The sequence below is a fragment of the Vicia villosa genome, linkage group LG4 (assembly GCF_029867415.1).
Source record: "Vicia villosa cultivar HV-30 ecotype Madison, WI linkage group LG4, Vvil1.0, whole genome shotgun sequence".
Lineage (NCBI taxonomy): Eukaryota > Viridiplantae > Streptophyta > Magnoliopsida > Fabales > Fabaceae > Vicia > Vicia villosa.
This window is the reverse complement of record NC_081183.1, coordinates 147,197,705-147,269,554: the sequence shown is the minus strand read 5'-3', so window position 1 is coordinate 147,269,554 and position 71,850 is coordinate 147,197,705. Positions and strand designations below refer to the sequence as shown.

Sequence of the window (71,850 nt, the reverse complement as noted above, 5' to 3'; positions counted from 1 at the left end):
GTCATCCTTCAAAAGTTCACTTAAAACCTTTTTCAAAGTTAAAATTCAAAATAAAGGTTTTAGGAACCGGGTTGTCCCTATGGGGGAACCGGTTCCCAGCATTCTAAGTTTTCAGTTCTCTGTGTTTTACTATGGGGAACCGGGTTGTCCCTAGGTGGGAACCGGTTCCTCAGTTCAAAATTTGAAATTTCTGCTGTAACGTTCAGCAGGAACCGGGTTGTCCCAGGTAGGAACCGGTTCCTACTGAACCAGTGTGTTTTTTCATTGCATGATCTTATTCAAACGAATCCATTTTCTTACCACTTGATCATTGCATTGTTTCATGGAAAAATAACCATTCAAAGAGGTGTTTGACACATTATAAATACTACATATTTCAAAATCATTATTCACCTTCTTCATTAACAATTCATACTCATAAATTTCATTATTTTCAAGTGTCCACAAACCAGAATTTTTATATGAAACTTTCTACACACATTTTCATTGAGAATTCATTTAAAGTTTCATGCATACATTGTGAACACTTATATACATTTTGAGAATTGTTTATTTGAAGAAGAAGATCAATACAAGATTGATAGTGCTATACAAACTTCATCTAAATCTCTTGTAAAAAATTCAAAGAAAATTATCTCCTTACTATCCAGGATTGTTGGAAGTAAGTGGTGTGTTTGAAGAGGATTGTTCTTCATTCACATTAGTGTTGATTGATCTTAAAGGTGTTAAGAACCTTTGATCACCCTATAGGTTAGATAGTAGGCATAGGCTTGTACAATAATTCTAACTATAGTGAAATCTCTTTCGTGTTTGAAAGGGGACTGGAGTACTCTCGGATTGTGAGGGGAACCAGTATATATCGTTGCGTTCTTTACTTTTCCGCACTTTATCGCTTTCATCACCATTACCAAAGAAAAGAAAAGAACCTTACAAAAACCTTCAAACACTTAACCAAAAATTATTAGAAGTATTCTCATAAAACCGATTAAAATTTTGAAAACCTAATTCACCCCCCCCCCCCCTCTTAGGCGCACTCTTATACTTACATTTGGCATCAGAGCAAGTTATAGGTAACTTGTTCCTAAAGATCCAGAATGGCTTCCGCAAATCAAAGACCGGTTTTCAAAGATGGTGGTTCTAACAACAAGCCTCCATTGTTTTGTGGTGAATATTTTGACTTTTGGAAAATCCAAATGAAGGCTCATCTAGAAGCACAAGGAGAAGAAGTTTGGGAGGCTGTCCTACAAGGTCCTCATGTTCCTACAACCGTCATTAATGGTGTTGGATCGGAGAAACCTAAAGCGTCATGGGATGATAATGATAGAAAAAGGGTTCTTGCTGACAAAAAGGCGATCAGTCTTCTTCATGGTGCTCTTAGTATGGATGAATTCTTCCGAGTATCAACATGTACAACATCAAAGGAAATTTGGGATACTCTTGTAGAAACTCATGAAGGTACCGCTGAAGTTAAAAGATCAAGGTTGAATACTTTAAGCCAAGAGTACGAACTGTTTAGAATGAAGCCCGGAGAAACTATTCTCGATTTGCAAAAACGATTCGTACATTTGACAAATCACTTGAAGGCACTTGGTAAGACTCTTACTACCGAAGAACTTAATCTTAAAGTGCTCAGATCTTTGACAAGGGAATGGCAACCAAAAGTGACGGCGATATCCGAAAAGAAGAATTTATCAAAACTTACTTCCGCAACACTATTTGGAAAACTTCAAGAATATGAGACAGAACTTGGAAGATTGGAAAAGCATGAGAACTTAGAGAAGAAATCCAAAGGCATTGCATTAAAAGTAGATTCAATAGAAAGCAAAATGAAAGATGCATCGGATGAAGATGAAAACTTCTTGCTTCTTGTAAAAAGGTTAGGCAAATTTTTTGGTAATAAAAATAATATTGATAATACTAACTATGTCAAAAGAAAGAAATTCTCAAAGCATAAAGATAAAGAAGCATCCACTTCATCACAAGAAGTTACATGCTATGAATGTGGGAAACAAGGACACATAAAGCTGGAATGTCCAAAGCTTTCGAAGAAGAATGGATTCAAAGGCAAAAGGGAGTTCAAAAATAAAAAGGCCTACATAGCATGGGAAGATAATGAAGTAAGTTCCTCATCGGACTCCGATAGTGACGAAAGTGCAAACCTAGCACTAATGGCATCACACCACTCCGACGATGAAGAAGGCGAGGTTAGTTATGATGATTCTCTTTTTGATAATGGTGCGCAAGGTGCAATAGAAGAATTATTAAAAGAATGCAAAATTCTCTATAAAACTATCTCATCTCAAAAGAAAATAATATCATCGTTAGAAGAGAAGGTTAAGATAATTGAAGTAGAACATAAAGATGACAAAGAAAAAATGATTAGTGTTCAAGAAGATAATGTTGCATGCAAGAATTGTGAATCACTTTCCTTCCAAATTGTCCAATTAAAACGTGTTTTAGAAAGATATGAAATGAGGCAAATTGGATTGGAAAATGTTCTTAGCACACAAAGATACTCCAATGATAAGAGCGGACTTGGTTTCTCTAAATTTGATAAACCAACATCCAACAAGACTATCTTTGTCAAGGCTAGTAACCAACCAATTCAAGAGAAAGTGATCAAGCCTAAAGTAATGCAACATTATCCTAAAAGGAAGAACTTTGTTAAGAAGAAATCTTATCCTCCTAGATATAGAAGTAACTTTGAACCTACTTGTTTTTATTGTGGTATTATTGGTCACACACCCAATGCTTGTTATGTAAGGAACTTTAGTGTTCCTAGTGGACATTATGTATGGGTGAAGAAAGGAACTAACTATGATGGACCCAAAGCCATTTGGGTACCTAACAAAACTTAATTTGTTTTGTAGGTATGCTTGAAGACCACTTCAAACCTATGGTATCTAGATAGTGGTTGTTCAAAGCATATGACGGGTGACTTAAACCAATTTTCAGATCTAAAGTTAAAGGCCAAGGGTTTTGTCACTTATGGAGACAACAATAAGGGAAGAATTCTTGGCAAAGGCAAAGTTGGTGCACCACCTTTCACATCCATTGAAGATGTTCTTTATGTTGAAGGACTAAAGCATAATCTTCTAAGCATTAGCCAACTTTGTGACAAAGGCTTCAAGATCAAATTCACTAAGGAAGAATGCTTGATCATCGATGAAGTCACCAATGAGGTAAAACTCAAAGGTACAAGAATTAATAACATTTTTATGATTTCTTTAAATGATTTATCTTTGAAAGTAAAATGTCTTTTGGTAAACAATAATGAATCATGGTTATGGCATAAAAGAGCAGCCCATATTCATATGGATCATTTAAATAAGTTAACCAAACATGATCTTGTTATTGGCTTACCTAAGATAAAGTTTGTCAAAGATAAACTATGTGATGCTTGTCAAAAGGGAAAGCAAACCAAATCATCTTTCAAACCAAAGAATGTGGTGACTACAACAAGACCACTTCAATTGTTGCATATGGATTTATTTGGTCCATCAAGGACAAGAAGCTTCGGAGGTAATGTATACGCTTTAGTTATTGTTGATGATTATTCTAGATATTCTTGGACTTTGTTTCTTGTGCAGAAAAGTGATGCTTTTAGAGCCTTTAAGAAGTATGCAAAACAAATCCAAAATGAAAAATCATTAAAGATTGTATCCATAAGAAGTGATCATGGTGGAGAGTTTCAAAATGCATCATTTGAAGAATTTTGTGAAGAACATGGTATCTCTCATAATTTTTCAGCACCAAGAACTCCACAACAAAATGGAGTAGTTGAAAGGAAAAATAGGTTTCTAGTGGAACTTGCAAGAACAATGCTTAGTGATGCAAATCTTCCTAAATATTTTTGGGCGGATGCGGTTAGTACGGCATGTTATGTTGGAAATCGAGTAATCATTAGACCTATCTTAAAGAAGACTCCATATGAACTCTTCAAAGGAAGAAAGCCAAACATTGCTCACTTTCACATTTTTGGATGCAAGTGCTTTGTTCTAAACAATGACAAAGACAATCTTGGTAAGTTTGATGAGAAATCCGACGAAGGTATATTTCTTGGTTATTCTCTTTCTAGTAAAGCATATAGAATTTATAATAAAAGAACTTTAACTATTGAAGAATCTATGCATGTATCTTTTGATGAGACTAACTCTTCCAAAGAGGAAATAGTTGTTTGTGATGATGATGATCCTTTAGATTTACCCCCGGAAGAACCCTCAAATGATACAATTGTGAAGGCACCGGAAGAACTTTCAAATGATATAATTGTGAAGGCACCGGAAGTACAACAAGAAAGTGTTCAACAAGAAAGTGTACAACAAGAATCAAACACCAATGATCTACCAAAAGAATGGAGAACTCATAGAGATCATCCTATTGATAAAGTTATTGGTGATATTAGTCAAGGAGTTGCAACAAGATTAAATCTCAAAGATGCTTGCTTACACATGGCTTTTGTTTCTCAAATTGAACCTTCCAAAGTTGATGAAGCCTTAGGAGACGATCAATGGATAAATGCAATGCAAGAAGAATTAAACCAATTCGAGAGAAATCAAGTCTGGGAACTTGTTCCTAGACCAAGTAACAAACACATCATAGGTACTCGATGGGTGTTTAAGAACAAACTTGATGAGAATGGTATAATTGTTCGAAACAAAGCAAGATTGGTGGCCCAAGGTTACAATCAAGAAGAAGGAATCGACTTTGAAGAAACATTTGCTCCGGTTGCAAGGTTAGAAGCTATTCGTCTTTTACTTGCTTATGCATGTTCATTAAATTTTCAGCTTTATCAAATGGACGTCAAGAGCGCATTCTTGAATGGCTACATCAATGAAGAAGTCTATGTCAAACAACCCCCCGGATTTGAAGACTTCAAGAATCCTTCATATGTCTTTAAGTTGAGAAAGGCTCTTTATGGATTAAAGCAAGCACCTAGAGCATGGTATGATAGACTTAGCAATTTTTTGTGTGAAAAGGGTTTCGAAAAGGGTAAGGTTGATAAAACTTTGTTCATTAAGAAAATCAAGAGTAACACTTTATTGGTTCAAGTCTATGTTGATGATATCATTTTTGGATCGACTAACAAAGAAATGTGTGAGGAATTCTCATTGATGATGCAAGGAGAATTCGAGATGTCTATGATGGGAAAGATGAACTACTTTCTTGGACTACAAATTAAGCAACTCAAAGATGGAATCTTTATCAATCAATCCAAATATTGTAAAGAATTATTGAAGAAGTTTGATATGGATAACTGTAAAGCAATGAATACTCCAATGGGCTCCGGTACATATGTTGATCAAGATGAATCCGGTACTTCAATTGATATTACTAAGTATCAAGGTATGATTGGTTCTTTATTATATTTGACGGCAAGCCGTCCTGACATAATGTTTAGTGTTTGTCTTTGTGCTCGCTTTCAAGCAAATCCAAAGAAATCACATCTTATGGCAGTTAAAAGGATCATGAAGTATCTCAAAGGAACAACCAACGTTGGCTTATGGTATCCTAAAGGTAGTGTTTGCAATTTAATTGGTTATTCTGACGCGGATTATGCAGGATGTAAAACTGATCGTAAAAGCACAAGTGGTACTTGTCACATTCTTGGAAATGCATTAGTATCATGGGCTTGTAAAAAGCAAGCATGTGTTGCTCTTAGTACGGCCGAAGCAGAATACATAGCAGCGGGTAGTTGTTGTGCACAAATTCTTTGGCTTAAGCAACAACTTCGTGACTACGGACTTGATCTCGGATGTATCCCTCTTCGATGCGACAATACAAGTGCTATAAATATTACAAAGAATCCGGTTATGCATTCAAGAACCAAACACATAGACATTCGACATCATTTTCTTCGCGATCATGTGCTTAAAGGAGATGTTGAAGTCACTTTTGTAGATACTCATAATCAACTTGCGGATATCTTCACCAAGCCTCTCCCAAAAGAATCGTTTTACAAAATTCGACGAGAGCTTGGAATTTTAGACGAAGGTGATGTTTAAAATTTATTCGTCATTTTCATACATCAAAGGTACACGTTTCTAAAATTTTTAAGTTAAAAAATGCTTTATAAATGTTCATTCATTATGACTTGGTAATTATGTATGATATGTATGTTTTATATTTCATAAAATTAAAGTTTTTGGAAATTTTCAGCCTAGGAACCGGTTCCCATGTGGGACGAACCGGTTCCCCATACTAATTTCCAGAGGCATGGTTTTTGTGTGCTTCAGGAACCGGTTCCCATGTATGGACGAACCGGTTCCCACGAACATTTTTTCCAGATTTTCTTTTCCTCTCTTTTGCTGTAACTTAAACTTGTCTATTTTATGTTTTTTTTTAATTTTATTTGTTACATCTCTTAAATGCTTTCTATCTTTAATATACACATTCATTCACTCACAACCACTCACTTACTCACATTCACTCTCATTCAACATTCATCTTCATCTTCTTCAAACCTTCCACCTCCATTGTCAACAATATTAAAAGCTCCATTATCTCACCATAACTCTCCAAATTAAATTACCCACTACCTCTAAACACTATATAATCCTCCACTCTTTCACACAATTCACTCAAATCCTTCTCCACTCACCAAATCCTAAAATCCCAACTTAAACCCTAACTTTCAACTCCTTTCAACAATGGCACCCAAAGTTTCAAGAAGTGCAAAGGGAAAGAACAAAATTGGAGAGACAAGTGAAGATCCTCAAGAGATCCAACCAACGGTCAAAAGTCGGAGACTCACATTCAACATTCGGAGTCGAAAACTCCTTGCGGCAAAATACGGTAAACTCCCCGATTTCCCTAATCACAGCTTCAATTTTCCGGCTAGACTAGCTACTGCAGGGGTCGCTAATTTTGTGCTTGACCATGGTGATTATTATCCGGATTTGGTTAGAGAGTTTTATCATAATCTTAGGATAGTAACCGATGAATTTGATGATTTCACATTATTGTCAAAAGTTTCAAATAAAGATATATGCTTAGATGTTGAGGAATTTGGAAGAGTGTTAGGAATTCCATCTCAAGGCTTAGTGCTCCTTCAAGGTAACATACCGGAGGATTGGCAACCGTATAGTAAAATTGATGTTTTTGTGGATATGTGCCGACCAACTCAACGCGACACAGTTCGCCAACAGCTTGCTATCAAGTTTAATATGTTCGGTTCAAGCTTATCGGTGAGTGATAGGATGCTCCATCTTATCATTGCTTATGTTTTATTTCCAAAGAATTCTAACCATTCCAGGGTCAATGAGTTCGAGTTGATGGTTTTGCTTGCTCTAAGGCGTGGCATTGAAGTCAATTGGGCGCTTTCAATCATGCGCCACATGCAGCTTATGGCTTCCCTTAAAGGAGGCTTACCTTATGCAAGGGCCATCTCTCATATTGTTCGGAATGCTGGTGTTCTCCTCCAACGGGAACCAAAGAAAAATATGGATGAACAAGAGTGTGCTATCACCACCGCTACCACTCTTAAAAATACAGGAATAGTTATGGATCGTGAAGGTAGATTCGTTTACAAAGTTGATTTTGAGCCAGCCGTGCCACAAGATCCTCAACCTCCCGAAGGTGGATACACAATGGATATGATGTTTGCCAAGCTTTGTTCTATTCAAACATCCATTGATAACAACAAGAGGGAGAATAACTATGAGCATAACCTTATGAGAAGACAAATGCGGGAAATTCAACGGACTCAAAGGCGTATCTTGGCTCATTATGAGGGAGAGGAAGGAAGTGAAGAAGAAGATGAACAAGAGGATGATGATGAAGAACATATGGATGAAAGTGACTAAATTATGTGCTTTAATTTCTATGTAATGTTTTCTTTCTATTATTAGTTTTTACTTATGTTTTCTAGACAATGTTCCATTTATGTTCGTGATGTTTAGGACTATTTATGTTTGTGTTGTAATCGTAAAAAACTACGTTTCGTATCGTTTAAATCATGTTATGTTTGTAGTATTTCATTTTTGTGTTATCTTTGTGGTATTTTACATTGTGTTATATTTCATATATTTTTTCTCTTTTTCCCCATCCTTTTTTATAATAACAAAGGGGGAGAAGAATATGCATGTGTTTTTGTTGTTGTTTTGTTTCAAAGAAAAATGCAGGCCATTGTTAAAATTATCAAATGAAACTCATCACCATAAATCAAGGAATCATGGATTTAGGGGGAGTCTCTAACATAAGGGGAGCCTTGCATTGTTCAACATAATTTCAAAAGCACAAAACAATTTTTTCAAAACATTTTCAAGACTTGGTTGTCATCATCAAAAAAGGGGAGAATGTAAATGCAAGCTTCTCAAGCATAGTGTGTTTTGATGAAGACAATATGGACATCAAGCTTTTATAAAGGATGTGCAAAAAGAATTTCAAGTATCAAGCAAAAATACATCATTTCAAAGTCTTGAAGAAATTGTGAAGATTCAAGAATCAAGCTAAAGTATCAAAGGTATAAACAATACTCACTTTGACATATAATTGTTCACAAATATATTTCCATGCATATCATAAACATACTACAAAGTGTCATCCTTCAAAAGTTCATTTAAAACCTTTTTCAAAGTTAAAATTCAAAATAAAGGTTTTAGGAACCGGGTTGTCCCTATGGGGGAACCGGTTCCCAGCATTCTAAGTTTTCAGTTCTTTGTGTTTTACTATGGGGAACCGGGTTGTCCCTAGGTGGGAACCGGTTCCTCAGTTCAAAATTTGAAATTTCTGTTGTAACGTTCAGCAGGAACCGGGTTGTCCCAGGTAGGAACCGGTTCCTACTGAACCAGTGTGTTTTTTCATTGCATGATCTTATTCAAACGAATCCATTTTCTTACCACTTGATCATTGCATTGTTTCATGGAAAAATAACCATTCAAAGAGGTGTTTGACACATTATAAATACTACATATTTCAAAATCATTATTCACCTTCTTCATTAACAATTCATACTCATAAATTTCATTATTTTCAAGTGTCCACAAACCAGAATTTTTATATGAAACTTTCTACACACATTTTCATTGAGAATTCATTTAAAGTTTCATGCATACATTGTGAACACTTATATACATTTTGAGAATTGTTTATTTGAAGAAGAAGATCAATACAAGATTGATAGTGCTATACAAACTTCATCTAAATCTCTTGTAAAAAATTCAAAGAAAATTATCTCCTTACTATCCAGGATTGTTGGAAGTAAGTGGTGTGTTTGAAGAGGATTGTTCTTCATTCACATTAGTGTTGATTGATCTTAAAGGTGTTAAGAACCTTTGATCACCCTATAGGTTAGATAGTAGGCATAGGCTTGTACAATAATTCTAACTATAGTGAAATCTCTTTCGTGTTTGAAAGGGGACTGGAGTACTCTCGGATTGTGAGGGGAACCAGTATATATCGTTGCGTTCTTTACTTTTCCGCACTTTATCGCTTTCATCACCATTACCAAAGAAAAGAAAAGAACCTTACAAAAACCTTCAAACACTTAACCAAAAATTATTAGAAGTATTCTCATAAAACCGATTAAATTTTTGAAAACCTAATTCACCCCCCCCCCTCTTAGGCGCACTCTTATACTTACAACATCGTCATTTATGATATACTAAATGCATTTTACATTAATTACATTTATGGTGGAGTGCATTTGGATTGATTTGATCGCATAGGGATCTATTTTCCGCGATGGAATGGTTGAACCAAGAAATAACATTACAAAGTATAATTTGTAACATTGATTAAAAAAATTAATTTAAATATAATTTATGTTACTTTATACATAACAATGAAAACAAATTCTCAATTTTACATTTTTAATACTATTAATTTATTCTTAAAATATAAAAAAATTAATATATCCATTTTAATAAACTATTTATATTTTAAAATATCAATAAATAATATAAATATAATAAATTTATTTAGTGATACTTACTTTTTTAATTTATGTAAAATAAATTAATTGATGTATTTAAAGTAATCTTTATTTTAAAATAATATTTTTATTAATAAAAAATATTCAAAATAATAATTTATTCAATAACGTTAAATAACTTTTTATTTTTAACATGCATTACATAACTCTTATTGTCTACATTTTATTAGATAATAATTATTAGCGGGACCACAGAGTTATCGACAAAATGTTGAATATTAAAGAGAACGCGAAATTACTGATAATGTTTTTAAATATTAACAGAAACATTAAGTTAGTGATAAATGTTTTGAAAATTAACAAGAACAACTTTGGAATATTAACGAGAATACCAATTTATTGATCAAAATAATGAATAGTAAGAGGAACACAAAGTTACTGATCAAAATAATAAATATTAACGGGAACAAGAAGTTACTGATCAAAATATTGAATATTAACGAGAACAAATTTGAAATATTAACAAGAATCCGCAATTACTGATCAAAATAATGAATATTAGCGAGAACATGAAATTACTAATCAAAACATTGAATATTAACGGGAACATAAAGTTACCGAATAAAATATTGAATATTAATGAGAACATGAATTACTGATCAAAATATTGAATATTAACGGGAACATGAAGTTATTGATCAAAATATTGAATATTAACGGAAACAAATTTTGAATATTAAAGGAAACACGAAGTTATTGATCAAGATAATAAATATTAACGGGAACACGGAGTTATTGAAAAAATATTGAATATTAAAGAGAACACGAAGTTATTGATAATTTTTTTAAATATTAGCAGAAACATTAAGTTACTGATAAATTTTTTGAACATTAACGAGAACAAATTTGGAATATTAACGAGAACACGAAATTATTGATCAAAATAATGAATATTAACGGAAACAAGGAGTTACTGATGAAAATAATAAATATTAACGGGAATATGAAGTTACTGATCAAAATATTGAATATTAACGGGAACAAATTTGAAATATTAATAATTTATTGGTAAAACATTAATAATTTAAGTCAAATAACTGATCTTTCCAATTTTTATTGCATACTAATAAAACAACATATAAACTTTATTTTCTTAATTACATTTTATTTTCAATATTCAATTTTTTTAATATTAGTATTTTTATAACTTTTTCAATTTTAACCCAAATTTAATCTTCTACTAATACCTTTTACTGATAATTTTTTTGAATATTAACGGGAACAAATTTGAAATATTAACGGGAACACGAAGTTATTGATCAAAATAATTAATATTAACGAGAACACAGACTTACTGATTAAAATAATGAATATTAACGCGAACATGGAGTTACTGGTCAAAATATTAAATATTAACTGGAACAAATTCAAAATATTAACGGGAATACAGAGTTACTGATCAAAATAATGAATATTATCGGGAACATGAATTTACTGATCAAAATATTGACTATTAACGGGAACATGAAGTTACTGATCAAAATATTGACTATTAACGGGAACATGAAGTTACTGAATAAAATACTCAATATTAACGAAAACATGAGTTACTGATCGAAATATTGAATATTAAAGGGAACATGAAGTTACTGATCGGAATATTGAATATTAAGGGGAAAATAATGTTTATTAATCAATATATCCCAAACTTTGGCCCAACCTATTGAAAAGAAATTTCTATATTTTACACATTTGTTTTTAGGACATTTACTTCTACAATAATATCTATATGGAACAAAATAACATTTTCCCTATCATCTTTTATTTTCCTCAATCATAATGCGCGAAAACGACGGGTACCCGTGCGAACGCACGGGTAAGACACTAGTTAACTATATACGTACCTATCTCTACTCACCCTTCACGTAGTTCAATTTTATTGATGATAAGACATTTATAAACAAACTAGAGAAAAATTTATATTGGAGTTGATGGATTCGATGATGAATCTAAAATTTAAAGTGAATTTCTTTTTCCATTTTGTAGGGATGAAAAACATCTCTAAAAATCTCAAAATGCTCTTAAGAGATGCATCGTCGAACGCATCACAAAAGATGTGATTTTGGATATGTATTTTCGAAACTATTATTTGTGCGTTTGAAAGATTTTTCGGAGATCCATCTTCGAAATAACCCGTGACAATATTTTTTTTTTAGAAATTCATCAAAATTTTGATACGAAATGAATTAGATTAAAATGATAATAAAGACGCGAACGGAATAAAAATGTTAAACGATAATAACGACAAACGATAATAAGCAATATCAAATAATAATAAATAATAAGCACAAAAAATTGTTTTGAAAATAGTAAAATATTATACATAAATTGTTCAGGAATAAAAAAAGCATAACTTACTGCGTATGCCTAATCCTCACCCCCTAACCCCTCCTCTGCCTCTTGTATTCCACAGCAATCGCTGCCTCGCTAACCACCTTCTCCATGATGGTCACCACCTCAGGTTCGCCCCTCTCAACGATCCCTAAGTCCAAATCCTCCTGCCCAATCACATGTATCCGCTGATAGATCGGCAAAACACCAGTGGCATGGTGTTACTGTAGAAAATTATTAGAAAAATGGTGATGGTGTAATTAATAGAAGAGCCCTATAGATTAAAGGATTGGGCCTTATTTGTAAGAGAAGTTGGGTCGAAGATGGAGAAAAGCCCAAGAAGTGATAGACTGGCAAAAAAGGAAAAGTCGACGCAATCTGCAAAATTGGTCGAACTCCTCTGTCGACCATATTAAAAGCTGAGAGTTATGAAAGTTTTGGTTTCATTACACGCTAAAGGGTAGCGTCAAAGAGAAGACTTGAGGGGGATAAATTTGAAATTCAAATGCCAGCGGTTAGCAAAAGAGTAGCTCCCAGAACGAGCGCCAAAAACGTGGGGAGCAGTTGTTTAAATTTTGTAGCCAGTCATTCAGCCTGTAGACAGTTATCTTGCAGTTACTCTAGCTTGTAGACGGTTACTTTATGTCATTATAAATAGGAGATCCAACAAAGGGCTCCAGGTGTTCACTTGTAAAAAACTTCACATTCCCAACGCGAGGAAACAAAAAGTTTTCAAGAGTGCTAATATACGTGAATCACCATTTTTACTTCAATGCAATTTCCCTATTTATCAATCATTCCTTTTGAACACTTTGTTTGATTTCATTTACATTTGAACTATCTTTTAATGTCATCGTCTATGTTGTCGACAATTGTTCTGTTACGATAATAGAATTCACCATAGATACATTCATTGTGTATCTTTTCTGAATGTTATAGTGTTATGTCGGTCACGAGTCACCCTCAGTTGATAACATTAGCACCTTTTTCTGGAAAACCTTGTCTGTTCAAACTCTATGCAGGAAGTCGCTTCTCTTATAGTCAAGTATTGTGTCGAACTGTACAAGTGTTGAAGCGGTAAAGCGGCAAGTAAAAAGTAATAGCTATATTCATTACTGGGTGATATAGGTTATATCGTATTGTAGTCCACGGAGATTGGTAGAGAAAAACGGTCGTTCAACTATCTCACGTTCTATGTTTCATGATTGGGTTGCAGAATATAAAATGCGGGAAAAGTAAATAAAAATAAATAAACAAATCCGCACCGCCCAAATCCGCACCCGAAATCGGCACCCGAACCCAAACCCAAAACCAAATGTTGTTCTGATGGCAAAATAACACTCACGCCCACACCCGTTGGGTTTCGGGTTCTTTCCAGGAGTAAGTTATTATAACTTACTCCAAAACTGGACCATTGATTCTTCTCAATCTAATGGTTAAAAATAATAAGTAATAGTTTTTCTCTCCATATTTAATTACTTATTATTTTTAACCATTAGATTGAAAAGAATTAATGGTCAAGATGTGGAGTAAGTTATAATAACTTACTCCTGAAGTAAATATATCCCTCCTCATATATATATATATATATATATATATATATATATATATATATATATATATATATATATATATATATATATATATATATATATATATATAAGCGGGTGTGATTTCGGGTTCGGGTGCGGATGGACCCTGCGGGTTTGGGTCTGCTTACCATCCCTACTCAACACTCACAATACGCATCAAAATCATCAGGCATCATTCGAGATGCCACATCAGTGTCTATTTCTGCAACACCGACAAAAACTCAACCGTATCATTCACATCGACGATTTCTCCACCGACACAAACAACACGGAGGCATTAAACTTGATACCCATTACGATTATTAGCCCCTAATCTATTTCTACAATTTAGAAACTAATAGTTATCATTCCTAATCAAGATCTATGATGTCTATTTCTACAATAGCACAAATCCAGAGCATTTAAGCAAAAAGATCAAGAACAACAACAATAAAGATTTGTAAAGAAAATATATAAACAATCCCAAGATCAACAAATATACATACAAGAGAGGAAAAATATACAAACAAAACCATCATTGAAATGGGTCACAGGGAAGAAGAAGAACAAATGGAAACTTCTCGGATTGTCGACACAATCGGAGACCACTCGCGTTCAATCGAAATGATGAACCACCCAACAGTGTTGCTTAAACCTCTAAACTACAAAGAATGGATCAGAGCTCAACTTTGTCAAAGAAGAGATGTTAAAACCCTAAAATAACAAAGTTGTTTATAAATAGAAAAACAAAAATACACAGAGCGCGCTTAGCGCGGTCCGGCGCGCGTAGCGCGCCTTAACTAAAAACTTAAATTGCCCTAGAGCGTGTCACGCCCTCCGGGCCTCGCGTCGCGCGGTAACTTCTTCCAAACCAAGCTCTTCATCTCCCAGACCGCGCTTAGCGCGCTACACCAGAACAGCAAACTTTATTTCTTCAAAACGCGTTTGCATTTGTGTCTTCGATACTTTATTCCTCGAAGCTCCGAATACGCAAAAATACCTAAAAAAAGATACACAAACTATCAAACGGTATAAAAGTAAACATATTTACATAAATTCGCAATGTATACAAAATTACATGAAAACGGATAATTATTCAAATGGTATAAACAAAAAGTATCGATAAGTGTCACTATTTACATACACCAAATAACTACATTTTGGCACTTATCAACAAGCCAAACCTTAGTTACATTAGCACGTGTCTTAAGATCAACTAGTCGATTCTGCAAGTAATCCTTAGTTTGTAGGCTCTGGGAGGACTAGTGGTTGTTTACCATTTTCTATAGTGAACACATGGTCATCCTAGGCCTACTAGTTCTCCAAAATCTCCTCATGAGTTAGCCTAGGTGGACGTCCAGGAGCATCAGGTGTCATGATAGGGTGTGACACTGTGTAGAACCATGTCACGTATCCCTCTACAAAATGCCAACTGTTGGATGCCTGCATCAACTGATAGTCCTATGCCACCATATGATGGTCCCAATCCTTAAAGATATCATCGAGGTCTCGATGGACAATGGTGTCGGGAGCAGCCTGAGATGGAGATTTGGTATCATTTGAACATAGCCAAACTACCATATGTATCGCTCCGGCAAATACCTAACCATAGTACCATTCCCATATGCTAGTCACCTGGAGTACAAAGAGATGGAGTCGAATAAGATAATTTCTCTGTGATCCTCAAATGGCGTTCATAGGATGTCATCATGAACAGTCGGATTGAGATACATCCGGAACAACAACATAGCCTAATTCCCTATGTGGGTGAGATACATGGCAGCCCTCAACATCACCTCTATATAGTCAAGATCAAGAGCATATCCATGAATGCGGTGGAAGTGGGAAATGATCCATCCCTGAAAAAAGAATAAGAGACATGTAAGAAAAAATTATTAATAGTAAACCAAGTACATGAAGTAACACCTCAAAGCACACTGAGGGTGATAGTGAATAAAGAAGTCATCGTCCTCATTCTGGGAATCAGCTGCCGCAATGAGATGGTCGTGATAAAGATCCTTCAAGAACGAGAACTTTTCATGTGCCCCATTAATTGAGGAACACTGCTCCACTGCCATTTCCAGCTGAACACCCATATAATCAATCATTCACTCAATGGTAACATCATGAGTGATGCAGGAGTGTTTAATGAGCCTCCCTCGAATAGGAAGGTGTAGCAGGCAAGCGACGTCATCCAGAGTAATCGTCATATCTCTAATAGAAAAGTGGAAAGACGGTGTCTCCTTGTGCCTTATCTCTACGAATGCCTCATGCATTCCGTGGCTAATGGTGTTGTAACCGGAGACAACATAGTCCTAAAAGTCCAGAGACAATAATTGCATCCTTGAACCAATAATGGCATCCTCTCCATTAGAAACATGTTGGGCGACATGATTGGAGTAATATATCAGGAGGGAGCTGTCAGAGGGCCCTCCTGGGTAAGTCGGGGTAACATACACGGGTGCTAGAACACGAACCTTCTTCGGTGCCTCCTCGGGTGCAGGAACGTGAACATCCCCCGGTGCCTCCTCATTAGATGAAGACGCATGGGATAGAAGACTCTTGGGAGCAAAAGTGGATGGTCCCTCCAATTCCTTCTGCGGTACTCGAACGAGTTTTCGACCCCTCGCAGCCTACCCAGCTCTTTCACACCGAGTAGAAGCAGTTTGGGTTGGCCTGCCAAGTCTAACTCTGTTCGGGTTGTCGAGCATTTTTCTTCGAATAAGAATAATCACAATGGTATGAAAAATTAAAAAAAATAACAACTTCGTCATTATTTCGGAGATGCATATCCGAAACCCCTAAGAGGTATTTTCGGAAATGCACTTCTGAAACCACATGCGACATCCATTTTTAGAGCTTCAACCTCAATCACTCAAAAATGTAATTTTCACACATTTTAAACTTCAAACAAGCAATATTTTACAATACCTACTAACTTTAAAGGATCATAAACATATCTGTATACACATGGAAATAGAAAAAGAATTTTTAAAAAACTTACTCAATGTGTGAAAATATGTTGAAATATGTTGAAATGTGTTGAAATGAGTTGCAATGTGTTGCAATGAGTGAAAATAATTCGTGGAAATGATTTAAAATGAAGTTTGGAATGGTAGATATCTAAGGGTTTTTAGGAGTTTAAGGTTTTGGGGTGTTTTAAGTTTGGAAAGAGACAAAATGAGGGGGTTATGTCGTGAGTTACATTATATATCCTAATTCGGAGATGCATCTCCGAAAAACCCAAAATTATAAAAATAGGTTTATTCGGAGATGCATATCTGAAACACCCTTGATTTTGAAAAAAAATTGAATTCAGAGATGCATCTCCGAAAACAGAGATGAATGGATTACATCAAACCTTTAATGTTTTCTTTGTACCATCAAAACACATGTAGAACCTTTCAAACCTTCAATGTTTCCTTTTGATTCCCTCCTTAATTCAGTTCCATATGACCATAACACACTATATTGCATGGCTGAGTCCCATTCAACAACCTTTCTAGCTAGTTGCCTTGCTTTGAAAGTCCTGCATCCTATTATTTTTGTAGCAAACCTCAGTCTTACATTTTCTACAACTTTTTTCAATTTCATACCTGAATTGTTCATCAACGAGAGGTAGTCAAACTTTATGTATCTCAGTTGTACCTGTAGTCAAACCTTTATGTACCTGTAGTCAAACCTTTATGTACCTGTAGTCAAACCCTTATGTTCCCTATTCATCTCAACTGTAGTCAAACCTTTATGTATCCTTTGACCTGTATCAGCACCAACAACAGGCTTTGAAGAAGCACCATTATTCACGCCGTTGTTTAACCTTTCACTCGTGTCTTCATCAAAATCGTGCATTCTCTCTTCTCCACTATCTTCAAAGTGTATACCATCCAAAGAGTCTTCAAATGATTCACTGTCCTCAGCATCTTCATTTTCCTCAACAAATTCTTGGCCTTTTTGTTTCTCTATTAACCTCTCCATATAAGTCTTCTCACTAATTGATAAACTTGGCTCTGTATATATATCAACATCATACTTACTCTTCTCATCACACAGAGCTAACATTGTTGCATCATCATCTTTAACAAAGGGTTTTATAACCTTTTCAAGACAACCATGTTCAACCTTCCACCACATGTTCACATCTTCAATTTTAAACGAAGAGGTCATCCCCTTAATTAAGTCACATGCTTTAAAGTATGCCCGAAAATCAGAGTATTGCCCACTTATAACATAAACATCCCTGCTTCATATCTTAACCTTACATCCTTTACAAATGACAATTTGGTATAAAACACACCCTTAAATAATCTCATATCCTACACATTACAAGAATAAACAAGGGTAAATTAGATATTACCATCAAAGTCAAAGCAAAAACCTAGATGTTTTCAGTCAACACAAAAAAAGCATGGTTTTCAAAACAACCGGGGCACAAAACATACAAGCAATAATCGAAAGCAATAAACAATAGGAAGTGGGACTAACCTTAACGTTGTTGGGACCGCAACAAGCAATGCAACCTTCGTCAATGTTTGGACCACAAACTTATGAAATACCAATGAGGTTTTGGAGAAAGGGACCACAAGCTTCGTAACGTGTCTTCGTGAATTAGGGATTTCATTCTGATTATAGCTTTTTATCAAGAACAGTCATGCCACCTAAGTAAACGAAATCCATCTCAGTAAAAAAAAAAGCTATTTAATCCAACTATCTCGCCATATAAGCAGTCGTTAGTTGTATTTGACGTTAGAGATCAATTGTTCAAACGCAATTTGTTGCAGGAACACATTCTTGAAGAAACTTTTTGGAGGGACTAAAAACGAAATCTGCAATATTTAGAGGGACCAAAAACTTGTTTAACCCTATTTATTATTTACATTTTTGCCATTGAGTATAATATTTCATTTATAATATTCACCATAAAATACAATAGATGATTTTTTTTATAAATACAGTAAAGTAATTTAAATAAAATACAATTGAATTTTTTTCTCATAATAATTTTAGTTTCCATTTTCTTATATGTCTACTATATAATAATTTTTTTTCATTTATACATCAACTATTAAAAGATACTACTTAAATAAACAAATCATATAAAATCTTTCTATAAAAAATAACTATTATACCTATAGGTTATTTTACAAACAATATTTCTTATTTGGTCGATATTTCCATTTATCTTTAAAATTAATACATAAATTTTAGAAAATAATTAAAGAGAACATATTTTTAGCCAAATTGAAGAGAAAATTATTAAATGAAAATAATTTCATTGATAAACACAATATCTCTTACTTATATTTAATAAATTATGACATAATTTTTATTATTTTTAATATAATTTTATAAAAATTAGTCAAATCTACAATATTCATATAAACATTATTTATTTAGAATATGTTCATAAAACATATAACAATAAACTAAAATAATATAAATAGATTATTACAAAAACAATAATACAAATGTCGTGATCTCCGCGTAGCGAGTATCCTATTAGTTATAAAAAATTTAAACAAGTCTTATAATTAAAAACAAAATATTACTTTTAAAATTTTTTTTATTTTTTATTAATAATTAATCAAAAAATAGTTTTATAAAATTACGCATATTTTATATTTTTTTATATTATTAATAAATAATTATTTTATAAAAGTACTAATAATTTTGCTACACCCTAAAACAATTAAAACATATATTGACTAGTTAACACATCTCTTATATTTGAAAAAAAAACATAAATATTTTTTAGGTTGGTTGAATAGTAATTCATTAGAAAATTTCATCTAATTAATTCAGTTGTGATTGACGTTGAATTTAATACGGAGGATAATATTTATGTTATAATTGACCTAGAATAAAATTAGACAATCCAATAAGTTCAATACTAATGGTGAAAAAATGTTTTTTTTTTAGAAATTTAAATTTAAATTTAAAAAATGATATTAAATGATAGAATGCAATTTTTTTTATAAATAAAATGCAATTTTTTAGAATATCTTCTAATTAAAAAAAAACCGAATGTCTACTATTTTATTGTTACCGTTAGAAAATCTCTTACGATGTCATTGTCATTACGGATCTTCCTATTCCACAAATTATTACTCTTTATTATTTGTCTCTCACGTGCAATGGCACGTGTAAGACTTTTACTATTTTCTGTTTCAAACCACGTGTGAAGACTAGAGTGTCATGTTTCTTCATCTTTGTTGACTTTTCTGTCTTTGTTTCGTTCTCTGGTTTCACCAAACAAACACAAACGCAGTGCCTGTACCTACTTTTCCAGTCAAACCAAGCGAGGAAGATGGGTTCTGTAGCAAAGAATGGACTCAACAATTACGTCAAACAGCTTCAGGAACATCCTTTGAGAACCAAGGTTTATCTTGTTAATTTCATATTGTTGTTTTGTTTAGTTTTATTCAATTTAATCATCAACTTTTCCCTAATTTTGCTATGTTTTATTGGGAGGTTAAATAGGTAATTACTGCAGGGGTGTTGTCGGGGATCAGTGATATAGTGTCTCAGAAGCTTACTGGGATTCAGAAACTTCAATTCAAACGACTTTTTCTCAAAGTGGTTAGTTAGCATCTATTCCATTTTGTTTTTCAATCTTTTTCGACTCGACCATAGTTTATGACAGTTTTTAATTAAAATAAATTTGTAGTCCTTGATTTTTGAAATATGAGTATGTTAGATGTTGATGTAAACAAAGTACATCTGAAACCCAATTTCAACTTATCCAAAGGGTTTTGACTATGTAGTGTGAATTATGAAACACTTACATTGGATATGATACTGACATGAAGTAGTAATTATTTAAGAAAGTTTGAGTGATTCAATATAACTACATGTGTCTACGCGTGTGTTTGCTTCTCCGGTGACAAGGATACTCTTAAGTGGAAGATTCCTTATTCAATTTATGTCAAAAATTGGTCTGTAGGCTAAAGAATATGGACAAGGATACTCTTAAGTGGAAGATTCCTTATTCAATCCATGTCAAAAATTGGTCTGTAGGCTAAAAAATGTGGACAAGGATACTCTTAAGTGGAAGATTCCTTATTCAATCAATTGGTCTGTAGGCTAAAGAATGTGGACAAGGAAACTCTTATGTGGAAGATTCCTTATTCAATCTATGTAAAAAATTGTCCTTGGGAGAAAGAGTGAAGTCCTGTGTTGTCTCCGTAGGAGGGAACTTGTTGAGAGATCCAAAAATCCAATTCCAAACTTATACAAGAAACTATATTTTAGAACACTCATATTACCCAGATTTTCTGATATTTGTGGACTTTTTACTGAGAATTTCATCTTATTAGTAAGTACTTGTTTATTTTGATTGACTCTGAGTATGGTAAAATGAAAGTGGTACTGTGATTTTGTTGAAGCTCAGAAGTGTAGCTTTCGCCAAAATTGCAATGACTCGGAGCGATCTTGACAACGGTACATCAAACAAAACACGTACTAAGTTAGTTGGTGCAATTATCTTCCATTGAATCTCCAATATTCATGTGGATAAAATGATACTAGATAGAGTATTGAGGATGAACTTGAGTTTAATAAAAATTTTGGGCCTCTATGATCAAACCTGTTCTTTAAAACACCGAAAATTGGGTCTATTTCTTATCTGGTTTTACGGAAAGAAAATATAGGGAATCTTTTTTGTAAGGGTCTATTCTACAATGTTGCTGCTCTTTTGAGCTTTGACTTTTCCACACCATTTCTTTTACAACTATTGTAAATTTCTTATTGATTTATCTTATTTACCATAACATTTATCTTTCTTTATAATCCTTTCCCATTTTGCTATTGCAGTTTTGATTGTCTTTTGTCTTCTGTTGTTATATACTTTATATATCACTATAGGAGTCTTATTTATAAATATTTTATTGCATGCAGTTTCTTGGAGCGGCTTATCTTGGACCCTTTGGACACTACTTTCACATAATATTGGAAAAGATTTTCAAAGGAAAGAAAGATTCAAAAACTGTGGCAAAGAAGGTGATATTGCAAAGCCTTTTGTTCTTATTAATTGCATCTATCATGTTATCAGAACCGTCTTAAGTTTTTAGAGGCCCTATGTAGGTTATCCATAGTTCAACCTTGACAAAACAACTAGGGATCCTATTTAGCCATGGTTTAGCTGTGTCAAATTTATTATGAGACCCTATTTATTCACATTTTTACTGGACAAATTTGAAGCTCTGTGTTGTAGTCCACCTTGCGCGTCCTCAAAGACGGTCCTGCATGTTATCAATATGTGATTTTGGTAGTTTTTATAGCATGAATAATCAGTAAACTCAAGAACTGTTTGGAAATATATACTTACAAATCATGGGTTAGCAAAATGTGATATATGAATATGAAACTAAAAATGTGAAAATGAATTGAATTCTTTAATCTAATATCATTCAAAAGTCCAAACACATTTTACACAAGACCTTATTTATAATTGAAGTCTTTCTTTTATTAATTTTTTTATATACTCAAATTACACAACAAGATAGAAGAACATGAGAAATAAATTGCCATTTTTAAAGAAGTCTTTCGTTGTTTAATTTTTTTTTCAGGTTCTGATTGAACAATTGACATCTTCTCCTTTGAACAATTTGCTTTTCATGATTTACTACGGATTAGTTATTGAAGGTTAGTCATTTTTCAACATCAACCTTTTTCATTTAACCAGTCGGTACAATAGAATGGACCTTACTTTCAGCAGTTAGGAAAATCATGCACTCACACAGCAGTTTGATTTCAGCTATCTGATAATGATCAAATGTCTCTGCTTTAAATTCTAATATCAGTATTAAAAGTAATTTGGAATATATTTAATTGATATACAAAGACAGCGTAAAAAAATTATTTTTATACTCTCAATTAATCTCGATTGTTTGACCAATAAAAATATATGATTTTTATCATATGTATCTTAAAAGCCATATAAAAGATGGATTGTGATTAGTTGCAAGTGTAAAAATTTTTACACAAACAATGCATCAAGATTAGTCTCATTTGGAATATGATCGGTCCCATCTTTATCCGATTTGCATTTATGTGCAAAATGGCATGCCTTGTTGGTAGTTATGTTAATAATAAAAATGTTGCAGGCCAACCTTGGGTGAATGTGAAAGCTAGAGTGAAGAAGGGTTATCCATCAGTACAATACGCCGCATGGATGGTAATTGTGTATTACAACTTTAGTTTCAAACAGAATTTACTTTATTGTTTCTGACTTTAAGATCTCCAATGAATTGAACTACAGTTCTGGCCCGCAGTTGGGTGGATAAATTACAAATTCATGCCTCTTCATTTCCGTGTTGTTTTCCACAGCTTAATAGCATTTTGCTGGTACACCCTTTTATTTCTCTCTCGTCTTTCTCTCAACTTTCCTTAATTTCATATGTGTGTTTGCAAATAGTCGTTTCAGACTAACGGCCTCTGCCACCGCCAAGGCAACAAAAATGTGCAATTGTGGCAAACAACTTAAACGTGATCATTCATTATATGTCTATTTTATTTCAGGGGAATATTCTTGAACCTTCGAGCACGATCTATGACATTGACCAAACCCTGATGGAAAGGAGATTCCAATTTATAGTCTTGAAATTGATTAGATGCTCCTGCATAATAGTACTCCTTTAAAAGTTTGTTTTGTCCTTATTTTTTATATCCGTGTTGTTTTCGACGAATATTTGAGATAAAGCAGTGATTAAGGAAGACAAGGTTCACTGTTGTTTATGGAAACTTTGTACGAGATAATAAATATTTGGAAAATTACTGCAAGTAATTTTTCTTTCTTCAAAACCATTTACCAGTTAGATTGGAGGTTCATAAATAAAAAAGCACAAATTTTCTATGATGAAGTAGGTAACAAATGTATATGTGATGTGAACATGAAAGAAACATTTGGCTTCATTTACAAGTTCAAAAATGTTAAACGTGAGTGATCAGAAAAGAAACCTTTGACCATTTTTGAGTAAGATGTAGCAAAGTAACAATGTTAAACTTTGGACATGTATTCTTAGTTTCTGACAAAATTAGACCTTTATATGTAATTTTTTTTTATATTAAACATGCTTAAAATTATATATCATTATTTGAAACTCATGTTTTGTAATTTGTTATGCATAAATAAACATTATTTAGATAGAACTCTATCTAAATTAATAAATATTTGTAACAAAAATTGATGTTTCACGATTTTGAATATTTGCAGTAAATTATCAAGTCGAACAGCAAATTAGGTTGCTCTTTCTAAAATGTTTGGTTGCACCCTTTAAAATTGTGCAAAATAGTCACTCAACCACAACATCTTTAAGATAAAACAATTCAGTTCTATACTATATGATTATTACTTGCACGAAGATAACCTGTTTAAAAATACTCTCTGATAGTATAAAAATAAGTTGAATATGGTATACATACCACTCATAGTATCTGGTATAAAGATCAGTCGTAATAATTTTTCAAATAAAGAGAATTTCAAATAATTCTACAAAGAATTCAATAATGGTCATTTGACCACTCAAAATGATTTCTCAAACATAGAGAAATTCAAGTAATTCTCTATTGAGAATTCTAAAATAATACTGATAGACGACGAGACCTTATTTAGAGGAGGGGTGAATAGATCCTCTAATTCGAAAATACAAGTTTTAAAGTTTTTGAAAAGAGTTTAAACTTTGGCTAACGAAAGTTTCGCGTTTAGATCGAAAGTCGTCTAAACCGAACAAGTTATTGGAACTCATATATGCGCTATCATAGATGGTATGACAATGAGACAATCAACATTAACAATTGAACTCTCAAATTAACAGTTCAAGTATCCACAAGCTAATCAATTTCCAACCAATTTAAAACACAAAACAGTCAAGTATCAAATTATCGAACACTTTGTCATTATCGCGAGGAGGCCCTTAAAGTCACAAGAATGTTCTGGACCACTTCGCCTACATCACGAGGAAAACTCTGAGTTTCCTGAGGAAAACCATGAAACGTACAAGGATTCTACACAGACGTATGAGTTTGTCTAAACTAAAATGCAAGATTGACGACCAAGCGTATGAACATCACAAGGAAATACTCCCTTGGAACACAAAAATCACGCAAAACCGGATCAAAAACAACAAAGATAACACAGAAAGGGAAGAAGATTTACTCGTATCAACACATGTGAGTGTACGACGGAGGTAACGGTTAAGGCGACGACGGAAACAGCGACATGTCCAACAAAAAGGCAGAGAGGACTTGAAGAGAGTAAGAGAGCGTTAAACCTTATAATGAGGGTTTAAGCCCCTTTTTATAGAGCCTGCACGAAAGGCGAAGCGACACGTCGGGTGACGTATCGCCTCCTGTCCTTTTTTGCCTCCCATGCATGCGCCTCATTATGACCCTACTTCCTAGGCCATCATTACTTGCATTAAATGCAATGCCACGTCACCTGCGATGCTTGTTGCCCTCTCGTTTCGCCTTCCCTGTCGCCGACGAGCCTCCAAATCTTCCCGCAAGAACTCCCCGATTATCGGGCTATATTTCGCTCGACCATGACCACAGACGAGGAGCTCCGACCAAGCGTGAATTTGTCGAGGACGCGAGCTGAACTTAAAGTCATAGCTCCTTCACCAGGAACCACAACTTGGGGGGCTCTTGTTTTGGATTAGACCGATGCTTGGCCCAAACATAGTACAAGGCCCAAACTAGCCTAACCAAGGAAAAGACCCAATTGAGCTACTCTCGTACAAGCTTGCACCTGGTCGACCACCGAGCACGAACCTCACGTGACTAAAATTGCACGAGTCCACCAACGCTTCGGGCAGGCGTGCCTCCTGAACAAGAGCACCCACAGGGCTCCGAGCAGGTGTAGTACACGAGTGCGCCTAGTTGCCCGTCTCCTCGGGTACCCTCCTCCTCATAGGAATCCTCCACCTTCAATGTTTCGAATATCACAAAGTCTACGCGCTTCCGAGAAGACCGCGTCTCTCCTGAAACTTCGGAGCGGTTGACCTAGGACGGAGGCCACGTACTGGTCTCCACTACACACGTAGATCCTGGCAGTCTCCATCTTGGACCTGGGCATCCAGCCCACTATGGAGACATTGGTCCAGAGTTGGGGGCTAAAAATACCCTCTTTCACTAGAGGGTCAGATATTCATTATTCTCACTCTAAACCTTTGTTCTTGTACTTGCGCTCCGTTTGCTCTCTTTCTCACTTTGACATTGGAGTACCTTGCAGACACACCCCCTCACTTTCAGAAGATCACTTTGTTACAGACCAAGACAGTCCGTTCTAATCAGGTGGAATGAGAAAATGATCAAGAAAAATGTTCGAAATCTTAAGTTTTAATCAAATAGAAAACTTTGTCTCTTAAAAATGACACTTGCGTTTATTCATCCATGAGGACAAGGATGTTTGAAAGAGAGAGTATTATTACACTAATTCACTATCTTAATAAACTAGTTATTTAAATTCTAGTTAGTTTCTATTTTTCATTATCTTTGTAAATTAATTATTTTAATTCTATTAGTTTCTATTTTTTTATTTTTTTAATTTTTATGCAATAATGGTAGAATTTGTTATCAATTTACCTATTGGATGAAATAAATATATTGAATTCAAAACTAATATTTATTCCTTTTAAAATTATCTTTTCAATAATATTCTCTCTATTTTATCGGCTTTTATTCTAAATCATTAAAACTCTACTCTTAAAACTTGAATTTGATCGAATTCGTCCATAAAAACAATTTTCTTGTCTCAAGTTCCTGCTTGACTTCTACCATATTATTTGTCTCCAAATTTAAGCTCTTTCCAGAGATAATTCAAATTGCATTAATTCTATTTGTTTCAATTTTGTAATTCAATTAAGCTTCACTTAGTGCATGCCAACTGTTTGAAGTTTTACTTATGTGAGCATCGTGCATCGTTCATATTTTGGTATGCAAAAATCATTATTTGCTCAGATGAGAGTTGGTATTGGTTAGAAGCAGGACGAGGGATTTGCTACGATGTCTTTGCCGCCTCATCCACCGGTTCCGACTATGCTTGTTACGGTGGTGATTGGTATTCCGATTCAGTTTGATGTTCTGGATTTCGGTTTCAATTAATTTCTAGTGTTTCAATGGAATCTGAAGTTGTTAAGTTGTTTTCCATGGGATGAATATATTTAATGTGTAAAGTAAAACAAAAAAGGTGAAGTGGTGTAGTGCTATTTACTATTCTCTATTTACTAGAGTGTCATTTTTCTTCACTGTTGTTGGCTTTTCTGCCTTTGTTTTGTTCTCTTGTTTCACCGAACAAACACAAACCTTCACAGACGCAGTGCCAGTAACTACTTTTCAGGTCGAGGAAGATGGGGTCTGTAGCAAAGAACGGACTCAACAATTATGTGAAACAGCTTCACGAACATCCTTTGAGAACTAAGGTTCATCTTGTTTCTTATTGTTGTTTGGTTTTGTTTGATCAATTTATTCATCAACTTTTCCCTAATTTTCCTATGTTTCATTATGAGGTTAAATAGTCGATTACTGCAGGGGTATTGTCGGGGATCAGTGATATCGTGTCTCAGAAGCTTACTGGGAATCAGAAACTTCAATTCAAAAGACTTTTTCTCAAAGTGGTTAGTTACCTTCTTTTCCATTTTGTTTTTCAATTTTTTTCGACTCAGACCATAGTTTATGACAGTAATAATTTATGAAAGTTTAAGTGATTCAATGTAAACTACATGTGTCTACGTCGTGTTGGTATCAGATCACCAACCACCGTTAATCTGAAATGTCAGTGTTAGATGGTCATGACCAAATTGGTGAGTAAGAATGTGGACAGGGATATTTGTGGAGTTTATACTAGAATTTTATCTTATTACTAAGTACTTGTTTTGTTTCACTATGAGTTTGGTAAAATCATAATGGTACTGTGATTTTGTTGAAGCTCAAGAGTGTAGCTTTTGCCAAAATTGCAACGACTCAGTGTGATCTTGCCAATGTTACACCAAACAAAACACACCTTTAGTTGGTTGTTGCAATTATCTTTTATTGAATCGACAATTTTCACGCGGATAAGATGATACTAGGTTATTGAGGATGGACTTGAGTTTAATTAAAATTTTGGTCCTCTATGATTAAATCTGTTCTTTAAAATACCGAAAACTGGGTCTATTTCTTATCTGGTTTTGCCAAAAGAAAATACATAGAGAATTTTTTTTATAAGGGTCTATTCTACAATGTTGCTGCTCATATGAGCTTGGTCATTTTCTTACCATTTGTTTTATAATTATTGTATATTTCTTGTTGATTTATCTTCTTTACCATCATATTTATCATCCTTTACAATCATTTCCCATTTTGCTATTGTAGTTTTGATTGTCTTTTGTCTTCTGTTGTTATATACTATATATATGGGAATCATAGGAATATTTTATTGCATGCAGTTTCTTGGAGCCGCTTATTTTGGACCCTTTGGACACTACTTTCAATTAATACTGGAAAAGATTTTCAAAGGAAGGAAAGATTCAAAAACTGTGGCAAAGAAGGTGATATGTAAAACCTTTGTTCCTTTTAACTGCATCTATCATGCTATCAATCTGCTATATTTGTAGTGTTTATAGCATGAATAATCAGTTAACTTATGCACTGTTTGGAAATATATACTTACAAATCCATGGTTAGCAAAATGTGATATATGATTTTGAAAATGTGAATGAATTGAGTTCTTTAAGCTAATATCATCCCAAGTCCAAACACATTACACAACAAGAGAGAAGAGCATGAGAAATAAATTGCCATTTTTAAAGAAGTCTTCTTTGGTTATTAATTTTTTTTTCAGGTTCTGATTGAACAATTGACATCTTCTCCTTTGAACAATTTGCTTTTCATGATTTACTATGGATTAGTTATTGAAGGTTAGTCATTTTTCAACATCAAACTTTTTCATTTAAACTGAAGAAGCATGTATACGAAGTCAAATGCACATGGAAAGTATGGAGAAATAAAATAATTGTCATCAGTGTCAAAATTAGGGTACTTAAGAAAGTCTTTACACTATCAATTAATTACTATTGTTTGATCAATAATAACATTTGATTTTGATCACATCTATCTCAAAAGCTGCACAATAGATGGACTGTCATTAGATACCAGTGTAAAAAGTTTTACACAAACAATGCATCATGATTAATCTCATTTGGAATACGATCGGTCCCATCTTTATCCGATTTGCATTTATGATCAAAATGCCATTGGTATGCAAAATGTGCAAAATGGTAGTTATGTTTATGATAAAAATGTCTAGTGCAGGCCAACCTTGGGTGCATGTGAAAGCTAGAGTGAAGAAGGGTTTTCCATCGGTGCAATATGCATCATGGATGGTAATCTTGTATTATAACTATAGTATCAAATAGAATTTACTTTATTGTTTCTGACTTTAAGATCTTGAATGAATTAAACTACAGTTCTGGCCTGCTGTTGGATGGATAAAGTACAAATTCATGCCTCTTCATTTCCGCGTTGTTTTTCAAAGCTTAATAGCATTTTGCTGGTATGGTCTTTTTTTTCGGTCTTTCTTTCAACTTTTCTTAACTTAAATGTGTTTGGTTGGTGGTTTGTGTGTTATGCAAATAGTTGTTGCAGACTAACAGCCTCTGCCACCGCCAATGCAACAAACATGCGCATCAGTCGTTCTTATTGATAAACAACTAAATGAGATAATTCATTATATGTCTATTTTATTTCAGGGGAATATTTTTGAACCTTCGAGCACGATCTATGTCATTGACTAAACCCTGAAGGAAAGGAGATTCCAATATATAGTCTTGAAATTAAGTAGATGCTCCTGCTTTTCTTTAGAAGTTTGTTTGTCCTTCTTTTATGTGTGTAATTTTCTTGGAATATTCGAAATAAAGCAGTGATTAAGGAAGACAAGTTCATAGTTAATGTGCTATTACAAACATTGGAGGTTCATAAATAAAACAGCACAAATTTTCCATGATGAAAAAGGTAACAGATGTATATGTGGTGTGAACATGAAAGAAATATTTGGCTTCTTTTACAAGTTCAAAAATGTTAAACATGAGTGGTCAAAAAAGAAACCTTTGACCATTTTGAGTAAGAGGTAGAGAAGTAGCAATGTTAAATTTTTGACTCGGGATGGCAAAACGGGTCTGGTCTATTAGGCATACCCATTTTGCCCTCACTAAGACTAAGGATATAGGCCCTCTCCCTCAAATGTGTCCGTCCCGCTCCGTCCCGTTTTCTTCGTGGGCTCTTGCGGACGAGGTCATTTTCATAAATTTGTGTTTTTAGGCTTAAAAAGTGTAGTGTCTGCGGATTTTTTCTGTCCCGCCCTCACTTTTTTCGAGGTAGGTCTTGATTTTAGGCCCGCATCTTCAAATAAGTCTGCTCCGACCTTTTTTTTTTTCTGGATGACATGTATTATTATTGTCTACAAAGGTTTAGTACAGACAATTATATATAATTTTCTTATATTAAACATGCTTTAATTCTATATAATTTTAATATTTGAAACTCATTGTTTTGTACTTTGTTATGCATATATAAACATTATTTAGATAGAACTCTATTCAAATTTATAAATATTTATAAGAAAAATAGAGAAAATAAAATTTCCCTTGTTATAAAATTAGGTGACAATATTACAAATTTATAAATATTTATAAGAAAAATAGAGAAAATAAAATTTCCCTTGTTCTAAAAATAAATATTACAAACACATGAAATAATAAAATTAAATAGATTAAATTAAACAAATAAATTATATTAAAATACTAAGTATCAAAGGAATAATAAATAAATACAACATATCATACTAATAAAAAATAAAAAATAAATAAAAATATAGATATACTATTAAGTTGTTCGATTTTGGATCAATTTTTAAAAGATTAATTTAAAATTTAATCTAAACCAACCCATTTTCACAAAGAGTGCCTGTTATATATCACGAAAAATATCCCTCGAGAACCTTCGTGAGGTAGTAACCCGTACATTTGTATTGATATATATATATATAAAGTAATCAGTAGAATACCCGTGTGTTCGCACGAATACTGGTGTGGTACGCACACTTTTGTTTTTAAAATGTAATAAAAATGTAAAAAAGAAAAACAAAATTGTTTTTCTAAAATAGTTTATTATTTTTAAAAGAAAGATTATTTTAAAATAAAAACAAATTTGTTTTATCATAATTGTTTTACAACAATAATATATATTTCAATTTTTCCTATATTATCTTTAAAAAAAATATATAATAAATAAAAAATAATTTCAAAATAAAAATATTAATAACATAATAATAAAATTCAACACATTTTTCTCATGTTTGAATTCATACATTATTTTAAATATATTTTCTTTTATTTTTTTTTATTGTACAAAAAATACAATAACTCGTGGGTTGGCACAAATTTAGATTTGGACACCCGTGTGTTCGTACGGGTACTAGTACATTAAGACAAAATTATTATACCATATCAGTGCCCTAGTGTTTGCACAAGTACTGGTGTTGTACGCACGCTTTTATTTTTAAAATATAATAAAAATGTAAAAATGAAAAACAAAATTATTTTATCAAAAGAGTATTTATTTTAAAAAAACATATTTATATATGGATCATAAATATAATATTTCCATATATAATAATATTTGGATGAATGATATATTTTCTTATACGTCATATTATTTTTATTTTGACATTATTAATAAAAATATTTGAATAATGTTTTTTCTCATTTATAAAAAAAATATTAACATTCACTCATTAATTTAGAAATAACATTTCTCATTAATAACATATATTAGAGAATGATTACATCAATAATATATAGTTCACTTTTTTTCGTATATTATTTTAAAAAGTATTGTATCTTAATTTAAAAATAATTTCTAAATAAAAATATTAGTAACAAAAATAATTTAAAAACAACACATTTTACCTGTGTTTGGATTGATACAATATTTAAAATATATTTACTTTTATTTATTTTTGAATTGTACAAAAAATTAAATTAACCAGTGGGTTTGCACAAATTCTGATGTGAATACACCGTTCGTAATGGTACTGTGCATTATGCGCATATGTTTCTAAAATGTAATAACAATGAAATATCATAAAAAAAAATTATTTAACCAAAATTTTTTTATTAGTTTTAAAACAAAAACATATTTTTGTTTATATTTGAAGCATAAATATATTAGATTTGTTTTGACATTAATTATACAAATATTTATGCAGTCATTTAGTTTTATAAATATCAACTAGGCTTAAATGCACTTTTAGTCCCTCTATTTTGATATTTTTTTAACTTTCAATCCCTGCATTTCAAAATCCAATTTTTCAGTCCCTCAATTTTACTTTTCTTGGGATTTTGTTAGCCCCCTCCAATTTTGTATATACAGTATTTAAAAATAATTATTTAACTATACAAATAAATATTAGTAGCATAATTAAATACATTTTGTCTGTGTTTGGATTCATACATTATTTAAAATATATTTACTTTTATTTTATTTAATTGTACAATAAAGTATAATAATCCATGGGTTAGCACGAATTATGGTCTGGATACTCGTGCATTCGTACGTGTACTGATGCGTTACATGCATTTATTTCTTTGTACGTGTACTGATGTGTTACACGCATTTGTTTCTAAAGAATATTTTGATTATAATTGGGAGAATAGAAATTATACTACTAATTATATATTGACCATATCTATATTATTTTGCATGCTCATCCATAAGTCTTTGATCATTCCTAGATTGATATCACAAACTTTATCTCTTATCCAACCTTTAGAACATGTGTCTCACATTTATTGAGTGTATATTTAAATAAAATCTTTATATTTAAAATTAACAGATAATTAATATATTATTTAATAAAAAATCCTGATCATACGTACCTGATCAGACTGAATCGTCAATGGTCTTCAACAGTTAGACTTCGAATGAATGGGGTGTGTACTCCGATGCCAAAGTGAGAAGGGAGAGCAATCAGAATGCGAGTACAAGGTAAGAGTGAGAATGAGTGAAGTAACCTGACCTTGTAGTGAAAGAGGGTATTTATAGCCCCTAGAGTTGTGCCAAGATCTCCATATTGGACTGGATGCCCAGACCCCAAATAGAAACTTCCAGGATCTCCGTGTGCAGTGGAGACCAACATGTGGTCTCCATCCTGGGTCAACTGCTCCGAAGTTTCAGGGATGACGCGGTCTTCTCGGAAGCACTTAGACTCCGCCTTTTTTGGAAGATTGAGAGTGAAGAAACCATACGAGGAGGGGGGTCCTCGAAGAGAGGGGTAGATGGAGATGCTCGCATGTCGTGCCTGCTCGAGATCCTGGAGGTGATCTTGCTCGGTCTAGAGACATGTTTAAGAGGTTTGTGGACTTGGAAAGTTTGGCCAAGAGGGATACCTGCTGCTCAACGAATGGGTAAGTGTAGGCCTGTGCGAGAAGGGACTAGCTTGGACCTTTTCCTTGGTTAGAGTGGATTTGGGCATCACGTTATGTTTGGTCCAAGCGTCGGCCCAGTCCAGAACAAATCCTCTAAAATTTATTTTTAGAACACTGTCAACCATTAAATATATTAATTAAAATAATTAAATAAATCTTCAGTACAATTACCATTCTCTCTATTGTCTCTTAAATATTCATCAATTTCTTGATTTTATCTAGAAATCTTTAAAAATTTGTTCATATCTTCAAAGATCAAAAACCAGAAATTTACAAAACAACCTTTTATCCAAAAAAATACGCATATCTTCTTCGACTTCTTTAACTTAGTACGAAATCTTTGAAGATTCCTTCTTTCCTTCAAAGATCTTGCAAACAGAAAATCACCCAACCTAGAAAAAAACTTCATATCTTCATCGTCCTCTTCAACTAACCAATAAATCTTTGAAAATTCGTTCGCATCTTCATTAGCAACCCAGAAGCTCGCCAATTCATTATTTTAACCAACATCAGAAATTCATAACTTCAAATAACTAATATGAAAATAACATATATTAAAAATAGCAAATCTTAATTAAAAATAACAAATATAAAAAATATATATCTAAAAAAATAAAAGATCTAAAACACACACACACACACACACACACACACACACACACACACACACACACACACACACACACACACACACACACACACACACACACACACACACACACACACACACACACACACACACACACACACACACACACACACACACACACACACACACACACACACACACACACACACACACACACACACACACACACACACACACACACACACACACACACACACACACACACACACACACACACACACACACACACACACACACACACACACACACACACACACACACACACACACACACACACACACACACACACACACACACACACACACACACACACACACACACACACACACACACACACACACACACACACACACACACACACACACACACACACACACACACACACACACACACACACACACACACACACACACACACACACACACACACACACACACACACACACACATGTTAGAACAAGATTTGTTCTGATCAATTATCTTAGTTTTGATGATAACAATAATATGAATTTTGCTTAAGATAATATGGTACTCTAATCCAATGCAATTTCCTTTTCAGGAAATATATAAAGAGTATGCATAATTCAGCGCTCAGAAGCTTTGTCTCAAAAGGGTTCAGCATGCAACATCAGAACATGGTCTGGCAAGACATCAGAAGATGGTCGAAGCAGAATCAGAACATGGGTCTATGGAAGCATCAGAAGAACATGAGATCAGAAGCACTGAAGTTCTGATAGTATCACGCACAGAAGCACTTCAAGGTCAGAAGATCAGAAGATGCTTTGCACCAAGCTGTTTGACTCTGATGATATTCAAACGTTGTATTCACAAACATCAGATCAGAAGGAAGTACAAGTGGCAAGCTACGCTGACTGACAAAAGGAACGTTAAAAGCTATTATAGGCAACGTCAGTAGACACAGCGTGAACAAGGCTCGAGGTAGTTGACAAAAGCGTAAAACATTAAATGCGATGCTGTACGGAACACGCAAAGCATTAAATGCACTCAACGGTCATCTTCTCCAACGCCTATAAATATGAAGTTCTGATGAGAAGCAAGGTTAACGATTCTGAACAAAAACAACGCCTATTAACTTGCTGAAACTCTGTTCTACTCAAAGCTCAGAATCTTCATCTTCATCAAAGCTCACTACATTGCTGTTGTAATATATTAGTGAGATTAAGCTTAAACGTTAAGAGAAATATCACAGTTTGTGATTATAGCTTTTAAGAAGCAATTGTAATACTCTTAGAATTGATTACATTAAGTTGTAAGGAACTAGAGTGATCGTGTGGATCAGAATACTCTAGGAAGTCTTAGAGGTTATCTAAGCAGGTTGTAACTAGAGTGATCGTGTGGATCAGAATACTCTAGAAAGTCTTAGAGGGTATCTAAGCAGTTGTTCCTGGAGTGATCAGTGTGTGATCAGAAGACTCTGGAAGACTTAGTTGCTGACTAAGTGGAGAACCATTGTAATCCGTGCGATTAGTGGATTAAATCCTCAGTTGAGGTAAATCATCTCTGCGGGGGTGGACTGGAGTAGTTTAGTTAACAACGAACCAGGATAAAAATAACTGTGCAATTTATTTTTATCTGTCAAGTTTTTAAAGCTACACTTATTCAAACCCCCCCTTTCTAAGTGTTTTTCTATCCTTCAATTGGCATCAGAGCGCCGGTTCTAAGGTGCAAGCACTTAACCGTGTTTAGAAAAGATTCAGGAAGAGAAAAACGCTTCAGTAAAAGATGGCTGATGAATCTGCGAAGTCTACACCTGCATCTACATCTGGCTCTGCTGAGAAACACAACGGTAACAATGGTTATACTAGACCGCCGGTATTTGATGGTGAAAACTTTGAATACTGGAAAGATAAACTGGAAAGTTACTTTCTTGGTCTAGATGGTGATCTATGGGATCTTCTGATGGATGGTTACAAACATCCAGTAAATGCCAGTGGCGTAAAGCTGACAAGGCAAGAAATGAATGATGATCAGAAGAAGCTTTTCAGGAATCATCATAAATGCAGAACTGTTTTGCTGAATGCTATCTCTCATGCTGAGTATGAGAAGATATCTAACAGAGAAACGGCCTATGACATATATGAGTCCTTGAAAATGACTCAAGAAGGAAATGCTCAAGTCAAGGAGACTAAAGCTCTCGCTTTAATCCAGAAGTATGAAGCCTTCAAGATGGAGGATGATGAAGACATTGAAAAGATGTTTTCAAGATTTCAAACTCTTACTGCTGGATTGAGAGTTCTTGACAAGGGATACACCAAGGCAGATCACGTAAAGAAGATCATCAGAAGCTTACCCAGAAGATGGGGTCCTATGGTGACTGCATTCAAGATTGCAAAGAATCTGAATGAAGTTTCTCTGGAAGAGCTTATCAGTGCCTTGAGAAGCCATGAAATAGAGCTGGACGCAAATGAGCCTCAAAAGAAAGGTAAGTCTATTGCATTAAAATCCAATATCAAGAAATGCACTAACGCTTTTCAGGATAGAGAAGAAGATCCTGAAGAATCAGAATCTGAAGAAGAAGATGAACTGTCCTTGATCTCCAGAAGGCTAAATCAACTCTGGAAGAACAAGCAAAGGAAGTTCAGAGGCGTCAGAAGTTCAAAGAAATTTGAACGTGGAGAATCTTCTGATGACAGAAGATTTGACAAGAAGAAGGTCATGTGCTATGAATGCAATGAGCCTGGACACTTCAAGAATGAATGTCCAAAACTTCAGAAGGAAAATCCCAAGAAGAAGTTTCATAAGAAGAAAGGTCTTATGGCAACCTGGGATGAGTCAGAAGATGATTCAGACTCTGAAGATGAGCAGGCTAACTGTGCGCTGATGACGACAGAAGATGACGGATCAGAATCTACATCAGAATCAGATTCTGAAGAGGTATTCTCTGAACTTACTAGAGATGAGTTAGTTTCCGGTCTAACAGAACTTCTGGAATTCAAGTCTCAGATTAGTCTCAAATACAAAAAGCTGAAAAAGCTATTTGAATTTGAAACAAAGAAGCTTGAGTTGGAGAATTCTGAATTAAAAGAAAAACTTTTAAAATTATCCAATAATGTTGGATCTCCTTCTGATTCAGAAAAATCCACTCCTAGTCTAAACCATATTCTGAAAGAATATGATTTAAGTTTCAGGAAGTTCTTATCTAGAAGTATTGGCAGAAGTCAGCTAGCTTCTATGATATATGCTGTGTCTGGAAACAAAAGAGTCGGCATTGGTTTTGAGGGTGAAACCCCATACAAACTTGAACCTGTTGATGAAATGAAATTCACATACAAGCCATTGTATGATCAGTTCAAGTATGGCCACTCCCATGATATTAGGCACACTTCACATGCTCAAAGTTCTCACATAACACACACCAAAAAGCATGTGACACAACCTAGGAAATATCATGAAACTCACATTAAAAATTATCATGCTGTTCCTCCTATTGCTTACAATGTTAAACCCAAGTTCAATCAGAACTTGAGAAAATCTAACAAGAAAGGACCCAAGAAGATGTGGGTACCAAAGAAAAAGACTATTTCTTTTGCAGATTCTCTTGGCAACAAAGAAGATAAAAGTCAACATGTCATGTCACCTGGACTCAAGTTGGTCTCAACACTTGAAGGGAAGAAGGACTGTCTTCCAAGTTCTGGTACTTAAATCTGTTGAAGAAGCTATGTTCGTAGGAGATCAGAAAAGAAAGTTTATTAGTCTTGGAACCATCTGTTTTGTTTGTTTCTAAAGCATTGATGTTTCGTTCTTGATTATTCTGAATGCTCTAAATGTTACAGAATATACAATATTGAAACATTGATTGTGGACGAATCAATAAATATCTGGTTTGATGATAAACTTGTTTCTGATGAAACAAAGCAGCTTAAGAATTTCTGCAGATACAGTTTTGTCTTATCAGAAGCTGCAGAACAAAGAAGTGTATCTCCAGAAGCTGTGTATATCAGAAGTAATGGATCAGAAGATCATTCAGAATTATATCAGCACACTTCAGAAGGAGTGTTTCCAGAAGAGAAACTTGATCAATTCAGAAGCAGTGATCGGAATCAGAAGGCGTAAAGCCTATTGAATATTTCACACCTGTCATCCCTTATCTGATGATGAACACGTGTCTCTACGGTCAGTACGAAGCGTGCAGTTGAAAAGACGCCGACCTAGGTAACTGTTTTAAATCATTTCTTTTACCACGATCTCTCTCCTCACGTCACTCGTCATTTAATGAAAATGATTTCTTTTGATTCTGAAACTATTCATTTTGTTTATTTATTCTTTTTCATTTTCTATTTTATATTCGTCTCCTTATATTCTTTTCAAATCATATCATACATCTTTTTCGCTCCCTTGTCTCTCTTTCTTCTTGCATTCTCTCGTTTGAAAAGTTCTTAGCCGTTTTCTAAAACCCTAATCAAAAACCCAGTTCTCTTCTCCTGTTCGTTTTTGTTCATTCTGCATCCATGGCTGCCTTCTCATCCCAAAATGTTGGTACATCTGTTCCTCACCATCTCCAAGAAGAAATTTTGCAACTCACTCCTGTTGTTGCATGCTCTATTCCCAAGGACAAATTAGAAGTTATATGTGAACTCATTGTTGATTTTGACAACCTTGAAGAACATGGATTTCATCTTAAAGAAGACATCATCTTTCAAGGATGGACCTCGTTGTTCGCTGAGTTCGTTGGCCCAGTTTATCCGGATCTTGTCAAGGAATTCTGGGCACATGCTGTGGTTGCTCCAAAATCAATACTTTCTTTCGTCCATGGAAAGTTTGTTGTTATTACTGAAAACATCCTAAGAGTGATGTTTGATCTGAAAAACCCTGAAGGGGCTTTTGAGATTGATAAAAGGGCAGTTTGGGAAGATGTTCTATCCACTCTCTATCCAAATGTCAAGAAAACAAAACACGTCAAGGATTTGAGAGATATCTACAAAATCTGGACAAAGATCATTCTTGGGTGTTTCTACCATAGGAAAGCAACACATGCTTCGGATTTCATCAGTAATGAGCAAAAGTATATTCTTTATTGCATTGCCACTGGGAAGAAGGTTGATGCGATCTACATCATCTTCAACCACTTGTGGAAAGCAGTAAAGGATTCCAGAAACGCTTTCAGAGAAAAAGGTGGAACAATCATTCCTTTTGGAAGGATTATTTCAAATCTTTTGGTGCATTCAAAGATTGTTGAAAGCTTGGAATCTGAAGGTATTGTGAAAGACCTTGTTGTCACATCTGGGGCTTGTCTGAATGCATTCACTTTGAAGAAGATGAAAGTAATTAAGACTATCAGTAAGACTCCTCAACCTCTTACTGATACAAGAATCAGAAGAGCACCTGTTCTTGCTGAGTTTGAAACCTTCTTCAACTGTGAGGTACCTGTAGTCAAAACTAGGTATCTGTTATCACAAGAAGAAAATAAATATCTCAAAAATCAAGAGAAGGGTGCTCCAATGAAAATAAATAAGAAGAAGGAAGAAAGGACTAAAAGAAAGCATGATTATCCTTCTGCTGTCTCTGAGAAACAAGATGTTTCTAAAGAGGTCATTGCAAAGGTTGCTAAGTCTGTCTCTGATGAGTTTGAGAAGAAAGGGAAAGAAGCTGTTGAGTAGAAGAAAACAAGATAAAGGAAGATGATTCTTCAAGAGTCTGATGAAGAAAATGTCTCTCAAGAGGCTGAGAATCAACCAGAAGTTCTGGCATATGTCAGAAGGAAAGAAATCGCTAGCGGCAAAGCAAAGATTATTGAAGAGCCGAAGAGTAAGAAGCAGAAGAAGACTGAGGATGTGGCCAAAGCTTTTCTGAGAGGTTCCAAAGGTATATGCATTTCTGAACCTGATTCTGTTCCTGCTGTTCGTTCAGAAGTTGCACCAATAGAGGTTGTCCCTACACCTGAACCAGAAAAAGCCACATCAGAATCACCTGTCTTTGTCCATGTTCTTTCACCTCCATCTTCTCCTATAACCATTCCTTCCTCTCCACCTACCATAAATCATGTTCTGGATATACCACCCCTTCAAACTCTCTTTCCATCTCAACCTTCTCTCAATGCCACCCTTGAACATACTCCCTCCACCTCTCAAAACAATCTTTGTGATTCTCCTCTTCCAACCTCTGCATCACATGAGCAGCTGCTCCGTGATTGCAACTACACTCCCAAGCCTCGTCCTGAAGCTGAAGTGGTAGTGTTAGATTCTGATACTGAAGCAGAATCTTCTTATAGGTTGGATAGAGAACCTCATCCGTACTCCACTTCCAACCCTGCCTTTTCAAAAACCCAAATAAAATTCCGCCCTGTATATCCTATTGGTGTAGTTTTTGAAAACATAAAGAGGAATCTCAGAAGTATCTTTGATACTCTCAGAATTGCTGAAAGTTCTGGATTGAATGATGTTGCTATGCGGAACTTCTGGAGGATCTTTCGCAGAGAATCAGATGCTCTGTTTTTAGAACTTCAGGAAGCCTGTGTAGCTGCTGCCCCACGGCCTCGTGGAATTCTGAGGAATTATGAAGACTTCTGGTTTGCTAGTCTCAAAGGAAGACATCTGTTGGAAGAGAAGCCCTTCTTGGATGAGATGGAACAATTAAGACTGGCTGCTGAAATGGAAGCAAATCCATGCAGGGATATTGTTATCTTTATTCCTGATTATCCTGTTCTGCTCGGAGACTTCAAGACTCTCTTTGACTATCTGAGGGAAAACCCTTCGGAGAAAGACCCAAGCTTGGTCATTCCAGAAGTTGTTGACCCACCAGAAGTTGAAGGTCCTTCTGCTCCCAGGAATCTAGCTGCCATTCTTCAGGCACTTGAGAATGGAGACTCGGAAATTCCTGCTGCAGAATATGGAGATGCTTCCATGCAAGAAGCAGATGCTGAAGATCATGTTGCTGAATCAGATCCTGTTGAGGACATCCCTGCAAATGATCTATCCATGGAAGCTATAGATCAAGTTGCTATTCCTGTGGTTGAAAGCGTTGAAGCTTCTTCTGATGAATCTTCTCGTCTTGCAAGGACTCTAGAAGAAATTCAGAAGAGACAGGATGAGCAAAGCTCACTCAATGCTGAGTATAGAGCTTTCATGGTGAGGCAAGATGGACACAACAATGAGGTTCAAGATATGCTGGCCAAGATCTTGTCAAGGCTAGGGCCATCTTAGATTGAGTCTGTGTTGTTTCTTTCTTTTCGTTGCATCTGTCTTTGTGCATCTGATCTTACTTATCTTCATGTACTTCTGTACCTGCTGTTTGAACTTCAATGAAATCATCTTCTTCCTCCGTGTGTTTCGTTTTGTTTGTCTCTGAATCTTTTTTGTTTTTTGATGATATGACAAAAAGGGGGAGAAATATGTGATAAATGATTTGATTTAATCAGTTGCATTTACTAACAAGAACTGCAAGTTCTATATGGTTTAAGTGTTTTGCAGGTATAAAGAAGTGAAGAGAATCTTCAAAGCAAACACAAGAAGCAAAACCATAAGAAGTGTTATTCTGTAAAAAGAATAAGCTCATGGAAACTGAAGCAAGCTGAGTGCTATCAAGCTTCAGAAATCAGAAGCAAGAAAGAAGAATGAATCAGAAGCACTGATAATAGAATTTGATCCATATTTGTCTATTTGCTCTGACAAAATTCTATTTGCTCCGATACATTATTTTAGCCTATATGGCTCTGATACATATCATGTGTTTGAATATACATTTTACGTTCTGACTCGTTCATGCTGACTTTTGTCGTTTAGTTTTTGTTCTGTAACATTTCAGGATGTAGAGATGCTCTGATGATGCTCTGGTACATTCAACAATGTTCTAATACAAATCTAGCATGAAGTGATGTTGGTAGAAATTCAAAGCTCTGAAGCTATCCGAGGGAAGCAGAAATCAGAAGCTGTGAATGTTCTAAAGATCCAGAAAACTCAAAGTTCTGAAGCTGTCCTAAATGGAAGCAGAAATCAGAAGCTGTGAATGTTCTGAAGATCAAAGAAATTCAAGTTCTGAAGCTGTCCTAAATGGAAGCAGAAATCAGAAGCTGTGAATGTTCTGAAGATCAAAGAAATTCAAATTCTGAAGCTGTCCTAGATGGAAGCAGGAATCAGAAGCTGTGAGTGTTCTAGGGATCTAAAGAAATTCTAGTTCTGAAGCTGTCCAATGGAAGCAGAAGTCAGAAGCTATGAATTTTCTGAAGACAGAAGCTTATGTGATCGTCTCTACCGAAATAATCAGGGAAGTCTTTTATTAAAATTCTTCGAGTATTTATTTCAGGGGGAGATTATTTATCTCAGGGGGAGATTGTTAATCTCAGGGGGAGACATATTCATATGCTTATGCTATAGCTGTGTAATTTGTCTTTTGCCGTCTGCTCTTTCTGATCGCAAATTCATATCATTTATATATGTTTTTGTCATCATCAAAAAGGGGGAGATTGTTAGAACAAGATTTGTTCTGATCAATTATCTTAGTTTTGATGATAACAATAATATGAATTTTGCTTAAGATAATATGGTACTCTAATCCAATGCAATTTCCTTTTCAGGAAATATATAAAGAGTATGCATAATTCAGCGCTCAGAAGCTTTGTCTCAAAAGGGTTCAGCATGCAACATCAGAACATGGTCTGGCAAGACATCAGAAGATGGTCGAAGCAGAATCAGAACATGGGTCTATGGAAGCATCAGAAGAACATGAGATCAGAAGCACTGAAGTTCTGATGGTATCACGCACAGAAGCACTTCAAGGTCAGAAGATCAGAAGATGCTTTGCACCAAGTTGTTTGACTCTGATGATATTCAAACGTTGTATTCACAAACATCAGATCAGAAGGAAGTACAAGTGGCAAGCTACGCTGACTGACAAAAGGAACGTTAAAAGCTATTATAGGCAACGTCAGTAGACACAGCGTGAACAAGGCTCGAGGTAGTTGACAAAAGCGTAAAACATTAAATGCGATGCTGTACGGAACACGCAAAGCATTAAATGCACTCAACGGTCATCTTCTCCAACGCCTATAAATATGAAGTTCTGATGAGAAGCAAGGTTAACGATTCTGAACAAAAACAACGCCTATTAACTTGCTGAAACTCTGTTCTACTCAAAGCTCAGAATCTTCATCTTCATCAAAGCTCACTACATTGCTGTTGTAATATATTAGTGAGATTAAGCTTAAACGTTAAGAGAAATATCACAGTTTGTGATTATAGCTTTTAAGAAGCAATTGTAATACTCTTAGAATTGATTACATTAAGTTGTAAGGAACTAGAGTGATCGTGTGGATCAGAATACTCTAGGAAGTCTTAGAGGTTATCTAAGCAGGTTGTAACTAGAGTGATCGTGTGGATCAGAATACTCTAGAAAGTCTTAGAGGGTATCTAAGCAGTTGTTCCTGGAGTGATCAGTGTGTGATCAGAAGACTCTGGAAGACTTAGTTGCTGACTAAGTGGAGAACCATTGTAATCCGTGCGATTAGTGGATTAAATCCTCAGTTGAGGTAAATCATCTCTGCGGGGGTGGACTGGAGTAGTTTAGTTAACAACGAACCAGGATAAAAATAATTGTGCAATTTATTTTTATCTGTCAAGTTTTTAAAGCTACACTTATTCAAACCCCCCCTTTCTAAGTGTTTTTCTATCCTTCAACACACACACATATAAAATAACAGATCTGATATAAAATCATTAACCATAATTTATATTTTCATAAATATAGTAGATATTGTTTTAGTACCTTGTTTCGGTAGATCTATACCTGAACAAATCAAAGAAGTGAAAAAAATGTTAAGAATAAGAAAAGCAGAAATTTTTTATGCTAAAATTTAAACTTTTAATATTATTTTTAAGTGAGTTTTCGATTTCATATAGATCGACAATCTGAAAAGACAAAAAAATGTTAAAACTGTTTATCTTTCTAAAAATCTGCAACCTGAGAAAACAAAAAGGAAAATATTAACATGAGAGAATACGAAGAAGGAAAAATAGAGGGAAAATGTGGGATGCTGCCAGCAAAGAGAATAAAAGAAGGAAAAAATGATAGAACAAAAGAGAGAAAACATGAGAAGCGAGAGAGAATTTGCAAATGTATAAAAATATTGTTTTAGTATCTATATAAAATAGAGAGAAACATTGGGTTATGTTCAATTACAAATGGAAACAAAAAGTTCCATCGGTAATCAGAACAAATTTAAAAAATAGAATATGAGCCACTATTTTTTCTATTCCAAAGTAATTATACATTATGATCTAACTTGATCCGACTGGATCGTCATGACGACAGGATCTGGTAAGTTGGACAGAATGGGGTACCTGTAAGGTTCTTCGATGTCAAAGTAAGTAGCAATCAGAGAGAGAAAGCAAGCAAGAGTTTTAGGAAGTAAAGAATGAATACCTGACCCTCTAGTGAAAGAGGGTATTTATAACCCCCAGCGCTGGGCTAAGGTTTCCTAATTGAGCCAAATCCAATTGGAGGCCCACGTGCTAGGAAATTGCCAGAACACCCTCTGCTAGGAGTGAGTCTGCAGATGGCCCACGTTCTGGGTGAGCGTACCGTAGAGTTCGGAGGTGGTTGACCGAATCCTTCACTGTTGTGTTATCCACGTGGTCTTTGCACGTGGCCAGTTTGTAACGGTAACTGGGAATTGGGTCCAAGCAGATTGGGCCTGCTCGACTAGCCAAGAGACTTAAGCCTGCTCGGTCCTAAAGTAAGTATTGGGCCTGCTCGGCCCAGTCCAAAACATATTATTTATTCCAAAGTATACATTGATAATTTAATTTAAAAATTTAATTAATTAGAATAACATATGAGTGGATATGATTTGCCCCTAACCAATCAGTGCAAAGAGCATTTTTTACTTAACTAAAACATATTATTTTCCTATATGATAGATATATATTTATTTGAGCATGTTATAAATCCAATTTAAATATTCATAGCTAATATAACTTATTAACAACAAAGCAGTTTAATTATCATGCACTATGAATGTAAAACCATCACTACATCTTGATCATTCAATTATATTATTTTTTTAAAATTAAAATAAAAATTAAATATTATTAATTTATTAATAGTTGTGATTAATTGATAATATAAAACTTAATAACAGTGTATTTCAATTAAATTCTAATATATTTTTCAAATAAGAAATATTTTTATGTCACATAAAAAACCGTGAAAAACTCACGAATGATATGTTTAATTAGCAATTTTTGTCTTTTTGTTTTGCTATTTAATTCCTACATTCAAAAGTTAAATTCATTCAAAGATAGTAAATATTTATCTAAAACAACATCAACACAAAGGGTGTCGATTCTGCATGCCGTGCAACCTGTCCAAAACTTAATACACGTGGTGATGCTAAGAAGGTTCTGGTGCAACGAAAAATGATTTGGCAGGAGGGGTGTAGTAGGTTTTATGGGCGAACACAAGAGCTTGCCCCCAACAATTTCACCATCTCCTCCCCCACTGACAGCCCTTAAAATGTAAAATACTACGAAGAAGACAAACTAATTTTATACTAATACTTATCCAACTAACCATCCATCAACCACGCTCTCAAGATTTGGAGAATCTGAAGAGGGAATTATTTATATCTTAAAAAATAGGTGAAGGTTAATATAGTGAACCAAGAAAATCTCTTGCCATGACATTTTAATTAATGTCCTTCGTCTTATTGCACATATTATTACTATTATTTGTCTCTCATTTGTTTATCATATGATGTTAAATAAGATAAGAGTCTCATTTATTTATATTTTACTGGACTCAAACAATCACGGACGCAGTGCCAGTACCCACTTTTCCGGCCTCACCAAGCGAGGAAAATGGGTTCTGTAGCAAAAAATGGACTCAACAATTACGTCAAACAGCTTCTGGAACATCCTTTGAGAACCAAGGTTCGTCTTCTGTCTTATTCTTGTTTTTTTTTTTCATTCAATTTATTCATCAACTTTTCTCTAATTTTGCTATGTTTCATTGGGAGGTTAAATAGGTAATTACTGCAGGGGTCATGTTGGGAATCAATGACATAGTGTCTCAGAAGCTTACTGGGATACAGAAAATTCAATTCAAACGGCTTTTTCTCAAAGTGGTAAGTTAGTTTCTTTTCCATTTTGTTTTTCAATCTTTGTGGACTCGACCATAAATCTGTTGTACTTGATTTGTGAAATGTGAGTATGTTAGAAGTTTATGTTATTACTAAGTGTGCCTGTATTTAATTGCATGCAGTTTATTGGAGCTGCTTATTTTGGACCCTTTGGACACTACTTTCAAATATTACTGGAAAAGATTTTCAAAGGAAAGAAAGATTCAAAAACTGTGACAAAGAAGGTGATATTGCAAAACCTTTTCTTCTTATTAACTGCTTTTATCATGTTATCAATCTGAAGTCTTTGATTGATTTTTTTCAGGTTCTGATTGACCAATTGATATCTTCTCCTTTGAACAATTTGATTTTCATGTTTTACTACGGATTAGTTATTGAAGGTTAGTCATTTTCCAACATCAAACTTTTTCATTTAAACCGAAGGAGACTGATCAACCCAATGACATTCATATTCAATATGCTTTGATACCATATTAAGAGTTTGACCTAAGTCATTCTTACAAAATTGCTTTGTAATGGAAGAGATGTCACTCTATATAAACTCTCTCCTCTATCTCCAATCGGGACTTTAGGATCTTCCTAACATATACGATTTGCATTTTAATGTGTAAAATGGCATGTCTTGATGGTAGTTATGTTTATAATAAAAATGTGGAGTGCAGGCCAACCTTGGATGCATGTGAAAGCTAGTGTGAAGAAGGCTTTTCCATCAGTGCAATATGCATCATGGATGGTAATCTTGTATTACAACTTTAGTATCCAACAAAAGTTACTTTTATTTTTAATGAAAAACAGAATTTACTTTATTGTTTCTGAAATTGGGTTCATGAATGAATTGAACTACAGTTCGGGTCTGCTATTGGGTTGATAAATTACAAATTCATACCCCTTCATTTCCGTGTTGTTTTCAACAGTTTAATAGCACTTTGCTGGTACGCCTTTTTTTTCACTCTCGTCTTTCTCTTAACTTTCTTTAACTTCATAAATGTGTTTTGTTGGTGGTTTGTGTGTTTGCAAATAGTCGTTAGTGTGTTGCAGACTAACGGCCTCTGCCACTGCCACTGCCAATGCAACAAACATGAACAATTTCCCGTTATTTCTGAAAAACAACTTAAATGAAATAATTCTTTTATAAGTGTCTATTTTATTTCAGGGGAGTATTCATGAACCTTCGAGCACGATCTATGGCATTGACTAAACCTTGAAGAAAAGGAGATTTCAATTTGTAGTCTTGAGCAGATGCTCCGGTTTAATAGTACTCTTTAGAAGTTAGTTTTGTCCTTATTTTATTTATGTGTGAAATTCTCCACGAATATTTGAGATAAAGCAGTAATTAAGGAAGTCAAGTCACACTCTTGTTTATGGCAACTTTGTGGATGGGACTATGAGATAATAAAATTTTGGAAAATTACTGCCAAGTATTTTTTATTTCTTCAAGACCATTCACCAGTAAGACGGGCTATGATAAATTTCTGAATAAAGTCATCATTTCTCAGAGTTTATAAATAAAACAGCACAATTTTTCCATGATGAAATAGGTAACAGATGTACTAGTATGTGTGATGTGAACATGAAAGAAATATTTGGCTTCATTTACATTTAAAAATGTTAAACGTGAGTGGTCAGAAAACAAACCTTTGACCATTTTGAGTAAGAGATAGCAAATTAGCAATGTAAGAAACCTTTGACCATTTTGAGTAAGTAGCAAATTAGCAATGTATGAAACCTTTGACCATTTTGAGTAAGAGAGTAGCAAATTAGCAATGTCGGTGAGGAGTGTCATTCTATGTAAACTCTTTGAATACTCTATCTCCAACCAATGTGAGGTTTTAGAATCTTTCTAATACTCTCAATCAGGAGTCAAATTAATTCACACATTAAATATGACTGCATCCCTCAACCAGGAGTCAAATTATTTTACACAAATATTTGGTATTTCTGATATACTTAGACCACCTTCAGCGGTGGTTCTTCACATGGGTTTGCCAGCATGACAAACATTTGAAGACAACTTTTTCTTGGCATGCTAACTCCACCTGGCCATCGGATTAATAGCATACAACGGTTCTTTCATTATTTTAATGTTTTAATATTAAATGTAGCCGTTGGTAACGGCTAGTTATTTTTATTTTTTTAAGTTATTTTTTTGTTATAAATATAGTTTTGTGAAAAAAATTAACCAACACAAATTTTACCAACACTTTTATTTTCTCTTCAATTTCAAATTTCTCTCTCACAATTTTATCATTTTAACTCAAATTTTCATTTTTGTTTTACTTCAAATTACAATTGTTTTGATAAGATCACTGCGAGGATTAGACATTGGTCGTCAAAACTTTTAAGCTACGCAGGTAGGATTCAGTTGATAAAGAGTGTCATTGGGGCAATAACACAGTATTGGATGTTAAATTTTCCTCTGCCAAAGGCTGTCATTAAGAGGATAGATTCTATTTGTCGCACCTTTGTTTGGACCGGGAAATCTGATGTGAGCAGAAAAAGTCCAGTAGCTTGGAGCAAAGTCTGTAGCCCGATTAAGCAAGGTGGACTGGGCATTATGAATTTAACAATCTGGAACAAAGTCACACTCCTAAAGTGCCTCTGGAATATATGTAAGAAGAGTGATAATTTGTGGATTCAATGGATTCACAAAGTGTATCTTAAAGGAAGGGATGTGTTGGATGTGGAGTTAGGAAGTAACTCAACTTGGATTATCAAGAAAGTTTTAAAGTGCAAGAGTCTGATAGATCCGATCCAGCAGTTATGGAATAGTATGAGCAATGAGGGTAAGTTTTGTATGAGAAAGGTTTATAATTGCTTGGTAGATAATGTTAGTGTCCCTTGGTTCTCCCTGTTAATGCATAATTTGGCTCGGCCCAGAGCATGCATCACAGTGTGGATGCTTTGTCACAATCACCTCCCTACGAAAGATAGATTGCATCGGTTTGGTATTATTGGGAACACTGTGTGTAGTCTGTGTGGTGCAGCGGAAGAGAGCGCTAGTCATTTATTCTTCCTGTGTTCAAAAACTGTGGATATATGGACTGATATCTTGCATTGGTTAGGTGTGCATCATAATCCGCAGGGCTGGGATCGTGAGATACAATGGATTTTGGCTAATACAAAAGGAAAAGGGTGGAGAGCAAGGATATTAAAGCTGACAGTAGTTGAAACTATTCATGGCATTTGGTTGTTTAGAAACTCTATAGTGTTTAACAATGATATGTATAGGAACAATACAAAGGAAAATATAATTGATAACATTGTATATAGAGGATGGAGAAATAGGAAGATTAGGTTGCACATAGCAAACCTAATGGTATAGGTTTATAGGTTTTGGCTGAATCTTTGGATTGCCCATGTTTGTATTGGTTTTTTTGAATTAATATATTCTATTTGGTTCAAAAAAATTACAATTGTTTAGGTCAAATGGATCCTAATCATTTTCATTATCAACAAGCTATGTTCAATTTCATGCAAAATTATCAAAATCCTAATCCTCAAAATTCTCAAATTCCACCGATGCCACCATTTTCTACTCAAGTTTCACCATTTTCTACTCAACCATTTTCTACTCAAGTTCCACCATTTTCTACTCAAGTTGGCACTGAAAAAGAAGAAAGGGTTGTTGTTAAAAAAAAATCTCGAGAGCACTTTACAAGGGATGAGGATATACTACTTATCCAATCATGGCTCAATGTTTCAAAGGATCCAATTGTGGGAGTTGATCAAAAGGCTGAGAGTTTTTGGGTAAGAGTCGCTGCCAATTATAATGAGTATCGTGGGCAATCGCGGGAAAAGTTAAAGGGACAATTAAAGTGCCGATGGCATCGAATAAATAGCTTGGTTCAAAAATTTGTTGGGTGTTACAAACAAGCTGTTAATGGAAAGAAAAGTGGGACAACGGAGAACGATATCATGGCCGCTGCAAATGCATTGTTTGCTCAGGATCAAGGTACAACATTCAATCTTGAGTACGCATGGCGATTGTTAAAAGATGAACCTAAATGGATGGGAGAATCGATTGGAAGTTCTTCAAAAATAACAAAGACTTATGCTAGTGAGGCATCATCAGATAACCCAGATACACCTTCAAGTTATGAGTTTAACTCATCATCACCAATGGAGCGTCCAATGGGACAAAAAGCAGCAAAAAGGAAGGGTAAGGCAAAGGAAATTCCAAATGCAACGCAAGATGCAAGGAATAAAATATTAGTGTTAATGGAAAGACTAGCGCAAAGTAAGGAGGACGAGATAGAATTAAAGGTAGTGCAACTAATGATGAAAGACATTTCTACTATGAGCGATAGTCAACGAGATATTCATGAAAAATATTGTAATAAGATGAAAAAAAATATGGAATGTAGTTAGTATCACTTATGTAAAATGGTCATTAGTACCACTTTAATTTATCAACACCTATGTAACATGGTCATTAGTACCACTTTAATTTATCAACACCTATGTAACATGGTCATTAGTACCACTTTAAATTATAATAAATATTATGTCATTCAAACTAGCCGTTATTCAAACTAGCCGTTATTCAAACTAGCCGTTATTCAAACTAGCCGTTATTCAAACCATTATATATACTACCACTTATGTCATTGTTTTCTCATTCTCATCTTATTCTTCTCTCATTATTTACTAAAATGGATTCAGACGATTCAGATAATTACGATCAAGAATTTTGGGAGTTGGTTGAAGAAGAATTTATGGACGACAGTGATGAAGAACAAGAGGTTCAAAATGAACTTCAATCTGGAAGTTCCTCTAGGCCAAAGAGAAGAACAACGATAGATCGAGGTCGTGAAGAAGGGCATAATCGATTGTTCAATGACTACTTCTCAGAAAATCCAGTATATACAGATGTTCAATTCCGAAGAAGGTTCAGAATGCATAGGCATGTATTTCTTCGAATTGTAGATGCCCTTGAAAATCATGATGAATATTTCCAAATGAGGGTCGATGCAACTGGTAAAATGGGTCTTTCACCATTGCAAAAATGTACATCTGCTATTCGTATGTTGGCGTATGGGTCTACTGCTGACATTGTAGACGAATATGTTCGAATCGGTGAAAGCACTTCAATTGAGTGCTTACAAAGATTCGTTCAGGGCGTGAATGCTGTATTTGGGGCTGAGTATTTGAGAAAGCCTAACAACACTGATGTTGAACATCTTTTACAAATGGGAGAGTCACGTGGCTTTCCATGTATGTTGGGTTCCATTGATTGTATCCATTGGGAATGGAAAAATTGTCCTGTTGCATGGAAAGGACAGTTTTGTCGAGGTGATCATGGTAAGCCCACAATCATGCTTGAAGCAGTGGCATCACAAGACTTATGGATTTGGCATGCTTTTTTTGGTATTGCAGGTTCAAACGATGACATTAATGTGCTAAACCAATCCAACGTGTTTAACGATATTTTGGAAGGACATGCTTCCAATGTGCAATATACAATCAATGGGACACCATATAACATGGGGTATTATTTAGCAGATGGTATATATCCCAAGTGGGCTACATTTGTCAAGACCATTTCAATGCCACAGGGAGAAAAGAAAAAGTTATTTGCTCAACATCAAGAATCATCTAGAAAAGATGTGGAGCGGGCATTTGGAGTGCTTCAATATCGATTTGCAATTATACGTGGCCCAGCACGTGCCTGACACATGGACATCCTCAAGCATACCATATATGCATGCATCATATTACACAACATGATTGTTGAAGATGAACGACATACATATGGAGGTAATTTTGATTACTCTTATGATAATGTGGATGACAACAACTCAACAACCGAAACATTTAGCGGTCCTCATCCGAATCTTGCAACAAGACTACAAAGAAGAGCAAGTATTCGAGAAAAACAAGTTCATCGTCAACTTCAAGGAGATTTAGTCGAGTACATAGTTTTAAAAACCGGACCGGACCGGCCGGTCGGACCGGTCGAACCGGGAACCGGTCAGGTAACCGGTCTGGTTCAATAGTTGGATCGGAAATGTCATTGAACCGGTGCGAACCGGTCAAAACCGGTGTAAACCGGGAAAACCGGAAAAATCGGCGGTTTTTCTGAACCGGCGGTTTAAATGCATTTTTTTATTTTTTTTTTTATTTTAAAAAATTAAAACGACGTCATTTTAAATATTTTAATGGAAAATTAAAATAAAAAATAAAATAAATAAAATAAAAATAAAAAATAAAATAAATAAAATACAAATTAAAAAAAAATTACATATACGGTTGAAACAATTGAAACAATTTTTCCGTTCTTGAAATTAAATTTAGTAAACAATGAAATTATTTTGTTATAAATTATTCAATTATATTATATTGCGGTTAAACTTTGTTTGCAATTAAATATTGTAATTTTGTACTATTTTATTATGTGTGATACCTATGTTTAAAATTTGAATTTAAATTTTGTACTTGTGATATGATATTTTAAAAAAATTTAAGTGCTAGTTATATTTTGTAGAGACCGAATCATCTGGTTCAACAAATTTTATACCTATATAATTTTGTTATAACGACCGGTCTATTCAACCGAGTTATCCGGTTTAACCCGGTTTAGTCATGCGGTTCGACCAGTGACCCAGTGGTTCGACCAATAAACCAGTGACCCAGTACCTTCACCGGTTTGATGTCCGGTCCGGTTTTTAAAACACTGGTCGAGTATATTTGGAAACGTTTTGGACTTGTAGATGATGAAATTTAAGTTTAATTTATTATGTGATGTTATTTATTTTTATTATTTTTAATTATATATCATGTATTTTAGATTAATATTAGTTATCATTTTAAATTATAAGTTTAATTTGAATTTTATTTATTTTATATCAATTTTAATTTAAATAATTAAAATTATTATTTTAATTGCTATAAAATTTAATATTAATAAAATATTAATAAATAAAGTAAAATTGTGGGACCCAATATGAGTTCTTAAGAGTTGCACCATTGGAGCGAAAAATTAGTTGAGTTGCTTCAAGCTGACGTGACTTAATAGGTCCCACAAGAAACCCAAAAATGGGTTCACAATTGGAGATGCTCTTAGTATGGAAGTATTTGCGGCAAGGTTTGCATAGATTTTTGAGCTAACTACTCGTTTAATCTAAAGAAAAGTTTATTCACAGAGTTTAGTTTTAGATGATTGATTAGAAAAATCTGATTCGATTTAATTTATGCAATACATATTTGCAGTTCATTTAGTTTTGAATGATTGATATAAAGAATTAGATCAGATCTAAATCTAACTTCATACGATTTAATTTCAATTACAAAAAATATCTTTATTAATATTATAAAGATAATTAAAATAATAGATTTGATATAATGTATAAGATATAATATATTAAAAATTAATATAATAAAAGTTAATAGAGTAAACTAATCTAATAAATAATATTAAAAAATTGAGTATGTATAAGTAAATAATACAATATTTTATAGTAATAAAGAAATAAAAATGTGGTTTGGTTATATTTAGACTGGTTTATAAAAATCAATTTGAAATTTAAAAAAAATAAATTTACAGTAGAACAGACAACTCTTAAAGTTGCCTCAAGTAAAATGGTCAAACATGATAATCTTTATTCTCAAAATTAACATGCTTTTATATCATTTACTTTTGATATTTTTTATTTCCTAACACCAGAAATAGTTGATCTTTTAAAAAAAAGTCCAAAAACTTATGAATAACAATGTTGTATCCTCTATGTATCTATGAATGTAGTTTTATGATGATTGATTTTCTCATTAAAAAAGAATTAATGATGATTTTTGTATAAATTTTATTATGTTATATTGAAAAATAAAATGAATTAATTATTTTGAAAAGGGGAAAGATAAAAATTTCAAAATTTGATTTAAACGGAGTCATTTTTACAAAAATGACATTGAAACACGAAAAATTCTTGCATGGAAACTACCATAAACTCATATTCTTAGGAACAACCAATAAGAAGTGAGAAAAATTTTAATTTATTTTAATTTTAATTTCTTTTTATTTGGATATATGGGTGGTTGTGATTACGAAGGAGAGAGAAAATTTTGTATTTATCTTTTAATTAAGGTGAACACTCCGGTACCCTTGAATTTAGTTGGGTACCGGTACATTCCTCCGATCAAATGAAGATATTCAATGCTACATCATTTTTTAATATTATTTTATTTTTTAAAAAAATTAAAATTTAAATCAATTAACACTATGGGTACCGGTACCCAACTAAAATTAAAGGGTACCAAATAATTTATCTTTAAGTAATTAAAATTTTGTGATTAATTGTGAGTAAAAGAATTTTTTATCTATGTGTACTTAAGAATTTTCCTTGAAACACATACAGTATTATTCATATTCTTTTCAATTTTCAATTTTTTAAAATTGATTTGAATTTCAACACCCTACTCAAAGACAATATTTTAGTTTTATTATTTTATTTCAAAATTCTTTAGCCATTTGATTATGGGCAGCATGAATGGCATTAGGCATTCCGCAGGAGAAGATCCATGTGCCCCTACTCAATACTCAATACATGTGATATTAATTTCATAGATTGTGAGTGTGTGTAGAACCGCGGATTTTTTGGTCAAAACCATGTAAAAGCCTTTGATTCACCTCGTGATTGATCATAAATGTTTTTAAAAAAATGACTTGGAGTAACCCTTAATCAAGCTCAGTAATATATTTTAACAACCAAATGTATTGCATGGTCATGTACTCAATTAAGAAATAATCACATCACGACGTAGCCATGTGATGTAATTTATTACTTCTTCTCGTTGTTGTTTGTGGAAAAAACTGTTTTTAAACATTCATTTTGCAGGGGCTAATTTTATTTAATACATATTTTTAGTATGGTCTTAGTAAATTATTAATTATTTTAAACAAAAATATTGTAGTTGGTGTACAGGGTAGTTAGTTTACTCGTTAATTCTGTTCAAAGTCAGCATATCAAAAACTTCTACACAGAAATCGACAAAATGTAAACGACAATATTCCACAATATCAGAATATCATAGAAATGTTCATAAGGTTATATATATGTGCAAATGTGCCATAAGATCATAGCATAATATAATTAAATATTGACACATATTTGATAATATAGCACATGGAAACATCTTTGATTTCAAACAAAGTTTCTTCTTTTTGTTATTCTCATACAAGAGCAATTTCTGCAAGAAACAAGGTGCAGAAGATTCAGGTAACAAAATTCTCCATTCCAAAGTTTCATAGCAGATCTTTGGTAGCAGAATTGAATTATCTAAATAATTACACAAGAAATGATGTTCCACATAACTCCAAAATCAACAAAAATTCAAAAGAGGTTGTTAAGCTTCATTTGATTATGGAGATTGTATCGGATAGAATAGAAATGCACAAGAATATCGGAATCCAGCGCGACAATTGGAACGGTCTTTTACTGTCATCAGTTAACATGATGACTCTTTCTGCTTCATCAATGGTTGGTCTTGCAGCCGTTGCTTCGGCCGGAGCTGAATCATCTCTTCTCGCACTGAAAGTTTCTTCAACAATTCTTTACATGGCTGCAACTGGTTTGCTTCTGTTCATGAACAAAGTTCAGCCATCACAGCTTGCAGAAGAACAAAGAAATGCTGTTAGATTCTTTAAGCAGCTTCAAGGAGAGTTCAGAACAAGGCTTGCTCTTGAAAATGTTAACGAAGATGATGTCAATGAAGCAATGGAGAAAGTTTTAGCATTGGATAAAGCTTTTCCTCTTCCTTTGTTGGGTTCAATGCTCGAGAAATTTCCTCGAACTGTGAAACCAGCAGTGTGGTGGCCGCGAATGAAGAAGCCGAAACATCAGAGAGATTTACAAGGGAAAAATAATAATGGATGGAATATAAGGTTGGAAGAGGAAATGAAAAAGATTGTTAAGGTTTTGAAAAACAAGGATATAGAAAACTACTTGAAGTTGAGCAAAAGAGTTTTGAAATTTAACAAGATACTATCATATTCTGGTCCTATATTTACATGTTTTGCAGCTTTTGGTTCTGTGTTTTTGGGTTCTGTTAATGCATCTTGGCCTGTGATGCTTGGGATTATATGTGGAGCTATGGCAAGTGTTGTTAACACAATAGAACATGGTGGACAAGTTGGGATGGTTTTTGAGTTTTATAGGTCAACTAGCGGATTATTTAAGCTTATGGAAGAGACTATAGAGCTAAATGTAAATGAAGAAGATTATTGTAAAAGAGAAAATGGAGAGTTGTTTGAAATCAAAGTTGCTTTACAGCTAGGTAGAAGTCTCTCTGAACTTAGACAATTTTCTAATGATGATGATGATAATGCTTGTGAAGAGTTTGCTAACAAACTTTTTTAGTATTATTTGTTACATGTATTATACTATTGTTATGGGCTAATACATGAGTTTTAGACTTTAGCTTTAATAATAAATAGATGGAAATAAAAATTTGTTTTTAATTATGAGAAATTTTCAAAATATTTTATTGATTTTGATCAATTTATTAATCTTAGTTACTTAAATTAAGTAGTCCAAGCCCAGATAGTTAGGGTTAGAGTTTGTTATTAGTTACTTAAAATACAAGACACTTAGTCGTATATAAATACATATTGTAATTTAGTTTCTATTATTACCTTCAATAATAACAATCTTTATTCTTCATTCTCTCTCATTCTCTCCTCATTAAAAGTGTTTCGGGCACTAACAAATTGGTATCTAGAACTTCCGGTTAGTTTCTTGATCGTGTTTTCAAGAACTACACAATAGTGGTCGTGTTTCCAGATATTGTGAATCGTTTTGCTACTGAGGTGAATGGTGGCAACATTATTCCCAATTCTTAACAACAAGAATTGGATCCAATGGAGCAAGCAGATGAAATCCATGTTCAGTTTCCATGAAACCCATGAAGTTGTCTTCAATGGCGTTCCTGGACTTGTTGACAGCGCAACTGATGCTTAAAAATTCAGTCACAAGGATGCCAAGAAGAAACACTGTCATGCTGCATTTTGTATTCAGTCAACGATAGATGCGACAAATTTTGATCAGATTTATCATGTTGAATCGACTAAGGAGGCATGGGATATTATTTTCAAATATTATGAAAGAGGTGAGAATGTTTAAACAGTCAAGTTGCAGACACTGCAAAGGCAGTATGAATTATTGCAGAAGGGAGAAGAAGAAAATATTGCAGGATATGTCTCGAATGTGCAGAATCTTGTCCATCTCGTGAAAGGTTGTGGTGAAACCCTAACTGATAAGATGATATAGTTGAGATTGTAATGCGTACATTGACCTCTCACTTTGATCATATTATCATAGCTATTCAAGAATCTAACAATCTTGAAACCCTAAAACTAAAAGATTTGGTTGGTTCGTTAGAGGCACATGAGATGAGGATTGTCGAAAGAAAACACTACGCCAAACAAGTAAAAAGACAGCGCTTTTTTTGGCTTTAGGCAGCGCTTTAAAGCGCTGTCTATTCCACCGCTGCTGTAGGTAAAGGCAGCGCTTTTTTTAACCTTGAAAGCGCTGCTAAAGGCCCCCTTTAGCCAGCACTTTTACTTAGAAAGCGCTGCTAAAGGCCCCCTTTACGCAGCGCTTTTACTTAGAAAGCGCTGCTAAAGGCCCCCTTTAGGCAGCGCTTTTCTGAATTTTTTTTAAAGAAAAAGCCTCTTTAGGCGCTGCTAAAGGCCACCTTTAGCCAGCGTTTTTTTCTGAAAGCGCTGCTAAAGGCACCCTTTAGGCAGCGCTTCTCTTTTAAAGCGCTGTCTATTCCCAACTTTATGCAGCGCTTTCATATAAAATAAATTTTTACCAGAATTTTTGGCCATATTTTGCACCAGATTTTTACCATATTTGACACCAGATTTGATAGTTTTAATATATAAAACAACAACTTGAAAATTATACATATATATATCACCAAATTTGCATATACAAAAAATCTACATATATATAATTAATGATATATACAACAACTTGAAAATTCTAAAATGCTAAATTGATGTTAAATCTACATATTACTATCTTCGAGAATTTCTAAAAAAATAAAACAATGAACTTGTTAGCTCTATCTTCTACATCAGCACCTTTAAGTTGTATTTTGCCAAATTATGTGATTGTGCTTTTGTGTCAACTTCCATTTGTTTGCCAAATTTTGTTGTCAACAGCAGTCCCTGGAAAATCAGAAAGAGGTTGTCAACTATACATGAAACCAATGCTTTATATAAAATAATGGAACCATGACACATTTCAGAACAACCATTACATTCATCACATGAAATCAAAAGAAATGAAGGAGGATTAGTAACATCAAGAAAAATCAAGGAAATATAAACTTGAACAAAGGGCATATTTGACAAAGTTCATCATTATTCAAAACTATTTTATAAGCCATCCTGGAGATCCTGGAGAGCTTATGGAAATAAGCTGAAACAAACTTATAGACATATCATAAGGTGTTTCCATGAACTTTATAAAACTGTCTCACAAGTGTTTTATGTCAGTAGATAGATAGGCTTAAATGATTTAATCCAAGCATTTCCCGAGTTTAAATTCGAACCTGCATTGAAGGCATATAATATGCAGTCTCCATTCCATTTTTCACCTGCGATTTCATCAAGAAACTCAACATCAAACTATACCAATTCACATCGAGCAAACTGCCTAGAGTAGGCATGCCTCCATTTTAGCATATTCTCTCCTATTCCCGGACCAGGTTTCAGCCCTCCGCTGAAACCAAGAAAAAACAAAGGACCAAGAGCACTGACAAAAGAAAGAATAAAAAAAGAAAGAAAGAAAACAAACACATTGCTAGAGGCATAACCCTTATCATTCCACCATAATGATCGAGGTTAAATCCTAACCTCGAGCCAACAATACATCCAGATTACTGGAATGGGCACCGGACGAAGAATCCAATTGAGTAGCTATTCTCATAGTTCTGTTACCGTGATTTCTATTTTCTTCCCTAAATGGATGTCCATGGTTAGTTACCTGATGTAAATGAAGCATAGTAATCATACTAACAGCAACCAAAGCAGCATTGCCCACTATTCCACCCATATGATCCAACCCGAAAGATTTCTTCACAAAATTGAAACTCGAGACAAAAGCACTAATGAGTATATTAGATCTCTTCCCTTTATCAGCTACAAAATTCTCAGCTGTACATTTTGGTTGTCCAAAAACTTCAGGTGAAATAAGGCCGCTTGCATCCTGTACATCTCCAACAAAAGCAAGAGCTTCTTCAATGACTTTATATTTTTTACCACGGTGTTCCGACAGTCTCATTGCAAGAACAATTCTACTCTGTTCCAAACGAGCAATTGCAGCATCTCTTTCAACACGCTGCTGTGTCTGAATGGTCTACATATCAAACAGAATAAAATTATAATTTAGAACAAAACCATATTCAAAAAACAAATAAGGTGGGGCCGAAAAATTCATGATAAGGAAATCAAGCATATAATTAACTGATTAATAAACCTTCTCAAGTTCCAGAAGAAACTAAAGGACAAACAATGTCTACAACCTATATATATTGTCGGCTCATTTTATGCATTAAACATCTTAACCATCACATAAACCAAATAATATACCTTTACATTTTACTCATTAAATCATACTTATCCCTGTTATACAAACCTTCCTTTCCATGGAACATTATTTATATTCATTACCTTTAACAACAATTGGGCCATTCTTTATGAATACAAAGGCTATATTTCATCCTCACCGTCAAATGTTAATCTTGTAACAATAGTATTCTCATTGAGATGGAATTGTAATACATTGGTATTTGACTTCTATTATCATTATAAATAGCATTAACAGGTACATAGCATAATTAGGATTACCAATTGCAGCACAATAACATTGTTGCGGCAGGGCCCCTGGCGATACAGTGCCCTCCATTGTGTTGCAGTTCACAGGAGTCAGTTGCAGCCATTTTTGTGGTCTTCAAGATTCTCGAGCGCGGTCCTTATAGCATTAAGACTCTTCGCTTCACGAACAGGGTCATCGCCATCTTCACTCTGCGGCCGAAAATCCTTCACGAAAATAAAACCGGCACTGTCGCGTGTCGTTTCGGTGGCAACCGCGTCATTTTTAACGTGAGAGGAATTCGTGATATTCTTCAAGACAACATTCAAAATATACTCTACTGGTTTCAAGAAAACACTAGAGATAACAAAATGTTTCCAACAAACGTATCACTTCAGTTATTATTAATCTATCATTGTCAACAATGAACACGCATTAGAACTCATGAACACAAACATTGAAATAGATATAGATTAACATCGCAAAGGCATCCACACAAACATTAAGACTATAGTTTATCATTCAAGATTCGAGAATCATTGTAATCCTATCATATCAATATCACTAACCATGATAAATAAAAATGAAACAACTCCAAGATGAGCACTGAGAAGCAACCTATAATCCGTCAAACCTAGGTGAAGGCATACATGTGGCTCATTGTCAGATTCACCTCCAGTGTGCAGAACATGCCCTCCATACTGTGATATTTTCAACAAAAAAGATACACACACTATTAGTCAGAGCATCAAACTCAAACCTTACTAAAATAAATCATCTCTTATACACCAAACCATGGAAATTCGAAATATGACAATGACACTGACACGTGTCGGCATTATTTTTTTCAGGGGATTTTGGTGCTGTATATTTTATACATTTTTTCCATTTAAATATCATTGCAGGTAAGAAAATCTGATACTCTGAATTTATTTCCATTGAAGAGAGATTTGTTTTGTACACTTCTCTGCTCCCAAATCTGTGCAGCAGAAATAAAGAAAAAGTAATCACAAATACAAGCAACGAAAGAATATAGAAACAAATCACAATGCGAAAGGAATGTGACAAACCTCAGAGATGGAGTTTTCCAAGGTTAGGTCAGAGTGAGGGATTCGATCGTAGGCGTCACCGAATTCAACATAGACCTTCAAAAGCGAGTGATGAATTTAGTAGATTATTGCGGGAAAAGTGAGTGTTAAGAAGTTGGAAGATGAGGGAACCTGTGATGGAGAGAGACCAGAAGGGCATGACGCAAGAAGCTTGAAGGAGGAAGGTTCTGTGTTAGTTAAATTGCTAGATTTCTTCTCCTTCTCCATGGCTACGTCGATGAGAGAGTTAGAGTTTGATGCTTCCACTGACCCAATAATGCCATGGTTCAAAGTATATGTCACATCTGAAGGTTTCTTCGTTAGGGTTTCCTTTGTTTTGTGAGAAAAAGAGCGGATGTGAACGGAGGGCGGAGAGGAGAACGAAGACTGTGAAAGGAGGGACAGCGACGGCTGTGAACGGCGGGCGGAGGGAGTTCGTGCTCTTGCAACTGTGAACGGAGGGAGAACGACGGTTGTTAATAGAGGGTGGATGGAGTTCGTGCTTGTGCGTCTGTGGAAGAGAGAAGAGGGAATTAGACTGAATTTAGGGCTTCTGTCATTTTGTTTTAATTTTTATAAATGGCCTAAGGCAGCGCTTGTTGAAAGCGCTTTCTAAAGAGGGTCTTTAGCAGCGCTTCCTAATATGGGCCTTTTAGCGCTGTCTAAGATGGGCCTTTTAGCAGTGCTTTTCATAAGCGCTGTCTAAGATGGGCCTTTTAGCAGCGCTTTCACACAATTTCGTGTGTGCTTTCCGTATTTTGTTTTTTATTTAACTTATAGCAGCGCTTTTGGAAATAAGCGCTGTCTAAGGTGCGCTGCCTAAAGTCATTTTTGGCATAGTGAAATGGGTTCAAGATTCGATACAAGCACTATAGGCTCAGACATGAAAGAAGCATGGCGGTTCTAACAAGTTCAAAGGAAAAAGAGACAAGACTCGGAGCAAGAAGTCTTGGTCGAACCCTCAAAAGCATAAGGGTGATGGTAGGGCTTTTGAATCCTCAAAAAGAGGGAAAGGAAACTCTTTTCAGAAAGACAAAGAAAAGAATAAAAGGTGTGCGGTGCTATAACTGTGAAAAATAGGGTCATTTGGGCAAGAATTATTGGTACAAGAAAGACAAGTGAGTGACAAAAGGCAAGAAAGAAGGAGCGAACCTTGCATGCCAAGATTCAGATGATTATGAATATATGGTGGTTATGTCTGCAGTTGCAGATGAGCATGTCAACGCCAAAATATGATTTCTCAACACAGGCTGCTCGAGTCACATTATTCCTAGAAAAGTGGTTAACAGATTTCCACGAGTCGAAGAATAGCAAGGTCAAACTTGCTGATAATAGCTCGTTAGAAGCAGAAGGTATTAGCAACATAGTTATTCAAAGGAGCAACAGAGCAAAAGCCATGATCAAATTTGTACTTTCTGTGACTGGAATGAAATGCAATTTTCTAAGTGTTAGATAACTGGTTGAAAAAAGTTTCTCAGTGGTTATGAAAGATGAAGCTTTTGAATTGTTCAACACTCAAAATAGTTTGGTCTGAAAATCTCCCCTGTCGAAGAATATGAAACTTAAGACCATGATCAGTTCGACTGAGGTACAATGCCCAAAAACAGTTGTCGACCACAAGAATAGTTGGTTGTGGTATTTGAGGTTTGAACATCTATCCTCATACTTGCACTTCTAGTATTTTCTCTCAGGATTTGCATTAACTTTAAAATAAACATCTTCATTGAAAGATGATGTCAACAATTTTGAGTGATTCTTCCATTTGAAGACATGCTTGACTTTGAACTTTTTGAGATTTTCATTAACGATGGAGGAATATGGAGGATGGAGAAGACGAAAATGAGGATTTGGTTAATTATATTTGCATTAACTTTCTTAGATTATTTCAATAAGTGAAATACACATGTGGAATAAACATTAAAGAAAAATGAGAAAAAACAGTGTCACGTCAACTTTTATGATGACTGGGTCTGATGAAGGTGCAAAATAAGAGAATCTTCAAATGTTAGAAAAGTTTATCAAACTCTTTTTTACAGAGAATTTGTCAAAAATAGTCCGAATGATCGGGGAAATAGATATTAACCACAATATCATTATTATATCATCATTACATGATTAACATACACCTACATCTCAAAGCTTAATTCATAATATTGTTTAATAAATAATTATCAAGTGATAATGAAACATTTGATATACTTAGTTGGCCCAAACCCTCCTTAGATTGAAGGTTTGATTTTCTTTCCACCACAAATTTATCTTTTAAAACTTCAATTAATTAATTAATTAATTTTTCAAAAAAAAAATTAAAATCATAATTAAAAAAGTTTATTTATTTTGTAAATAAATAATAATTATTTAATAATATTATTTTATTTTATATCATAATTAACAATGTTATATATGAATATTATATTTTTGTATCCAAATCATACCACGGCAAGTTATTACTCCCTCCGTTCCAAAATAAGAGTCTTTCTAGTCTAGAAAAGTTATCCTAAAATAAGAGTCTTTTTGTGTTTTTAATACAAAATTAATTAATTTTTATTAATTTTTCCCTAATAATTATTGTGTGCATTACTGATTACATCATACTATACCTTTACAACGACCAATAATAATTAAGAACAGTTCTATAAAATTGTTATATTTAATTATTAAATCATTAATTTTCTTAATCTATATACAACAACCTTAAAAAAAATTATTTTGAGACGAAGTAATATCCCATCTCAACAAAACACACGATGTATTAATACTATCTAAATTTTTTTTTAAAAAAGTTATTCAATACAATCATAAAAAAAAAACTAAAATTTAAAAAATATCAAAATAACGAATTAAAAATACAAATAAGTCTAAAAAATTAGACAAATATTTATCGACTAATATATTAAAAGATATGGACAAATATTTAGATATAAAAATAAATACACTAAAATTTTAATAAAGATAACCCTAAAAATCAAAATCACGATCAATATAGTTATTTTATTCAATTATGTTAAAAGTGCATAGTATTTATGGAAAAAAATATATCTTCTACTAGTAATTATATTCGTAATTTCATTGTATAAGTTTGATTTTATTATATCATATATGTAAATTATTTATTGCAAAAAATATAAATATAACAAAACATCGCTATCTATTCCTAATTTAAAAAATCAATAAATGTTAATTAAAATTAATTTCGGGACGTCGGCACTAATTTAGGCGAAAGTAAAACATGATTTCATATTTTAAAACCAAAAAAAAATGGTCATTAATTTGTTTGTTGAGCTTTTGAAAGGGTCTCTTCTTTTCTCTTCTCACATCTTCAATTCTCGTGATTCAGATTCACTCATTCATCATCATACTAACAAACACTAATGCGCAACAACCTCTCACAAATCTCTCTCAATTGTTAAGATCCGGAACACAATTGAATTGATTGATCGGTGTTGAAGATGATTCAGCTGTTATTCACGGTGATATTTTCCGAAGCAGCGACGATTGCGTTGCTGTTGTTCAAGACTCCGCTGAGGAAGCTTGTGATAATGGGGTTGGATCGGTTGAAGCGAGGGCGTGGACCGCTTATGGTGAAAACGGTTGCGGGGACTCTTGTTGTTGTGTTGTGTTCTAGTGTTTATAGTATGGTTAATCTTCAGAAACGGGAGATCGAAGATGGCGGGGCTGTTAATCCTACCGATCAGGTTCTTATGGCCAAGCATCTCCTCGAAGCAACACTCATGGGTATTCTTTCTTTTTCTTTTGCATGACTGATTAATTTTTTATTCATATCTTGGAATGTTTTATGTATTCAGATTCAATGGTGAATGGTGTAGCAATGTTATTTGCAATTGCTTGCTTAATTAATTCATTGAGTTCTTTGCATTCTGTTTGTGATTTCATTTGTGGCCTTAAATATAAGCATATAGAGACATTTTTGTACGTGTATTTGTCCCATTACATTATTAATTTTGCTTCTATTTAAGGTCCAAGGAGTATCTATTATGCATTGAATTGAATTCGACACGGATATTGAATTTGACACAGACACCCGATATGACACGAGTATAGACACATTGAAGCAAAGAAAAAGCAGTTAGTTTTATTGGACACATTTGTCTGAATTGTTGTATGGATGTCATACGCGGATGTGGCTCGATCACATAGTGACGTCCAATCAAAGAGTATCTGTGCTCCATAGATTGTCCATGAGGCTTCATTGATTGTTTGCCTAATTCTTTATTTGCTTCATAGGTTGTCCTTGATGCTTCATTGATTGTTTGCCTAATTTTTTATTGGGTTATTCTTTGAATGTATGTGTTGCTTTTTACTGCTGATTTTTACAACGGCTTAGAATGAATGTTGAAGAAGCATACGTGTGAGATATTTGAATTTCTAAACTAGATGAGAAATGTGAGCTTTAGAAAATGTTTTTGTTACTTGCTTATGGTATTACTTACTTAGGACTCTGTCTCACAGCCAGAAAGCATCTAGTATTCTGTTGAACTTTACAGCTTAGATTGTATTCTGTTGAACTTTTCAAAATATTTCTGTCTTCTTTGATTTTCACTACCTCGGTCACATTTTTACAAACATAGCTAAGAAGGTAAAATTATATTTCTTATATCCGACAAAAAATATGCTGTTGAGTTGCTGAGGATTTAATTAACGGCCTTCTCTATGGCATGTGAGCATTATTCATCCTTGGTCAATTATTCATTTATTTGCAGGTTCTGTCCTTTTTCTTGCACTCATGATAGACAGACTACACCATTACATAAGAGAACTCCGGATCCGAAGAAAGAGCATGGAAGCAGTTAAAAAACAAATGCGAGGGTCCGAGGATGCCAAAAACACAACTTCAGAGGAAACTAAAACAATGGAGCAAGAAGCAGCTAAGTTGAGGGCGGAAGTTGATCGGCTAGAATCTGAACTGCACTCCAAAAATAAAGGGGTCGGTGCTGCAGAAGCCAGTATAGGTGCTCTGAGAAAACAATCTGAAGGGTTCCTTCTTGAGTATGACCGCTTACTTGAGGAGAACGAGAACCTCCGTGGCCAACTAAAATCCGTTGACATGAGATTCTCACGTTCAAATTCCAAAAAGAATACGTGAGAAACATTTAAGGCGGCTTCTTTTCTTCTATACTTTTTTCGGGATTTCCATGGCAGTTTGCAGGTAACAGTTTATCAATCCTTGTAACATGCTTCTCAAGAAATAGGAGGAGTTTCACTTCATAGTTGAATTTGGACCAATTTTGTCCTAACAAAGTGTGAGTTTCTTTTTGAGTGATGACAGAAATATAGTGCTGATTTGTTTTTTCTGCACATATGTAACTTTTACAGCTTCTGATCCTTCACTATGAAGGGATGCCCTGAAATAGTTCTTGATATCTCCTGGAACTTAATTTATTTTAGAATTATATTTTTTTTTTTCTATTTAAGCCGTGTTTTTCTTGTGCCAGAGTGTTCCCTTCTTAACTGTTCACTTCTCTCGGTTTATTTTTTCTATTCATAATTTTTTTTCTATCTAAGCAATGTCTTTCTATGGGATTTAAGAAATCTATTAGCTATTGGATTTTGGATTTGTGCCTTAAATCAATAAATGAGCCAAATAGAATTTTTGGTTACAACATGTTTATCTGGAAAATCAAGAGAAACATAAATTGATATATAGAGATGTATTACAATTACAGATGGAAAAACCACTTTAACTCCAAAGTAGAAGATTCTCAAAGATGAGTGATTAAGGCCCAAAAGAATATGAATTTAGGAAAAATCACATATACGTTTAGATTTTGGATATGCATATTCGGACACATCCATATTAAACATTACCAACGCTTTTGTGAGTGAGTCGTCCCATATTGTTCAAAAAAATGATCGAAGGTGCACCTTTGTATTCATATTAGGATGAATTCAGAGTTGCATATCTAGAATACACTCTGTTAGCTCAAACCAGCTAATTAGTAACAGATGTAGAAACTTGACGAAAAACATAAACTAACATCTAAATACGTAACATTACATAGATAATCGTCAACATAAATTTAACATTACATTTCATCAGAACGTTGCAAAATCATTAGAACATTTTCTGTCAATCTTGCAGTTGGCGCATCCACTTCAATCAGACCATTTGTTTCGTAATGGTGAAATATGTTGGAACAAGTTTGGCTCTGCAACCATCCTTGAGTTTTGATGATAACAAAGCTTAATATGTATAGGGAACAATTTTTATTCTAATTAGTTTGTTAAGTGCGTAGATCAAAGAAAACAGATTATGACTCTGAAGAAGTCAAGTATGGACGAAGCAAACTTTGAATTATAGATGCACTATGAACCAAAGGAAGAAACAAATGTGTGTTTAAATGAAAGTCAGGCATCTGGTTTACCAAGTCTATACCTCTGCAATAATCTATTCAAAATGGCTCTGCTTAAGACTCTGATATTTCGAGTCTCTGGACTCTTAACTCTATAGACTCTGAAGTCTCATTGTCACCAGATTCTAAAGACAGGCTCTGAACTCTACTCAAGCTTCATCAACTTGTATTCGAAGCCTCTGACTAAAAGATAATGATTGAAAGAAGAATATATGGCAAGAGCCTCAACTAAAAATCTAGAAAAAGGATTGTACTATTTTACCATAGTTGTTTTCACTCGTTCCATCCTCACACCCATTATTCGCTGCAAGCATCTTAATACAACTGTGAAATTAAAGATATTCCAATTCCACCCTCCAACGAATTTATTCTTCATCTATATAAAGAGGCCTTGAAAGTTTGAAAGAAATGGAAGTGTGAAAGACAAGAACAAAGCATAGAGAAAAGAAAAGAAAGAACAACAACAACAAGAAGAAATTCTTTGAAAGAAAACCTTCATTACTACACTTTGAACGTTTCATTGTATATTTTCTAGAGTGTAAAGGTTTGAAATTCATTTTTGTGTATCAACTTTTTGAGAAGCAATTTGTAAACACAATCTTTGTTTTGTAACTCTGATTTAGTTCCTTGAGAGACTAGAATATTGTCAGTATTCTCAAGAAGTCTTTGACAAGTTGTCATTGAGGTTGTAATTAAATCTTTGATTAGTGGATTAGTTCTTATTGAGAAGGCAAAATCACCTTGATGGGTGAACTGGAATTAGCTTAGTTAATGTCGAACCAGGATAAAAATACTTATGTTTTTATTTTTGTTATAAGTTTTGTTGTTTGTGTTCTTGGGTAGGAATAAGTTTTAATCTAAAAACCCAATTCAAACCCCATTTCTTGTGTTTCTTTGAACCTTCAATTGCATCAAAGCTCCGGTTTTGGTATTGATTGTTTATATCAAACACTTAATCGTGTCAGATAAAGATCCAATTTTGAAACAAAAAATGGCAGCTATTAACAATGACAAAGATCATTAATCTACTAAACCTTCACTCTTTGATGGAGACAAGTTTGATTATTGGAAGGATATAATCGAAAGTTTCTTCCTTGGTTAAGATGTAAACTTGTGGGAATCTTCCTCACCTACTCTTTGATATGTTATTTCATGTTGTCATAAGCTTTCATGAATCTCCCATGGATCACTTTTCATTCGGTAATGATAGATATATTTAATTTATCATCCTTCGGCACATCATCATCATTAAAACATAGTATTTTCCAGTGAGTGTAAATCTCATCCATACGTATCGATGTAGCAACCTTCATTTTCTTTGCAATTAAACAAGCACGTGGAAGATTCTACATCTTCCTAAGTGTACAACCACACTTTGAACCATCTGATCCTATTTTCTTTGCTCGCTTGGCTTCATGATATATAAAATTCAAACCCATTGGAGAGATGTTGACAACTAACTCTGAATAAAGGATGTTGTCTTTGAATCGATGTTATAATACAATAATGCTTTGACCAAAAGATGTTCGTATCTCATTCTATTTGTATCTCCAACCGAAGGATGGATCTTCTTTTCGGTAGTCTAACAAATAAGAACTCCACAGTTAAGGAGGGTTGACTTGGAGTAGTATTTGGAAGGGTGATATTATGGGAAGTTTCCCAGAAAGCGTGTGAGTGAGAAAAAAGAATGCTGAAAAACATGTATTAGTTTGTGGGACCCGTTAGTAATCTTGAAAGTTGTCTGGGGTATTACAAATGGTATCAGAGATAAACCTCTCCTGGTACGATTTGGTTCGGGGACGAACTAAGTGGAAGTTGGTGGACATTCAACATCTGAGGCCGAAGAGGGGGAAGGAGCATCGACCAACCTTGAAGACTTCGAAGGTCACGTAGCAGTCAGGGCGGGCAAAATTTCTCTCCTAAGATGGTGGATTGCTTCTTCATTCTTCATCGAATATGCAAATAATGATTACTAAAGTAAGCTCATTATATATAAAATAATTGACGACAAGGGGACAAAATACATTTGAAGCTAATAAAAATTTACCTTCCTCTCCTCAATGGTGTGAGCATCCATTAATAAACGGGTCTCAATAAGCCATTTGAAATGTTTCTATGAAACCTCGTCCCGAGGAGTACATCCCTAGCATAACCCAACTCTTTGACGAAACCATCCAGTCATCTTTTTAGATAAAGATCCTCCTGCGATAAATAATTTTCTTTATAGACATACAATTCATTCCCCATCATAAAATGACATTTATTCCAATACTTGAGAAACAAGCTAGTACATATGTCTTCCACCCTGATCCCTATGGTGCATACCGTTACATGATCCTTTTTATGGAGAGGGATGACCAGAAAGAATCTATTTTTGAAATGCTTAAGACCCTTCGAAAATGTTCCGAAGTTATGAATAAGTTTCACTAGATTAATCAAATCTTGACCCTGTGTCTGAACCATAAAGCTATGTTGTAATTTGAAGAGATGGAAGAAAATGGACAAAGATGGTTTCCCCTTTTGATATTCACAATAGTACTGCAAAACTTTAACATATGTCCAACTCGCAAGTTACGGCTGCTAGGGGGCAACAATCAAGTGATTCAGGACTTCTATTTCAAAGCTCTTAAAGGGCAACTGAAGGCCCATGACCGAGACGCTACATTCATAGAAAGGAACGACACGTTCACAATAATCAGTACATATTCTATTGTCTTCATTGGGGATCAATAAACCTCAATCCAAAGATTGACCTACGTCTAAAAAGGCTTCATCGAGATCACCTTCACAAACAACAGCAGAGACAATTTATGAAGAAACACGATTAACCCATGAGGCTTAAGTATCTTCTTTTAATTGTCGACTCATGATGAACATTACTTTCCTTAAGTACATAAAGGAATGGTGTCGTAGAGAATGTAGATAACAATGAAGCTAAAATAATGTCTCAAGAATATGAGAAAGTAACTCTTCAATAATTGTGTGATAACTTACTTAAAGCAAAAAACCTATCATTTCTCCATATAACCTCGGAGAGGCACTAAAGTATTTCAGTTCCCGGAGATCATTATGATGGAAGATACAGAAAGACATTTGAAGCATGAACGCATTAGAGGCGCGAATTCCCAACAACAATAATATCTTCTCTTGACATTCCATTAAATCTAAAGGAATCACCTGTGTAAACGGGGTGAATACGATAAACCCTCGCACTATCATACAATCACAAGGGCTTGGGGGAAATTGTTATAGGTTGACCTGGGCGACCATCGACACGACCCATAGAAAACAATGATTCACTCCAATTTCTCCAGCACATGGAAATTACCATGAAGAAGAGTGCATGATATCCAGGACCAGGATACATCCAACGACTCCTGCATCGCGCACCTAGAGCATAATGGGTTGTTATAACTGATCCACTATATAAAGGGTACGCACACTAATTTCAAGTACAAAATTTCAAATTCAAATTTCATTCATGTTTCTCCTCCTTACAGGTCAGTCCATTCTCCACCACATTTGACGCTAAAGTTCACCCACCTTCCTCGCAACCATCGTTCTTCGATCAATTTCGGTTCCATAATAGGAGAAGTGGGTCTTCCCAATATGCATGCAAATTTTTCCTAGGATGCAGACTACTGTGTGGATATCATCCCATCGACTGAAGATTACGTCAAAGAGTGTAAGTTTTGAAGCGAGCAGTGTTATTCTCCATTTCTTTCACTCTGATCTTTCAACACGATCGTCTTGCTTATGGGTATGTCTTATTCATCTCTGAGTGCTCCTCAGGAGGCTCTTTAGAGAACCCTTTTTTCTTATTCTATTATTTAAAAATCTGGTTAGACTTTCGTCATAATTCACCATCAAAGTGAAAAGGAATGGAAATGTTGAAGACAATTTCTCATAGACAACGACAATTAATTCAGGATGGATTTTTCCTCCTCAGAATGAAATGTGAATTAGGATTTGATGGTAAATTTATGCATTTGGCTCTAAATACTCCATGCTTTGGTTCAACGACGAAAATTGGAGGAGGGGTACCTACAAACACTTCAAAGCCCAAGTTATTGCCGGCTGAAAGCGAGAGATATGTATGATTAAAATAGTGTGTATCTGAATATGAATTCTTCATTTGACTTTTATAGTAAAGTCTTAGAGTTTTTGTTCATATAATCTTCTCTTCGAAACCCTTTTCTCAAGCGATGGGTATTCACAGATCTCTAGAATCTAGATCTCTATTCTTCTTGATCCGACGTAATCACTTCATGAAGCATTTTGGGTCTTTTATTTCGCAGGCCATCTCTCTTCTTGGAACTTCGCCAAGTTGGAGGGTTTAACTTGCCACCCCCAAGTTATACCTGGCACCCCTCCTATATTTTGTTATGACAAAAATGCCCTTACTATTATTTATCCTACAAACAAAGAAAATACGAAAAAAAATCACTAAGGACATGTAGTAAAAAGTAAATTTATGGTATCCAATTCGAAATTTCCGATATCCAAATACGAGTTTTACTAGAAATTGTGTGTAAATTACAA

At 34.3% G+C, this 71,850-nt stretch overlaps 8 protein-coding genes and 1 pseudogene across 10 annotated transcripts; 7 read left to right on the top strand and 2 right to left on the bottom strand.

Annotated features, from left to right (window-relative positions):
- The first annotated feature begins 20,018 nt into the window (after positions 1-20,018).
- On the top strand, positions 20,019-23,634 carry LOC131595432 (peroxisomal membrane protein PMP22). The gene is made up of 7 exons (XM_058867777.1): positions 20,019-20,212; positions 20,314-20,412; positions 21,730-21,831; positions 22,401-22,476; positions 22,938-23,008; positions 23,093-23,178; positions 23,353-23,634. The coding sequence occupies exons 1-7, from the start codon at positions 20,141-20,143 to the stop codon at positions 23,402-23,404; spliced, it is 558 nt and encodes a 185-aa protein (XP_058723760.1). The 5' UTR covers positions 20,019-20,140; the 3' UTR covers positions 23,405-23,634.
- Positions 23,635-26,550: 2,916 nt separating this feature from the next.
- LOC131595433 (peroxisomal membrane protein PMP22-like) lies at positions 26,551-29,819 on the top strand. The gene is made up of 7 exons (XM_058867778.1): positions 26,551-27,251; positions 27,348-27,446; positions 28,257-28,358; positions 28,652-28,727; positions 29,122-29,192; positions 29,277-29,362; positions 29,559-29,819. Exons 1-7 carry the CDS (start codon positions 27,180-27,182, stop codon positions 29,608-29,610), a joined length of 558 nt encoding a protein of 185 aa, XP_058723761.1. The 5' UTR covers positions 26,551-27,179; the 3' UTR covers positions 29,611-29,819.
- Positions 29,820-45,359: 15,540 nt separating this feature from the next.
- On the top strand, positions 45,360-47,450 carry LOC131595435 (peroxisomal membrane protein PMP22-like). Of its 3 annotated transcripts, none has more exons than XM_058867779.1 (8): positions 45,360-45,532; positions 45,713-45,823; positions 45,919-46,017; positions 46,155-46,256; positions 46,337-46,412; positions 46,695-46,765; positions 46,879-46,964; positions 47,186-47,450. In XM_058867779.1, the coding sequence occupies exons 2-8, from the start codon at positions 45,752-45,754 to the stop codon at positions 47,235-47,237; spliced, it is 558 nt and encodes a 185-aa protein (XP_058723762.1). In that variant the 5' UTR covers positions 45,360-45,532; positions 45,713-45,751; the 3' UTR covers positions 47,238-47,450. The 3 variants fall into 3 exon arrangements, with proteins under 3 accessions (XP_058723762.1, XP_058723764.1, XP_058723763.1); XM_058867781.1 differs by having other exon boundaries at positions 45,360-45,538; XM_058867780.1 differs by having other exon boundaries at positions 45,360-45,579; positions 45,714-45,823.
- Positions 47,451-49,458: 2,008 nt separating this feature from the next.
- Positions 49,459-50,400, top strand: LOC131598036 (glutathione S-transferase T3-like). Its single transcript, XM_058870684.1, has one exon. The coding sequence runs from the start codon at positions 49,459-49,461 to the stop codon at positions 50,398-50,400; it is 942 nt and encodes a 313-aa protein (XP_058726667.1).
- A 284-nt stretch (positions 50,401-50,684) lies between these two features.
- LOC131598035 (uncharacterized) lies at positions 50,685-51,704 on the top strand. The gene has a single exon (XM_058870683.1). The coding sequence runs from the start codon at positions 50,685-50,687 to the stop codon at positions 51,702-51,704; it is 1,020 nt and encodes a 339-aa protein (XP_058726666.1).
- A 3,438-nt stretch (positions 51,705-55,142) lies between these two features.
- LOC131599893 (probable F-box protein At4g22030) lies at positions 55,143-56,462 on the top strand. The gene has a single exon (XM_058872134.1). The coding sequence runs from the start codon at positions 55,152-55,154 to the stop codon at positions 56,382-56,384; it is 1,233 nt and encodes a 410-aa protein (XP_058728117.1). The 5' UTR covers positions 55,143-55,151; the 3' UTR covers positions 56,385-56,462.
- A 1,518-nt stretch (positions 56,463-57,980) lies between these two features.
- On the bottom strand, positions 57,981-59,728 carry LOC131598034 (plastid division protein PDV1-like). The gene is made up of 3 exons (XM_058870682.1): positions 59,708-59,728; positions 58,588-59,393; positions 57,981-58,201 (listed from the first exon to the last, which is right to left on the bottom strand). The coding sequence occupies exons 1-2, from the start codon at positions 59,726-59,728 to the stop codon at positions 58,887-58,889; spliced, it is 528 nt and encodes a 175-aa protein (XP_058726665.1). The 3' UTR covers positions 57,981-58,201; positions 58,588-58,886.
- LOC131599892 (nudix hydrolase 9-like) lies at positions 59,262-61,455 on the bottom strand. The gene is made up of 5 exons (XM_058872133.1): positions 61,070-61,455; positions 60,920-60,994; positions 60,772-60,828; positions 59,885-60,550; positions 59,262-59,393 (listed from the first exon to the last, which is right to left on the bottom strand). The coding sequence occupies exons 1-4, from the start codon at positions 61,163-61,165 to the stop codon at positions 60,386-60,388; spliced, it is 393 nt and encodes a 130-aa protein (XP_058728116.1). The 5' UTR covers positions 61,166-61,455; the 3' UTR covers positions 59,262-59,393; positions 59,885-60,385.
- Positions 61,456-64,180: 2,725 nt separating this feature from the next.
- On the top strand, positions 64,181-66,369 carry LOC131595431 (uncharacterized; annotated as a pseudogene).
- Positions 66,370-71,850: the final 5,481 nt, after the last annotated feature.

Coding starts and splice junctions, on each gene's coding strand:
- LOC131595432 (XM_058867777.1), top strand. CDS start 20,141: ATGGGTTCTGTAGCAAAGAATGGACTCAACAATTACGTCAAACAGCTT. Junction 21,832..22,400: donor CAAAAACTGTGGCAAAGAAG/GTGATATTGCAA, acceptor TTTTTTTTTCAG/GTTCTGATTGAACAATTGAC. Junction 23,009..23,092: donor TACAATACGCCGCATGGATG/GTAATTGTGTAT, acceptor ATTGAACTACAG/TTCTGGCCCGCAGTTGGGTG.
- LOC131595433 (XM_058867778.1), top strand. CDS start 27,180: ATGGGGTCTGTAGCAAAGAACGGACTCAACAATTATGTGAAACAGCTT. Junction 28,359..28,651: donor CAAAAACTGTGGCAAAGAAG/GTGATATGTAAA, acceptor TTTTTTTTTCAG/GTTCTGATTGAACAATTGAC. Junction 29,363..29,558: donor AGCTTAATAGCATTTTGCTG/GTATGGTCTTTT, acceptor ATTTTATTTCAG/GGGAATATTTTTGAACCTTC.
- LOC131595435 (XM_058867779.1), top strand. CDS start 45,752: ATGGGTTCTGTAGCAAAAAATGGACTCAACAATTACGTCAAACAGCTT. Junction 46,413..46,694: donor CTACGGATTAGTTATTGAAG/GTTAGTCATTTT, acceptor TGTGGAGTGCAG/GCCAACCTTGGATGCATGTG. Junction 46,965..47,185: donor AGTTTAATAGCACTTTGCTG/GTACGCCTTTTT, acceptor ATTTTATTTCAG/GGGAGTATTCATGAACCTTC.
- LOC131598036 (XM_058870684.1), top strand. CDS start 49,459: ATGGATCCTAATCATTTTCATTATCAACAAGCTATGTTCAATTTCATG.
- LOC131598035 (XM_058870683.1), top strand. CDS start 50,685: ATGGATTCAGACGATTCAGATAATTACGATCAAGAATTTTGGGAGTTG.
- LOC131599893 (XM_058872134.1), top strand. CDS start 55,152: ATGGAAACATCTTTGATTTCAAACAAAGTTTCTTCTTTTTGTTATTCT.
- LOC131598034 (XM_058870682.1), bottom strand. CDS start 59,728: ATGGCCCAATTGTTGTTAAAG. Junction 59,394..59,707: donor TGGCCCAATTGTTGTTAAAG/GTAATGAATATA, acceptor TTTGATATGTAG/ACCATTCAGACACAGCAGCG.
- LOC131599892 (XM_058872133.1), bottom strand. CDS start 61,165: ATGGAGAAGGAGAAGAAATCTAGCAATTTAACTAACACAGAACCTTCC. Junction 60,995..61,069: donor CTGGTCTCTCTCCATCACAG/GTTCCCTCATCT, acceptor TCGCTTTTGAAG/GTCTATGTTGAATTCGGTGA. Junction 60,551..60,771: donor TCAATGGAAATAAATTCAGA/GTATCAGATTTT, acceptor AAAATATCACAG/TATGGAGGGCATGTTCTGCA.